Source organism: Camellia sinensis, chromosome 6 (assembly GCF_055761805.1).
Source record: "Camellia sinensis isolate YWXY chromosome 6, ASM5576180v1, whole genome shotgun sequence".
NCBI lineage: Eukaryota > Viridiplantae > Streptophyta > Magnoliopsida > Ericales > Theaceae > Camellia > Camellia sinensis.
The window spans coordinates 169,112,350-169,184,438 of NC_138966.1; the positions used below are offsets into that span (position 1 = coordinate 169,112,350).

Consider the following 72,089-nt stretch of genomic DNA (forward strand, 5'->3'; position numbering starts at 1 on the left):
ATTTTTGTTTGGTTCAAAATATAGAGAAAAGCAAGGGTTTCAAAGAAAAAATGGCGAGAGTTGTTGAGCAAATTCAAGAAAAGAGAAATCTAGAGAGAGCGGGATCCTACAGAGAGAGAGAGAGGGGAAGTTTGGATATGGAGGAAGTGAGAAATGAAAGGTTGATTTGTGTTTTTAAAAGAGAAAATCTGAGGCTCTTCCCAAAACTGCCCCGTCACCATCGAAGTCCGACCGGAGATCCGTGTGTCCGGCTGAGCTTCGCCGACATCCGGCCGGACTTTAATGAAAATAAAATAAAATAAAATAAAAAACAATAATAATAATAATAATAATAATAATAATAATAATAATAATAATAATAATATATTCTTAGTTTATATCTCTGAGTATATATATAAAAAATAATAATCAAATAATCAAATCAAATCATTTTGTTTGTGTTGTTTTATTAATTTTATAAAAAAAAAAAAAAGAAGAAGAAAAAGAAGAGGGGGGGAAATTCAAATGCTCTTGTTGTATAGTTTTATTTCATTTTGAGTAAACATATATACTGTAAAAAAAATAAAAAATAAAAAAGAAGGGGGTTGTTTTCTTTTATTCATATAAAATATGTTTGAGTATATAAATAAATAAATACTATAAAAAATATATTAAAAAAAATCAATTCGTTTTATTTTGAGTTGAATAATAATAGTAATAAATAATAATAATAAATAAATAAATAAATAAGTTAATAAATAAAGGAGAGAATTTTGTTTATTTTATTTTGTTCCAATAATCCGTAAAGTTGGTACTCTGTCCCGTACATGTTGCTTTGTTTGGGTCCATTTTGTGTCTAGTTTTGGGTTTATTTATCAAGTCTTGTCTGTTTTGTGTCCATTTTATGTTCATTATTCGGATTTCTTATTTGAAAATCGGAGTTGCATAAAAAGGTGTCTATTTTATGCCCATTATTCGGATTTGTTATTTGGAGTTGCATATAAAAAAACAAACAAACAAACAAACTTGTTTTATTGATCACATTTGTACAAAATATATACAAAAAAGAAAAATAAAAATAACAGGGAAAAATAAAAAAATAAAAGAAAAACAAAAAAAAAACAAAAACAAAAAAAAAAGAGAAAATAAAACAAAAACAAAAAAAAGAAAAACAAAAAGAGGGATCTTGTTCTTTTTTCTTTTTCGGCAATGGTCGCACGCCAACCTCACTTGCTCGACTCTCCCGCCGATTTCTTTATCTCAATTTCATTCTAGGAGACCTTGGAAGGCCTTGCCTCAATATTTCCATGACCACCAGGAGAGTTGCTCCTCAGTCGACCATCAAAAGCAAAGTACGACGGTGCTCCGAATCGGGCTATGGAAGTGGCCTACCGTTTTAACTCTTTGTTCTCTGCCTTCAGCGCACAAATCTCTGCTCGCACATCCTTGTACATACGCTGAAGCAGAACGAGTTGGGTGTTAACCCGATGTACCTCACACGTCCTGTTTTGCAGACGGTGAGACAAGTTAGTGACCGCGGCCACTGTCTCCATACACGACTTCAATGCGTAGTGGTTGGCCTCAATGTCAGTTTGAACAGCCATCATTTGCTCAACTGTCAGTGTAGGAAGACTAAGATGAGTAAGAGCAGGGTCAGTTGGCCTAGGGGAGCTCGAGGGATCATTAAGATACGGAAAGAGAGAAAGGGAGCGGGACGAAGCCATTTGTGAAATGAGAGAGGTATAAAAGAAGGGAGCCACAGAGAAATGACAGAGAGCAAACTGAGTTCTATCTCTCTTAGTCCCTCTGTTCTGCCTTTCTCAGAGAAAGAAAAGAAGAATAAAATAGAGGAAGGAAGAAGGAAGAGAAGAAGGAGACGGAAAAAAGAAGAGAAGGAGAAGACGAGAGAGAAAGACAAAGAGGGAGAGAGGGCCGAGGCATTTGTCGGCCAGCTGACACCAGCTTATGCAAAAAAGCAAGGCCCTGTGTCAGACGTGGTTTTCTAGAAAGATAGAGAGGCAGGAGAATTGTATACATATATGCATACATATTGTATATTTATGTATTATAGACATATTTGTTTGAATTTTTGTTACAAGAGTGGCTTTGGCTCAGTGGTTGAAGGCTGAAAGGCAAAGTCCGTGGTTAGGGGTTCGAACCCCACAACAATTGTTTCTTTTGTTTTATTTTAGTTTTATATATATGTCTCATATCTATGTATATATAATATTCGCTTGCATATCTTGTCATAAGAGTGGCTTGGCTCAGTGGTTGAGGGACCAAGGAGCTAAGCCTGAGGTCAGGAGTTTGAATCCCCACATCCATGCATTTTGTTCTTTTCTTTTTGCGTGTTTTGCGTACACATACCGTATATATCCGTATATGTATAGGTGTATGGTAAATAAAAAAAATAAAAATATATATATATAATAATTTTCAAAAATCAATCAAATCAAACAAAAATAAAGAAATCATTCTACCATACCTTCTTCTACTCGTGTAAGACGCGTTTGGACTTCAAAATTAGAATTTCATGTTTATCCAGTCAAAAGATCCTCAATCTCAATTTCAAATATTCCTCCTCTCGCAAACGGAGCGATTGGATTTCAATTATTCCTCCTCTCGCGAACGGAGTGATTGGACTTCAAATATTCCTCCTCTCGCGAATGGAGCGATTGGATTTCAACTATTCCTCTTTTCGCGAACGAAGAGATTGGACTTCAAATATTCCTCCTCTTGCGAACGGAGCGATTAGACTTCAAATATTCCTCCTCTCGCGAACGGAGCGATTGGACTTCAACTATTCCTCCTCTCACGAACGGAGCGATTGGACTTCAACTATTCCTCCTCTCGCGAACGGAATGATTGGACTTCAACTATTCCTCTGCTCGTGAACGGAGCGATTGGACTTCAAATATTCCTCCCCTCATGAACAGAGCGATTGGACTTCAAATATTCCTCCTCTCGCGAACAAAACGATTGGATTTCACTATTCCGTGTAAAACACGGTTGGATTTATTTGGCTCTGATTTATGCTTTCATTCAGTGTCACATCATTGTCTTGATTGTATTTCATTGCATGATCATAAGTTATTTATTGCATTTCATTGCATGATCATAAGTTATGTTTTACATATTATTTTGCATCTTGCCCCTGAACTACGTAGGTTTGATTCCTTACAACGAGATACGTAGGCAACCCTCGGGTTCAATCAATTGTGTGTGCGTTTGTTTGTTTTTGCCAAAGGCTTACGATCTTGTCAAATGAGTCGTCTTCGGGCTTTGACATTCACTCACGTCGTGAAATGACTTCGAGCTCTGTCAAAGAGGGGCAACTGTAGACACCCCATTTTTGACCACTCATAAGACATAGGCGCTTTATTCCGAGCACTCGATGATGATGATTACATTGAGTTAGTGGTTTGAATTCTCAATAAAGGAATCCGAGTTCGAGCTCTAAACAATTTCAATCTGCCATACCCACTGTATTTCTACCCCAAAATTTCAATATTGCACCTTGTACCAACCTGTATTGAACCTGAAAGTGAGAAATAGTGGAAATACACTGAAGTCCGGCCAGACCTCAGTGACATCCGGTCGGCGACACCAAGGTCCGACCGGACCTCTTGACTTTTCAGGCAATTTCAGCAGTGTTCTGCCAGCTGCCCAATTCTGCAGATATTTTGATCAAACCTGCTCAGGGCCTATAAATGGCGGGGTTCAGACTGCTGTAAGAAAGTTGAAAAACATATATAGAATTTGGTTAGAGATATCAAATCAATATCAAGTGAGTTAGAAATATCAAGAGTTAGAAAAGATCAAAGCTATCATCCTTCTTGTTCTTCCATAAGCCTTGAAGCTCTCATATCATCCATACATACCATACAAGAGCTTGAACTTGGAACTTGATTTGAGGATTGAAAATCATAACTCAAACTAGAGGGTGCTTTGGAATCAAGTTTGGTTTATCACAAGAACACCTTCCATACAAAAGGTAAAGCTTCCTTGCTTTTATTTCAATCTTTGTTCATCTTTTTCTTGTGTTTTCATATTATTTTTGGATTGTTTTGAGGGCTGAAACTTGTGATTATAAGCTACCTAAAGGTGGAAGGGTTAATCCCCCCTTGTTTGAACCTTACTCCTAGCTTAAATCCTTGTGTTTCCCACTTGTTTTCGCCAATTTTTGCCACTGTTTTGCAGCTAATTTGGCACTGTTTCAGGGCTATTTTTCAACATCTAAAATATGTGATTTGAAGTTATAAAAGTGTGTGGGTGGGGTTAGCCACCCTTCCTCATACTTGTTTACTAGGTTTAATCTCCTTATGATTGTGCACCTTCTATAACTTAATTTCAGCACTATTTTATGTTATTTAGGGACTTGTTTAATTTATTTCAATAATTTTGTTTTAAATATTATGTTTGTGTCATATTAACCAATTAATCAACTTTGCATAATCATATCTGCAACCTCCCTTCATTCTTTGATTATTTTGATTAAAGAGTTGTGAGAAATTAAGATTGTGGTTCAAGTATAAGAAAGAAACTTTTCTCATGCTTAATGGTTTAATCTCTTACGAGGTTCACTACCAAAGGCATAAAAATTTATCATGCTTAATGGTTTAATCTCTTAGGAGGTTCACTACCAAAGGTATAAAAACTTTCTTATACTAAAGCACAATCATTTATTTTCAGTTCTCTTTATCACCGGTGTGTTTACTTTTAAGGGACTAATTGACCCTTGGAAATCACCAAGGAAAGTGTCATTATCACTTATTATCAAGTTTGGATTTCAAGTCATTATCACTCACTGTGAGTTTTTCTAACTCATTATCACTCTTTTGAGTTTGACTAGTCCTAGTTGCGCATCTTGAGTTTGACTTGAAATCCCTTATCGCTTGTAAATGAGTTTGACTCTTCCTTTGTAATTTCCCCCGAAGAATTTATCATCAGTATGTTTACTTTTAAGGGATTAATTAGCCCCTGGAAATCACCAAGGAAAGTGTCATTATCACTTATTATCAAGTTTGGATTTCAAGTCATTATCACTTACTGTAGGATTTTCTAAGTCATTATCACTCTTTTGAGTTTGGCTAGTCGTTGTTGCACATCTTGAGTTTGACTTGAAATCCCTTATCGCTTGTAAATGAGTTTGACTCTTCCTTTGTAATTTCCCCTGAATAAAATAAGGTTTATTTCCTCGGGTTAAGTCGGCACTTGTTTCCCTTTAATGTGTTTCGGACTTAGTGGATGTAAATATCTCTGTGGACTTAATGGATTAAAGAAAAGGAAAGGTAATATAAAAGAGACCAATAAAATTGAGTTTAAAATGAATTAATCGACATAAAGAACCAATATGATTGATTGAATTCGATCGGATGTTATACCGAGTTTATTGTGTCAAGGCTTGTCTTACATCAATTCGTGATGTTTTTGATAAATCTTGAAGCGTCTCTACTTCCCTTCTTGAATTCACTTCATGATAGGAGGGAAGGGTGGTTGTTATGCATTGCATTTATTGATCTTCGTCCTATCATGTCCAAAATCAACTTGCAAATCAACTCGCAACCATAGATGGTTTAGGAACCGAGTTCGCTCCTCTCTTGAGTATTTTTTGTGATAGAGAAGGGTAGGAGAGACAAACATGACTAGGAATACCCTGTCTGCACTGTTTCACCTCAGGCACAAAAAAATAGATTTCTACAAGAAAACAAGGTATTGGATTTATTTGGGGCTCGATTGAGTCTCATTTTGGGTTGGCCGGCAAGGTTCCAATAAATTGCAAACAATACACTTTTAGTGGAAAGCAATGATAGGGTGAAACAGAACAAATTCCAGCAAGGCAGACAGAGTAATTCCTGAGGAGCATCACGCAATCATTGTATATTTGTTGTGATAAATTAAACAGCCCATTTTAGTTATCATTCATTCGGATTTGTAATATTTATTTATTCGGGCACTTGGACATTCGAACCCTCCTTCATGAGGACAAATATGTAATAAGTTGTATGTCTTCCAACCCTATGCCTTTCTCCTTTTTATTTATCTGCTTATGATGGTTAGATTAGGGACATCATATTTTCAAATTAGCATTTCCGTGATTTTCATCCTTTCGTCTTACATACATAAAGTTTGGCTCATCATATCATTCAAATGTCAAATTCAAACTCTTTGCTTGAATACGTGCGCTATCACATGCCTTGAATTGACTCGCATACCATGCTAGTAGCCGAGCTTATGAATTGCACGTTGTATGTGTTGCATTAGTCTTGTTGCATTAATTAGGATCATACATTTTTTTCTAATTAGTTGCTTTCTTTTTGACTCGCCTTCAGACATAAGGTAAGTATTTTTTGCTTTAGCATATTGCATGAGTGTGATTGCTGCGATATCAAACATACTACCATGAGGCTAAATGCTTACTTGATATACCTGTTTGAATGCATGTGGATGAAGGCTATTCACTGACATTGGGATACTTTGATTAATGTATATATATGAGCTCACTTGTTCAAGTAATACATATGCAAAATACTTGTTTTCAAAACAAACATGAAATCAAACATTCCAACTGTTCGTGAAATTAGTCTATACTTGTATGTTAAAGATAGAATAAGAACATATACTATACATAAAAATCACATCATAATTAGTAGAGGCCGATCTTTGATCGGGTGAGTGGGGTGCTCATTATTGACCTTCCCCTCTCATACCTAAGTTCCCGAACTAAGACACTTTTGTAGCGACGGACTAACGGCCTTTGGCACGTGTTAATCATATTGTTTAATTTTGATGATGTTTAAAATATTATTTGAAAACTCTATTTGACACAAAATATTATCTGTTTAATATATAGGTTGTATGATATATTTTTTTTTAACTATTATTTAAATGGAAATATTTTGAAAAATTTACTATTCACTTTTTGAAAAATAGGGTTGATTACTATTCATCTTTTGACAAATTGATTAGTTGTATTATTTTGACAAATTTGATATTGATGGGTTGTGTTGTTTTGACAAAATTGATATGGAGTGATAGGTTATATTTAATTTAAAATCTCTACAACATATACAGAAATTTAAAAAGGGTATATATGTTCAGATCTATTATAAATATTACTTAAAGAGATTTTTTTTTGTGTATGAAAATATGTGATTAAAATATTATATAGTCAAAGTCTTGAAAGTAATATAATATAATGTAATGATTAAAGGAGAAGACTTATGTAATTTTTCATTGTAAACCAATCTTTGCTTTGAATTTTCTTGCAAAAGAGAATAGACACAAAATCATGTGGCTTTTGTCTTCAAGGAGTCCATAATGATGGAGCAAAATCGATTCCCTATTTGAATTCAAAGATGTGATAATATTTTTCAAATTACCTACAAATTGGTGGCTCATATTTGAATTTTGTATTATGTCACACACACACCACACACACACACACACACATATATATTAATGAAACAAGAAGAAAAGATGAAGCAAATTATTTGTTTGGTTGAAAGTTGTGTTTTTTATCAAAATTTTCTACAAAAGCGGTGGCTGCTCTTTTTGACTAAACAAAAAAAGAAAAGAAAAAGTTAGTCTTACTAATTATTATCATCTTTTTCATTATTCACATTTGCTAACTAATTAAAATCAAGGAGCGTGCTTATGTAAGCCATGACGTCAGCAAGGAGCGTCTTCTCTTCCAACAGGTATATTTTTTGGTATAAATAGAAGTGTTGTGTGTGGAGAAAAATTAAGAACTTGAAGAAAAAAATTTCTGTATGCTCCAAAATTCTGAGTATAGTGTATTTTGCTCTTTCACTTTCAGATCTAAGTGTAGCCTTTTTTCTTTCATTTTCATATCTACTCTTTGTGAGAGAATTATTATAAAAGAGGGTTTAAGTACCACTTATTTTTATTCATTATTTTTGTGAGAGATTTTGTAAGGGTAAGGCATTTATTGTTGAGTGAGGCTCAATAGATAAGAGTAAGTCATGTGCCAAATCCACAAGCTTAGTGGTGTATTTATTCAATTGATAGTAAAGAAATTCTCAAGAAGGTTCCTTGGGGAGTGGACGTAGGCTTGGCGTGCCAAACCACTATAAATCTCAGTGTTTGATTTTCTCTCCCTATCTCTCTTACTTTTATATTGATAATTATTATTATTTTTTATTGGTTAAAATTCAGAATATTGTGTTAATTTTAATATCATAAAATTTTTAATAACCCAATCCACCCCTCTCTTGGGTTGCCTACCTGGGATAACAATTTGTATTAGAGCCTAGGCTCTAGTTTTTGTGCCTTAACCATCTTAGAGTAGATCATGGCAACCCCTAATTATTCCTTACCTGAGGGACAAGCATCCAATAGGCCACCACTATTTAGCGGTACAAATTTTAGCAATTTGCAAACTAGGATGACCATACATGTTCAATCTAATGATTATGAATGCTGAAAAATTATTTACAATGGTCCAAAAATTCCTACCAAAACTGTAAATGGACTTAGGATACCAAAACCTGAAGATTAGTGGGATGAATCAGATACTAGAATGGCCCAAATTAATGTCAAAGCCACAAACATGTTGTACTGCGCCTTAGATGTCAACGAGTTCAACAGAATTTCCACATGTAAAACCGCAAAAGAAATTTGGGACAAACTTATAGGGTGTGTTTGGTAACATTTACGTTTTCAGTTTATATTTACAAAAAGTTTATAAACTGATTTTTGTTTATTTTTTGTTTATTTTTAGAACAACATAAACTACAAACGCGTTTGGTAATTGACAAAATGTTTTAAAAAATTTAAAAATATAAAAAAGAGTGAGAAATGGCAACTGGCGGCGGAAGATGGTGGTGGAAAGTGGTGACGATGGGTGGTGGGTAGCTGGTGGTAGTGGATGGTGGCGGGTGGGTGGTGGTGGTGGTGGTGGGTGGGTGGGTGGGTGGGTGGGTAACGGTGGTGGGTGGTAGCGAGTGGGTGGTGGTGGTGGTGGTGATGGGTGGTGGTGGTGGTGATGGGTGGTGGGTAGTGGCAGCGGGTGGTGGTGGTGGCAGGTGGGTGGCGGATGGTGGTGGGCGGTGGCGGGTGGGTGGTGATGGGTGGGTGGGTGGTAGCGAGTGGGTGGTGGTGGTGGTGGTGGCGGCGGTGGTGGATGGTGGCGGCAGGTGGGTGGCTGATGGCGGGTGGTGGTGGGTGGGTGGCGGGTGGTGATGGTGGGTGGGTGGGTGACGGTGGTGGGTGGTAGTGAGTGGGTGGTGGTACTGTTGGTGGCGGGTGGTGGGTGGTGGCGACAGGTGGATGGCGGATGGTGGGTGGTGGGTGATGGCGACAGGTGGATGGCGGATGGCGGATGATGGTGGGTGGGTGGGTGGTAGCGAGTTGGTGGCGGTAGTGTTGGTGGCGGGTGGTGGTTGGTGGTGGCAGGTGGGTGGCGGATGGCGGGTGGTGGTGGGTGGTGGCAAGTAGGTGGCGGGTGGTGGTGGTGGTGGTGGTGGTAGTGGGTGGGTGGGTGACGGTGGCGGGTGGTAGGTGGTTGCGAGTGGGCGGTGCTGGTGGCAGGTGGGTGGCAAGTGGCTGGTGATAGTGGGTGGCTGGTGGTGGCAGGTGGCTGGTGGCAAGTAGGTGGTGGGTGGTAATGGCAGGCGGTGAATGGAAGTGGCCGGTGGTGGGTTGTGGTTGGTAGATGGCAGGTGGTTGGTGGGTGGCAGTGGTGGTGGCGGTGGCGGTGGCGAGTGGGTGGCTAGTGGGTGGTGGGTGGTTGGTGGCTGGTGGGTGGGGGGGTGGTGGTGGCGGAAGACGATGGTGGAAAATGGTGGCGGGTGGTGGCTAATGTTGGGTGGTAAAAAAAAAAAACTCAAAACTCAAAACAAAAACACATTTTTTGTGTTTTCATTTTTTGGCCAAATTTATAAACTGAGACCACTGATTTATAAATCAAAAATTTTATCAAACATGTTTTTATTTGAGTTTTTTAAATTTTTGTAAATATAAACAAAAAACTGAAAACGTAAGTGTTACCAAACGGCACCATAGTGACTCATGAGGGAACCGAACAAGTTATACAAACTAAATTCAGTCTGTTAGTCCATAATTATGAACTCTTTAAAATGAAGCCTGATGAGACTATTCCTCAAATGTTTACTCGCTTTACTGATATTGTTAATGGTTTAACTTCTCTTGGAAAAATATATACTAATGCCGAAATATTAAGAAAAGTGCCTAGGTCATTGCCAAAAAGTTTGGAGACAAAAGTCATTGCCATTACCGAAGCTAATGATTTATCAAAGCTAAGTCTAGATGAGTTAATAGGATCTCTCTTTACTCATGAGCTCATAATGCAAGAAGGAAAGGAAGATGAGGACAACAACAAGAAGAAAGGAATAGCCTTCAAATCCACCTCGAAACATCAAGAAGATGAGGAAGATGATTCAGATGAGGATGAGGAAATAGCATTCATCACTAGAAAGTTCCAAAGGTTTGTGAGAAAGAAACAAGGCGTATGAAAAATTTTCAGAAAAGACTTCAACAACAGGGATTTTCAAAGAGGAGAAAATCACAAAAAAATCTAAAGTTACTTGCTACAAATGCAACAAACCTGGACACTACAAATCAGAATGTCTGGAACTTAAGAAAAAATTCAAGAAGGACAAGAAGAAAGTTATGATTGCAACATAGGGAGAAGATAGCGATGAAAGCGACACAGAAACTGAAGTTTGCAAAAATGAGGTTGCTTACCTATGTTTAATGGCACTTGGAAATGAAAATGAGGTAAATGGAGAATCCTTTACATTTGATGAATTACATGCTGAATTTAAGAAACTTAGTTTGAAAAGTAATTGTCAAAAGAAAGTGATTTCAAGTTTATCAAAAGAAAATGAATCATTAACTTCCAAGATAAATGTTTTAGAAAATAAAGCCATGAAAATGAAAAAGGAAACCGAGATTTTAACTCGAAAAGAGTCTTGAATTTTTGAAAAATATTTAGTTGTATTGCAAAAAGAAAATGAGTCTTTAAAAAAGGAGCAAATTATTTTAAAAGAAAATATTGAAGATTTGAAAAAAAACTCTTTCAAAATTCATTCAAAGTAGAGAAACTTTAGATAAAATTCTTAAAAACCAAAATCGTACTTTTGGTAGAGCTGGAATTGGATATAAACCTTTTTCAAAAGTAAAAACTGTCAAAAATGGCTTTGTGTATGCATCTTCTAATCACTCTTATCTCACATGTCATTTTTGTAGTACAAAAGGTCATATTTCACCTTCATGTCCTGTTAAAAGAAATCTTTTTGCTAAAATAAAAAAGATGTGGGTCCCTAAGGACATTTCAAGAGTGTTAAATTCTAACTTTTATGTACCCAAGAAAAAATGGGTACCAATAGAAAAATCAAATTTTTGTAGGTATGTTTCAAAACAAAATCCAATAACGATAGATAGTATCTCGACAGTACATGTTCAAGGCACATGACTGGAAATAAAGCTATGTTCGCCACACTCCAACCAAAGAATGGCGGATGTGTGACTTTTGGCGACAATAGCAAGGGTAAAATCATTGGTGTAAGAAGTATTGGTAAATATCCCTCTCCTATTATTAAAAATGTTTTATTTGTTAAAGGTTTAAAACATAACTTGCTTAGTATTAGTCAATTATGTGATAAAGGTTATAGAGTTATTTTTGAGAAAACTCATTGCACTATTGAAAACACCCTAGAAAACAAAACTTTATTTGTAGGTTATAGACATGAGAATGTATATGTGTTTGATTTGCATGATTTGTCTTCTCATTTTAATATTAAATGTTTATCTGTTATAAATGATAATGGTTGGCTTTGGCATAGAAGATTAGGACATGCTCATTTTGATTTAATTTCCAAGCTTTCAAAAAATGAGTTAGTCATTGGTTTACCAAAAATTGTTTTTGAAAAAGACAAATTTTGTGATGCATGTCAATTTGGAAAACAAACTAGAATTTCTTTTAAATCTAAAAATATCGTTTTAACTGCTAAACCGCTTCAACTATTGCATATAGATTTATTCAGACCATCTAGAACATTAAGTTTAGGAAGAAAATCGTATGCTCTTGTCTGTGTTGATGATTATACTAGATATACATGGGTATTATTTTTAGCACATAAAACTGAAGTTTTTTTATAATTTCTCAAGACTTTATAAAAGAATTCAAAATGAAAAAAATCTTAATATTTGTAGTATTAGAAGTGATCATGGTAAAGAATTTGAAAATAATGATTTAATTATGTTTTGTGATGTGTTTGGAGTTAATCATAACTTTTCTGTCCCTAGAACTCCTCAACAAATGGTGTAGTTGAAAGAAAAAAATAGAACTCTTGAAGAAATGGCTCGTACTATGCTTTGTGAAAATAATTTGCCGAAATATTTTTGGACGGAAGCCGTTAACACTGCATGCTATGTTATAAACCGTGCCATGATTAGACATATTCTTAAGAAAACCCCTTATGAACTTTGGAAAGGTAGAAAACTTAATATTAGTCACTTGCGTGCTTTTAGTTGTAAATGCTTTGTATTAAATAACAATAAAGATAACTTAGAAAAATTTGATGCTAAATCAGATGAAGCTATATTTCTTGGTTATTCTATGTCCAGTAAAGCTTATAGAGTATTCAATAAAAGAACTCTACTTGTTGAAGAATCTGTGCATATTGTTTTTGATGAATCTAACAACATTATTTCCAAGAATCTTGTAAGTAATGATATTGTAGAAAATCAACCAAGCGTGGAGAGCATTTACATAAAAGAAAATGAAGAAAATCCATTACACGAACATGAAGAAGAAATGACAATGGAGAATCTTCAAGAAATACATGCTCTTCCAGAAAACGACTCAAATCTACCAAAAGAATGGAAATATGCTCATGGCCACCCTAAAGACCTCATCATAGGTGATACGGAGGAAGGTATAAAAACTCGTTCATCTGTTAGAATATTTGTGGTAACTTAGTGTTTGTTTCACAAATTGAACCAAAATCGTTTTTAGAAGCTGAAAATGATGAAAACTGGATTTTAACAATGCAAGAAGAATTAAATCAATTTGAAAGAAATGAAGTTTGGTTTTTGACCCCTCGACCTAAGAATCATCCCGTTATTGGTACAAAATGGGTTTTTCGAAATAAAATGGATGAATTCGGAGTTGTTACTAGAAATAAAGCTAGATTGGTAGCCCAAGGTTATAATCAAGAAGAAGGCATTGATTTTGATGAAACTTTTGCACCGGTTGCTAGACTTGAATCTGTTAGAATGTTATTTGCTTTTGCATATTTTAAAGATTTTAAATTGTATCAAATGGATTTAAAAGTGCTTTTCTAAATGGGTACATTTCAGAGGAGGTTTATGTTGAACAACCTCCCGGTTTTGAAAGTTATAAATATTCGGATCATGTTTTCAAACTCTCAAAAGCTTTATATGGTCTGAAACAAGCTCTTAGAGCATGGTATGAAAGATTGAGTAGTTTTTTACTTAACAAAGGTTTTTCTAGAGGAAAAATTGATACAACACTCTTTATAAAAATCAAAAAGGAAGATATGCTAATTGTTCAAATTTATGTTGATGATATTATTTTTGGTGCTACTAATGAAAATTTATGCAAAGAGTTTGCTAAAGATATGCAGGGTGAATTTGAAATGAGTATGATGGGGGAATTAAATTACTTATTTGGTCTACAAATTAAACAAATTAATGATGGAATCCATTTAAATCAAACAAAATATTTCAAAGATCTACTTAAAAGATTTGAAATAGAATCATCAAAGCCTGCAGCAACTCCAATGAGCACATTAATAAAAATCGACAAAGATGAGCAAGGTAAACCCATAGATGAAAAGAAATATTGAGGAATGGTTGGTTCCCTACTCTATCTTACTGCAAGTAAACCCGATATAATGTTTAGTGTTTGTATGTGTGCACGTTTTCAATCTGCACCGAAAGAGTCACACATCACCGCAGTCAAATGAATTTTCAGATATCTTGTTGGCACTTCAAATTTGGGATTATGGTATCCTAAGGGAACCACCTTTGAACTTTTTGGTTACTCAGATGCCGACTTTGTGGGATGTAGACTTGATTGAAAAAGCAATAGTGGCATTTGTCATTTTCTTGGACACACACTCACTTCTTGGTTTTGCAAAAAAAAAATTCAGTGGCTCTGTCAACTGCTGAAGCAGAATACATTGCCGCCGCTGGGTGTTGTGCACAATTGCTTTGGATGAAATAACAACTTCAAGATTTTGGACTTCACTATGATCATATTCCTATAAAATGTGACAACACAAGTGCCATTAACCTTTCAAAAAATCCTATTCAGCACTCACGCACTAAACACATTGAAATAAGGCATCATTTTCTAAGAGATCATGTACTCAAAGGTGACATTGAACTCGAATTTGTGCCTATAAATCGTCAATTAGCTAACATATTTACCAAGTCTCTAAATGAAGAACAATTTTGTTTTATTATAACAGAACTTGGTATGATGAATACTCCAATATAATGTTTATATCAAAAATAATTTTTTTATAAATAAATAATTAAATAAAATATTTCTAATAATAATTATAAATAATAATAAAAATAAAAATAACTTATATACATATATATTCTCTCTCTCTCTCACACCCACTTCGTTTCTCTCGCACCCACTCTCTCTCTCACTCTCTATTTTCTCTTTCTCTCGCTTTGTCGCTCTCCCTATCTTCCTCTCATCTTCAGCCGACTTCATCTTCATCCTCACCATCTTCAACAACCAGCCCCATCATCCACAACATCATCTATCATCCACCCAAATCCCTCACAAATTTACAGAGCTTCATCACTTATTAACCCAAAATCTGCATCACAGTCTTTACTGTTTCATCAAGTTCCATCACTGATCCATCAAGTTCCGTGGCTGATCCATCAAGATCCGTGACTGATCCATCAAGATCCATTGTCGATCTACAAAAATTCATCACCAATTAACCCAATCTTCTCCTTTTCTTCCGATTATCAAGGTCATCACCGATCAACATGTTAAAATTCTTTTTGCACTGTGTTATATTTTTTTATTTGTTGTATGTGCTCCAAATTCTCTTGGATTTAATAATGATTGCTTCTACCTTGTCTGAAGCAATTAGTTTTATTTTTATTTTCTCTTTTTATGCTAGTACACTTGGTGTAGTTGTTTATGGCTGGATCTTAATGGCTCTTGGTATTATAAATTGGTAATTTGTTACTTCAAATTTGTGTAATTTTTAGTGCATTAATTTAGGGGGAGACTCATATATTTTGAGATTAACAATTATTATAAAAATATTAAAAAAAATTAAAAAAAATTAAAAAAAAAAGGCGTGTGTATATTCTGTGCATAATTTTAGGGGGAGTATATATACATATTTTTTTTCTGCAATACTCCTTATCTGCACCAACAAACAAATTTTTTTTGCAAAGACAGAATTTAAACACAAAAAAAAATAATAATAATAATAAATAAATAAATCAATAAATAAATAAATAAATAAATAAATGCTCGCAATTTTATTTCAGAAAAAGAATAAATTTTCAAAAGGCTTCACAGATTTTTTCCATTTCACTTTTCTCAACAATTTTTCATGAGCCTCTTTTACATGCCTCTCTCTATTTCCGACTTCTGTGAGTCTTGGCATTATAACCGTTGCGTAATATTCTACCGCATTTTCCAACTGTGCAATTTTCCTTTTTAGCTCTTTCTTTTCCTTACACATATTAACCAGTTATTGTTTTACCAAGCACACCTCCTCTCTCCATTGCTGAGTTTCTTGTACTCTTGCTTATAATCGTTGTGCCATATTGGAAACTGCAGTCATTGCCTGTATACTAAGAGCCATAGTGTTATTAATAGCATCGATATCATTTCGATTACCAATAACACTAGGACCTTCATTTACAGGAACAGCTTGTGCCTGTACCACTGGTAACCTCTCATTTGCTTACATTACAGGCACCTCATGCAGGTCTAAACCATTGATGGCTAAGGTAAGGAATGACATGATTACACAAGAAGATAAAACAAATTTTTCTCTCCCACACTTGATATTTTAATCTCTTTGCCTATCATCCTTGTCACTTTTTATAGACTCCATCGATCCAATTCTCGATGCATATCTGCTCAAATCTTTTGTTTACATTTTGTGCACTCGAGATGCTCTAAAATCCCCATAATGATCTCGACAAGACCTCCGGACCATTATTATATTTTTAGCATCTTAGATTATTTTACCAAATGTGTTTGTTTCCTATCTCCATATTTTATTTTGATGATGTCAAAGGGGGAGAAAAAATATGATTTTGAATTGTTGTGCGCATGCATATGCATGATTTTGAATTGCTGTGTGCATGCATATGCATATGCTTTAAATATTTGATGTTGCAAAATTATCAAATAACTTGTTGATTTCTATTTTGCGTCAAATCCATACAAATATTGACATCATCAAAAAGGAGGAGATTGTTAATCATATTGTTTAATTTTGATTATGTCTAAAATATTATTTGAAAACTTTATTTGACACAAAATATTATCTGTTTAATATATAAGTTGTATGATATATTTTTTTTAAACCATTATTTAAAGGGAAATATTTTGAAAAATTTACTATTCACTTTTTGAAAAATAGGGTTGATTACTATTCATCTTTTGACAAATTGATTAGTTGTATTATTTTGACAAATTTGATATTGATGGGTTGTCTTGTTTTGACAAAATTGATATGGAGTGATATGTTATATTTAATTTAAAATATCTACAACATATACAGAAATTTAAAAATGGTATATATGTTTAGATCTATTATAAATATTACTTAAAGAGATTTTTTTTTTTTTTTGTGTATGCAAATATGTGATTAAAATATTATATAGCCAAAGTCTTGAACGTAATATCATATAATGTAATGATTAAAGGTGAAAACTTATGTAATTTTTCATTGTAAACCAATCTTTGCTTTGAATTTGCTTGCAAAAGAGAATAGACACAAAATCATGTGGCTCTTGTCTTCAAGGAGTCCATAATGATGGAGCAAAATCAATTCCCTATTTGAATTCAAAGATGTGATAATCTTTTTCAAATTGCCTACAAATCAGTGGCTCATATTTGAATTTTGTATTATGTCACACATACACATACACACACACACAAGAAGAAAAGATGAAGCAAATTATTTGCTTGGTTGAAAGTTGTGTTTTTTATCAAAATTTTCTACAAAAGCGGTGGCTGCTTTTTTTAACTAAACAAAAAAGGAAAAGAAAAAGTTAGTCTTACTAATTATTATCATCTTTTTCATTATTAACATTTGCTGACTAATTAAAATCAATGAGCGTGCTTATGTAAGCCATGACGTCAACAAGGAGTGTCTTCTCTTCCAACGGGTATATTTTTTTTATATAAATAGAAGTGTTGTGTGTAGAGAAAAATCAAGAACTTGAAGAAAAAAATTTCTTTATGCTCCAAAATTCTGACTATAGTGTATTCTGCTCTTTCACTTTCAGATCTAAGTGTAGCCTTTTTTCTTTCATTTTCATATCTACTCTTTGTGAGAGAATTATTGTAAAAGAGGGTTTAAGTACCACTTATTTTTATTCATTATTTTTGTGAGATATTTTGTAAGGGTAAGACATTTATTGTTGAGTGAGGCTCAATAGATAAGAGTAAGTCCTATGCCAAATCCACAAGCTTGGTGATGTATTTATTCAATTAATAGTAAAGAAATTCTCAAGGAGGTTCCTTAGGGAGTGGACGTAGGCTTGACGTGCCGAACCACTATAAATCTCAGTATTTGATTTTCTCTCCCTATCTCTCTTACTTTTATATTGATAATTATTATTTTTTTTTTTTGTTAAAATTCAGAATATTGTGTTAATTTTAATATCGTAAAATTTTTAATAACCCAATTCACCTCCCTCTTGGGTTGCCTACCTGGGTAACAGCACGAGTCACGGGTTTCCTAAATTTTCCAAAATAAATATTTAGGTAGCGACTCTGATATTTGGAAAAGCAGTCTATTTTTAGCATTTGATTCAAAACATCGATTTTTCAAAAGAAATTTCCGGATTTGGACTCTTTTTGTGTTTCCACTGTTTCACATTGCATTTGTGAAATTAGATTCAGAACCACACAAGTGGAGTCCGAACTGTTAAGGCTAGTCATTCTTCCGAAAAGGTGGCGCGAAAAGCCGAGCTACAACGTGTAAATTATTGGGACTAGATGGCGCCACTGATTCTGTTATGGGATTTTTGGATAATTTTCCCTATTTATTTCACTCTCTCAATTAATTACAATACATCTAACCACTACGTAGCCATACTTAAGACCACTAAATAACTTCCCCCTCTGGTTAATCTCAAGACTTGCGGGGAGCTCCGTACAATAATTATTGTCTGTGTCAATACGATGGCATGAAAATATCAAAAATTTAGTAACTCTAAAACAAAAGTTCTAAAAAAAAAACTCTAATTGCGTGGCACTAATTCATATGTAATTATTGTTATTTTTTATTGATATTTTTTTTATTTTCTTTTGACCAATCAACTCACTAAAATTCTATTTAAAATTCTTAAATTAGAGTCATGTAGGGGTGTAAATGTAGCCCGGGCCGACTCATGTCGGACCTCGCGAGCTCTAGCCAAAATTCAAGCCATGAAGGCTTGCCCGCTGGCCAAAAAATTAGGCCCAAGGATATTCGGGGCCTCGGGCCGTCCTGGTGGCCTTGGGCTTGGCCTTGGGCTTGGACGGGCCTGACCATTTTTATTTTTTATTTTTAAATTTTTTCTAGCAAAATTTTATTATTTTCCATTAAAAAAGATACTAGGCCTCGAGCAAGCTGGGTTTTGAGTGAGTCTTAAGCGAGCCGATGGGCTAGGCTATGGATCGGGCCGAACTTCAAAATAATGGACCAAACCCAAGCCTAAGGACTCGAGTTGGGCTTGGGTTCAAACGTGCCGAGCTCGCCCCGAACCGCGAGCAAATTTCAAACCCCTCACGAGGCGCGAGTTATTTTTACACTCTTAAAATTATACATCATTATTGTGAAAATATTTGGGACCTCTTGATCTCAATCACATCTTCAAAATATCACACTAGTTTTCTCATTTTGTTTAACATCTTCATACATCATCATACTGACTAATGGCTCTGAGCAAAAGGCTGACATCATTTTACCACCGTAGCAAACCAATCAATAGTAATGAGGAAAAAAATCATGTCCCATGTGCCATTGTCTAGGGCTGGGCATAGGGTTTATCCAACCCGCACAAACCGCCCTACCTGACTCGAACCGCACATGTTTGGGCGGTTTCGTGAAGTGAATAGGGTAGGGTGCAGTTTGGAATATATAAGATTTGCGGGTTGCGGCCGGATTGCGGGTTTGAACCGCACCCGCCATAACCCGCTCGCACTTAGCCAAATATAATTTTTTTTTTTAAAGAAATAACATGGACCGTTCATCATCATCCAGATCGATCTATCTATCTATCTTATCTATCTATTTTTTTGTTTTGCCCTAATCCCGCAGGCTACTCAGCTCAGCTCTCACTCATTCTTCTTCCATTTCTCTCTCTCTCTATCTCTCTCTCTCTCTCTCCCCGATCGACCAAAACCAGTGCCGATTGACCACAACCAGCGCCGATCTGTCTCAGTCTCTGGCTCCAGCAACTCTCAGGTAAGCCTCTCTCTGTTTCATCTTCTCTCTCGGTCTATTTATTCCATCTCTGTCATTTTTCCATCTCTCTCTCTCTCTCTTCCCGATTGACCAAAAACCAGCGTCGATCGACCAGAACCAATCTCAATTTGTCTCTGTCCCTGTCTCCGACAACTCTTAGGTAAGCCTTTCTCTGTCTCCATCTCTCTCTATCTTAGTTATTTTTGTTTTTCCCAAACAAACCAAACCCTAATCCTAATCTGTTTTGTGCGCAGCTCTCATTTCATCTTCTCGCTCGTTCTTGATCTTCCATCTCTCTTATTCTTCCGTCTCTCTCTCTCTCTCTCTCTTTCCCTAATCGACCAGAACTAGCGCCGATTGACCATAACCAGCACCGATCTATATCTCTCCAGCAACTCTAAGGTAAGCCTCTCTCAGTCTCTGTCTCTCTTTCTGTCTCTTTCTATGTATGAATCAATGTTGTTTGTTGTTCGGATGCTGAGAAGTTAGAGCTGTGTTGATATAAGAAACTATGATAATACTAATTTTGTTAATACTAATTTTATATAGATCATGAGACCAGAACCAGTACATGATTCATGAGTTTAGATATTGTGATTAAGCATCTAATGATCTATAATCTTTTACTTTGAGTTTGATTATTGCATAGAACAATGCACAGTGATTTCTTGAGTTTATATAAGAATTTTTCTTTGTTTGAATTTGATTATTGCATGAAACCAGAACCAGTACATGATTCATGAGTTTGTAATTTGATTGGATGGAGGATATGTATTCTGTCATGTTTGAATTTGATTATATAAGGACATGTTTGAAATTCAGTATACAGGGATTCATGTTTGAATTTCATTACATAAGGATATTCATGAGTTTATATAAGGATATGTAATTTGTCATGTTTGATTATTGACCAAAAATAAGGATATTTGGCCAAAAATAAATATTTACAAAATGGGAAAAAAAATTCAAAAATTAATTTTTAAAGAAAAAAAATCCAAACTGTAAACCATCCGCACATCCGCAAACCCTATCCGCACAAACCGCAAACCGCATTGCGGGCGGTTACGGATTAACTTTTTTCCATATTACATAGATGCGTGCGAGTCTAAACCGAACCGCAAACCGTTCCAAACCGAACCGCGGACACCCCACCATTGTCCCAATACAGGTTCCACACAAATGAAATGAATAATTGCTCTAAAATTAGGTAAACTTCCGTCCCATCTGTCTGGAGATGCTGTTTGACATGTGACGTGAGGTCTTTTATCAATTTTATTTTAACGATTTAGTTTATTTTATTTAATTATACAGATAACTTATTCATATAAAAAATTAAATAAATTAAATAATTATTTTATAAAATTTATCAATAAATAATTTATTTTTAAAATTATTAATTCAGCAAATAAATTTCATGAAAATATATTGTTATAATTATTAAATTAATTTATTTTTTATATAAATGATTTACTCACATAATTAAATAAACTAAAAGATTTACAACATCAGAGTGAGACTTGTGTTCTCACATGGCACAACACTTACTCCATCTAGGATGTAAGTGTCACGCCCCACTTTTTATTACTCGGAGTCATTACCAAATTCTTTAACTTAATCCAATTTCAGAGATAACATGCGGAAATAAACTCATACATTCAATCCGTAGAAATGATTAACAATACTCTCATTCGTATGCAAAGTAAACATTACATGAACTAACTTAATAAATTGCCCTTGGGCTTACATCATTAAAAGTACAAGAAGAAGGGTGTAACCCTTTACAATAATGGCATTCCACCAACATAACTAAGGCCCCGTGGCCAACATATAAGAAGATCCAAATCTTGTAGCACACCCTGCTAAACACCTGAAAAAGATTCAACAACGTGGGATGAACATATAATCCAGTAGGGAACTCAACATGCTCCTTAACAATAACAACATTACAGATAGCTATGATCATGAACACCCATTCTCATACTAGAATAATAATGTGACAGTTTATACAATATATATATATATATATATGAACTTTTCTTGAAAACAATCATTTAATTCACCGCTATAAGCGATTTATCCTCCCTTTTTCCTTTCATTAATCCTCGTTCCCAAGCTTTTATAACATTAACAACTACTTAGAAACATAGATTCACTAGGCCCATTACTCTTCCATTTGCCACACATACAACAGATGTGCCTTTTCAAAACATATTTGGCATTTCAATGCAATTCCAATTATATCATAATTATCCATGCACACCTCTATAAAAAAGATAACAACTCAACTACATACATAAAATCAATCAATGAGTCAACTCGTCCCTCCAACACTGTAACAAATACAATCCATAATGTTTCCAGATACACTGAAACAATAACAAAACAACACTGCACTACTAGCTATATGTGTAGTAAGCCAAAGATACACTTCTCACCACAATCTACCAGTTTACCAAGCGCTAGCTGGAAGGGTATGGTACCTTAGATTATCAGCGCGTCAGTTCTCCAGGCGCTAGCTGGAAGGTAACGGTACCTTTGATTATAAGCGCGGCATATAACGCCAACAACAACCATGCAACAAGGCATATCCAACATGTATAATGCATATACATAACCAACAAGAATCTAACAACGAGTTAAAGTAGATAAACACATAGGTGTAATGTATACACAACAATTCAACACTCATACTCATTTCAAAGTACCTTTCCCATTTCACAAACCAACTCTTTTTATTTTTCAAACCGGTTTTATTCCTTTTGTTTTCACAAAATCAAATCCAAGGACAATAAAGCCAAAGCTCATTTTAATCTACTACATTCATCTCCAAGCCATTCCAATTTAATTATACAAATTAAATCATAATCACTAAAATAGGATTTCCCTCCCCTTCTCCCAATATTGATAAAAAGGTTCAATCATCTACAACAAACAACAATGGCTTCATTCAAAACCCAAAATACCCAAGTATTTACCCAATGATCAAAACCCCCCCATTGAGTTATTAAACCAAATAAATATTAGGGTTTCCTCTCCTTACAACCACAACATGTTAATTAACACCCAATTAGCCCCAAAACACATCTAATGATAATAGATCTAAATCCAACAACTAACCCAAAGTTCAACCTCATGAATTTATACAAAAATCCAACATAAAATGGTTTTCATGCAATACAAAAATTACCACATGTCTATCTATAGGCGTAGTATTGAAAAAGAACAAGGAGAATCCCTACCTCAAATGTAGAACTCAAGGAGAAAATGAGTAAAACTCGGAAGTGCTCCAAATCCCAAATTTCTTGGATCACAACGAAGCCCTCGACGATCAACACACTTCTTACAAAGGCCCAAGGTGGGGAAAACACTCTAGCTAGATCAATCCTAAGAGAGAAGTTAGGTTTTAGAGTGAGGTGCTCTCCAATGGAGGTTTTGAAAAAGTAAGAGAGAGAAAGGAAATCAAAAAGTGATCAAAAAGTGATTTCACGGACTGATATAAAACAGGTCTGCTCGAGCGTACAACACCCCGCTCGAGCGTCAGACACAGGTTCACGCTCGAGCGTCCAAAGATCCGCTCGAGCGCCGGATGCATTCTCCCAGAATTTTCTGCAGACGACCAAAATGCTGAGAGGAGGAAATTCACGCTCAAGCGTCCCAACTGCCGCTCGAGCGGAAAGGCAACAACAAAAACCCGCTCGAGCGTCAAATCGCCGCTCGAGCGTAGAGACCAAAACCTGGGCAAAAATTCTAAGTTTTAAAACACAACCAACTTATTCCCAACTTGCCCAACACAACCCAAAACTCTAACACAAAGAGTAAGGGATAGAAATGAGAATAAAACAACAACGAATCCACGGAACCGAGTCCGGATTACGGTTAAACAATAGCAGGGAATACCGGGATCGCTATAGTAAGTGTTTAAAAAGTTGTTATTTTAGTAGATTATTTTAGTTTTTTGTTATTTTAGTAGGTTAAAATTTTTGTATTTAGGAAAAATAATTAAATTTTTTAATAATTAAATATGATATTTATGAGAAAAAAAGTGAAATAATTATGGGTTTAATGCGATATTTTTTCTTATTGACCATTTTATTTGATTCTATTTTTTTGTGAATTTTAGCCAAAAAAACTCAAAAAAAGTCATTGCCAAACACCCCCATAGATTGGAGAGAACTCCTAAAAATTATGTGGGTGTTTAGGAAGTGAGTTTTTTTGTAAATTTTTTTAGTTGTAGGATATTATTGGAGAAATTTTTTTTTGTGTTTGGAAAGGTAGTTAGATTTTTTTGTGGTTGAATGTGATGTTTGTAAAAAAAAAAAATGAAATGATTATAGGGTTTAATGTGATATTTTGTTTGGATTTTTTTTTTTTTTTTTTTTTGATTTTGTAACCAATTTGTCTTTTAGTGAAAAAAAGCCAAAAAAAAAAAAAACCAAAAAACAAACTTCCTAAACAGCGCCCATGTATTATATGGGTACTTTGAATCCACAATACACAAGAGTATTGTATAAGATATTTAATAATTTTTTTAGTATTTTAAACATTTTTGTAACAAAAAAAAATCGACTTTTAAATTTATTAACTTATCTGAATCACATCACTTCTATATTTTTTTTTTTTTTGCATGTTTTTCATAATAAGCCAACAAGCTAAAAAAATTACTTCCCCAAATAGGCCTTAGCTGAAATATGTGTCAAGTAATATATATGAGTCCATATTATATATCTATACTATTATATATACAAGCGTCTTGCTAACAAAACATCTATTAGAAGGCAATCCCCGGGGAATTCCTATTGATTTTCGATGGATAACAATCCATCTTTCTCGCTTTTGCTCTTTCTTCCAATCAATCGCGAGGGTTCCGGGCATGAAAACGCAAGTGCTGTAATCGAATAAAACGTCCAAACGTTCGAGAACGAAAGAAAAAATGCTCCACGGGCGGGGGAACTCGTTTCATGTTAGCATATTCGTGCCAGTTAAACGTCAGCCATGAAACCTATTACTATACCGAGAAGGTCATGGGCATTCACATCTCGGTCAAACAAATCTGTGCGCAATTTTCTCATGAATCGCCTTCAGCAAGGTATGGCATTTAGGGTCTGAATCTGGGGAGAAATCTTTCTTCATAGATACAAGATATTCGTTGCACACAAGATGAGGACAAAAGATATGTCAATTCTGAAATACTTATTACTATATTCAATACACTTTTTATAAATTTCAAAATATTTTATAATCTTTTTATATTTTTTCTATAGTTTTTCTCACCTTCCCAATATTAACAAGTGCTAGGGGCACTTGTTAACATTTCTCTATACATACAGGCTTGTGATGGTGTAGACGTCTCCACATCTTGGGTTTACTCAAAATACATTTATAATTGATGTTTATATAAAAATTATATTAAGAGAATGATAAGAGTTAAAACTAAAATAATAAGTTTGATAAAAAAAAAAAAAGTTACTTATCATTTTTGAACAACACATGATATATATATATATTTATTTCTTTATTTTTATACTGTTATTTTTTTAAATTATATATGTACTATATGGGCAAACCACTAGTATATATATATAAAAATGGTGTTTGGCAACCTGTGGGTGAGGCTATTTTAACGAGTCTGGATACTCTCCAGCCATTCTTTTCGGCTGTTCCTCCGGGTGACGGCTCAAATAGATCTACGTCACCCTACAAGAAATGCATGGTTCAGATTTGTTTCTTTAAACAAAAAAAATTCAAAACATACCCACACTGAATCATTTCCTTTTTCTCTAACCCTTCTCTCTCTCCCTCACTGCACGCACGGGGCACACATCCCACCACACTCGCGCGCGCGCACACACACTCTCTCTCTCTCTCTTTATCTCTCTTCTACTAAAAAAATTATTTTAATCTTTTTCATAATATATATAATTTTTAATACAAAATTTTAATTTTATAACATTAATATCATTGAAAATATACCTTTAAAATGAGATTAATATTAAATATATTTAATAAAATTTAAAATAAATAAAAACTAATTACGATGTTTAGTTATGTTTTCAAATTATTATTTTTTAAATATAAAAATTAATTTGATAAAATAAACACACAAAAATCATATATTTTTGAAATTCTCAAAAACAGTCTTCATTCCAAATATATATATATATATATATATATAAATAACAACTTTTAATTTAATTTTATTAACCAAACGGGTTAATAATTTTTTTTAAAGGAAATAAAAAAAATTCTATATTTGATTTACACCTATGCATAGATTGAATTTGTATTTTAAAGAAAATAAAAAATTTACATCTATACACAAAAGTCATTATTTTCATATATTTTTTTGGAATGAAGATTATTTTTGAGAATTTTAAAAATATATGATTTTTGTGTGTTTATTTTCATCAAAATAATTTTTATATTTCAAAAATAATACTTTGAAAGCATAACTAAATATAGTAATTATTTTTTATTTATTTTAAATTTTTATTAAATATATTTAATATTAGTCTTATTTTAAAAGTATATTTTCAATGATATTAATTTTATAAAAAAGAAAATTTTATATTAAAAATTATATATATTATGAAAATAAAATGAAAAAGTTAAAATATTTTTTTTTATATTAGAAGTGTAATAGAGAGAGAGTATGTGTGATTTTAATTTTTTTTTTTGTTAGAAATGTGAAAGAGAGGAGACAGAGAGAGTGAGTGAGAGTGTGTGTTAGTGAGAAAGGGACGGAGAGAGAGAGAGAATGTGTGCTCTGAGTGTATGTGTCACTGGGTGTGTATGTTTTTTTTATTATTTATTTAAAGAAACAAATCTGAACCGTTTATTTATTTGTAGGTGACGTGGCTCAATCTGAACCGTCACCCAAAAGAACCGATAGAGATTCAAGCTGGAATGGATCCAGACTCATTTTAACCTCTTTTACAAAAAAAAAAAAAACCATGTTGCATCACTGTAGCTGAGGCAGCAAGGTTTCTGTCCAGCTGAATGTCACTATGTTGATAAAAAGACAATTTTACCTTTTGTTTGGGTCATATAAAAAATCAGAGTGACAAGATGAAGGGGCTCTCATCTCTTTGATAGTACATTTTAAAAATAGTTTAACTTTTTTTTATAGTACAATTAGTATATTTTAAAAATATTAATTTTTTAAAATCACCTTTTGATAGTATATTTTTTTTAAATATTAATTGTCATAATTATACTTTTTGTGTTAGTAATAAATTTGAAAGAAGAGCAAAATAAAAAATTTATATTATTTTATTTCTTAATTTTTAAAAAGAAATTAATATTTTGAGAAAAAAATCGAATAAGAAACTAATATTTTGAGACAAAAAGAATAACAAGTTTTGAGTATGTATAATTTTTATAATAAATAAGATCAATAATAATGTCATAAAATTTATTAATATACTAATTAATATATAAATTACTTAGAAATATGTCCATTTATTTTTTCAAACTAGCATGAACCCAATTCATTTAGTGTAAACAAATTTAATTGTGTAATATATTTGTATCCCTGGTCAACAAAGGTTGGCGGTGGCAGTGTCGTCACTGCCACATCATAGACAACCTTTTGTATTTTATTATTTTTGATATGAATACTTTGGTCATTTTATATGATATTATCATTTTAAATATATTTTTTAATATAACAATTTTAATAAAAATTCATTCTATTTTTTTAAATATGAAAACTAAAATAATTTATGAAAATTAAAATAATTTATTAAAATAATTAAATACTCTAGTCAATTTTTTTAAAAAAATAATCACTTTCTTGACAAAAAAAATAAAAAAATAATAATAAATTTTTAGCTGTACGCTTGCACTTATTTCACCGACTTTTCACTCCCTCTCCTCGGCCGATTATCCTCTCACTCTCATCATACCTCTTTCACCGACCACCTTACCATTCCAAACTCGAGAAAATGATAAAATAATGAAAAATGATACAGACCTCTAAAAAAAGACCACTAATGAAGCTCTAATTTGTCATTTTCTTCCCCTTCTTTTATCCTTTATTTCATTGTTTTTTTTTATTACTTGACAGCTCACTAGAATTGTACGGCTGCACCTCTAATTAGAGGTCTGCAGCAGCATTGTAAAATAATTTCAGAGTTCTCTCTCTCTCATCATTCCTCTTTCACCTACCACCTTACCATACCAAACTCGAGGAACCGATAAAATAATTTCACAGTCCTCCCCCCCCCCCCCTCTCTCTCTCTCTCTCTCTCTCTCTCTCTCTCATCATTCATCTTTCACCTACCAACTTACAATGACACGGAGAAGAGTGTAATGATTTTTTTAAAGTGGGTTGATTTTTTTTTATTTTTTATTTTTTAGTTATTTTAGTTTTATTAAAAAATTTGATTTGAGAAGAATTTTTTGATTTTTTAATTTTTTTTGTGAGAGAAGAGTGTAATGATTATGGATTAAATGAGATATTTAATTTTTTGTGATCAAAATAACCTATTTTATCTTTTGTAGCTAAAATAACAAAAAAAAACCTACTTTAGCTCTTCCCAAACGGTGCCGCAATAATTTTAAAATATCATGGCTTTGTTTGGTTTGTTTTTTAGAAAAATTTTTGAAAAAAATTCTCTACAAACAAATTTTTAAGAATAATCAAACCAAACAAATTTTTCCAAAAAAAATCTCAAAATTTTGTTTGGTTACCTACTTTTCAAAATCACACTCTCTCATACACATTAAATCAATCACTTTTTTTAAAACTCTCTCCCCAAAATAATTTTTCAAAATCATTTCTGAAAAAAGGCAAACCAAACAAATTTTCGTACTTTTTATCTCAAAAACAACTTTACAAATACAAACCAAACACACTCCATGTCTTTATACTCTCTAATCAATTATAATTTATTATGGGTTGTTTTGAGAAGTTGGTAAAAAAATTGACTTTTAGCTTTTTACCAAGCTTTTTAGCTTTTTTGGAAGTGATTTGAGAAATTGATAAAAAGCTGACTTTTTGCTTTTTAGTTTAATATTTATTTATGGTGTCAAATCAAATTAAAATGACCAAAATACCCTTACCCAACATAAGAGATTTATTTATTTTTTTTTTTCATAGGCCCTAATTTGTAATTTTAGGGCTGCGTTTTTGGTACTTCCGAAAGGGATTTTGTTGCGTTTTTGGCAGCCACGTTTTTGGATATTTTCCCAAAATGGCACTGTATCTTTCATATTCTTTAATCATTCAACACAATATCTTTATCTATATATCTCCTCTACCAATCATAATATTATAGAATATCACGTGTCTATATTCCAAAATTACTAAATAATTACCCACAAACTCGCAACTGTTACCGAACATTATAAGAGAGTTTGATTATTATAATAAAATAATTTTTAATTTTTAATTTTATTAATTTTTAATTTATTTTTAACCTATATTATTCGTAAATTAAAAGCAACGAAAAAATTAAAATTAATATAAATATACATAAAATATCTAAAAATACTATTTTTCATTTAGTTTAATGATTAAAATACATATTTTTCGTCAATTTTACTTAACGAAAATAGTTAGATAATTTAAATTAAAAAAATCAGAATTTAAATTTATAAGATTAAAAATTCAGAATTTATTTTATTACAAGAGTCATGAAGTCTTTTTTTTTTTTTTTTTTTTTGGTAACATTTTAACTCATGCTGCAACTAACCACAATTTTAACAAGACACATTGGAGATTGTAGGAGAGGGTTCAAGAAAGGAGTTGGAAAATTCGAAGATCTTCGAAGATCCTTGAAGAACAACTTCGAATTCTCTAGAATATGATGAGAGGCTTAGATTCTTCAATAACCTCAACTTAGGAACACAACAACAAAGGAGATGATGGAGATAAGAGATTGGGTGAAGAAGAAGGCAAAATGGCTAGGGAGAGAATAATGGCAAGGCTCTCCCATGGATCTCCCACTTTCACTCTCAAGGTTGATAATGGAGAGGGGAAATTAGTTCTTTCCCAAGAGTTCAAAAATCTCCAAAATCCATCCCTTGTAAAGCTATGGGTGGGTGCTATTTATAGGCACCTCATGATATAGGATGGAGCCCATGTGCAAGGCACATGGGGGATATTCTCTCTAACCACCTTGTCCGAGGAGGTGACCTCTCCGAGGAGGTGACTTCTCCGAGGATGAGAAAACCCCGAAGAGGAGATCAATCCCTCGGCGAACCCTTCTTCTTAGCCACACCTAACCAATGATCCCCAATCATCCCAAAGGGTCAGGGGTAGTCCCAGAGGACGTCCTGCCGCAAAATATTGCCGAGTCTCATGGACCCCCCGGGATCGTGCCACCTCGACCCGGGTATAGGCTAGTTTAACCGAAGAGTGAATTTGTCTCCACTCACCGTCCTCGGGATCGGGTCCTTTGTTCGAACTCCATTACGCCCATGGTTCTGGTGCGTAGATCCCGGAAAGCTCCGAGCCCGCAAGTGTTCTGGGACTCATTAACGGAGCGACTTCTAGATTGCGTCTGAATCCGTTCGAAGCCAAGTATTTCGGACCTCTAGGTTCGTGGATCCGAACCCTTTCGAGTCCGAGTGCCTCGGATCTCTAGGCTTGCCTAATACCCTTTCGAGTTCCGGGCCTGAGTAAGTCTCTAGGTTCGTGGACCCGAACCCTTTCGAGGCTTACAGCGATTCAATCCGTTTGATGGCGATAAATCTGGGCCCACCGATTCTTGGACTTGCGATAAATTCGGGCCCACTAATCTTGGGCTATTGGGCCTAAATAATTTAGTGGGCTCAAATTAGCCCCTCTTACATTTGCCCCTTGCGTGTATGAGAAATTTTAAATTTCTCAGACATGCATACTGTCATTTCTTCGACCCTGTTTCGCATCACGTTCCCCAAAAAAAAAATGTTTTGTCACGACAGAGCCTATGGATAAAGTTGATGACGCACTTCAATTTACAGAAAAAATTGACAAGCAAAAATTTTATTTTATTTTATTTTATTTTTTTTTTAATCCAAGCAAATAATAACAAAGCATCCATTTTTTTTTTAAACAAATAGCACACAAGGCTCGCGTTTTGCTATTTGGCACACAGCAGACCAATTACATATACATACATGTTTAGAATATCCTGAGGGAATATTAAAAAAAAAATAATGCTCCCTCTTTTCTATTTAAAGAAAGGGGCCAAAACCCTAAGCCTCACCAAATTTCTGCACAGCCGCCGCACCTACTCTCTCTCTGGATCGAGAGGCCATCTTCCTTCTTCTTTATTTTTTTTTCTTTTTATTTTTTTTTCTAAACCGAGAGACCACACCAGGTAGCCTTGTTTCTTCAACAAACCAAAGGCTAAAAGTGTGCACACTGACTGCCATCACAGCCCCGACTAACACCACTGACCTGTCCCAGCTCCGGCTGCCGCAGACGTCGCGACCCAGTCACCGACCTATCCCAGCGTCGTGACCCAGCCACCGACCAGTCCCCGCGTCGCGATCGCCGCAGACGTGTGATCTAAGCTGCTACTCACCATTGCTGCTTCACTTCAGCTTAGCGTCCTCAGAGATTCGGGCATACTGGATCTCGGTTTTTGCTCCCACAGCCACCGAAGACCACCACTGCTTGCATGTCGCCCGTCGTCCTAGCCCAGGCACCGCCGTCGGCCTGCGAAAGAGTCACTCAAGGCACCGTCCCCCGCGCGACCACCCCAACTCGCGCGGCCTGCACGCTTCGCGTCTGACCCTTTCGGTATCGCCCACTGCTCACGCCGTGACTCCGGACACCACTGGTGCTGCGACCCAAAGCGCCACCAGCTGGCGCTATTACCAGCCCAGTTCGTCACTGTCCAGCCCGTTGTGAGTGCATGATGTTATCTGTGGTATCTCTTGGTAGCAATCCCATGTTATTAAGTAACGTTGATCATTAGTTTTTATATCATACTCTGCATAGATGGCTTATGATGTGTATATATATATATATATAATATTTTATTTTATTATACATATATGTTATTTTATTTTATTTTATTTTATTTTATTTTATTTTATTTTATTTTTTCGAATCTGCTGGTGCTTCGTTTTTTTTTTTTTTACTTTGCTGCTTGACAAACTTTGGGCAAATATATATATATGTATATATATTGATTATCATATATATTTTTTTTTGTTTAGAGCTCGGATTACCCACATTAGCCTTGGCTTGTGCACAATCAATTGCTGCTTCCGGCTTCAGCTTATCCGACGTCGACCACGCGCGTTCGCCCTCTCAACGCAACGTGTGTGGTCTTGCCCAACCTAGCTCCACATTGCTGCTTCCGGCTTCAGCTTATCCGACGTTGACCACGCACGTTCGCCCTCTCAACGCAACGTGTGTGGTCTTGCCCAAGCCTAGCCCAGTCTTGTTGATTACAGTCTGTAAAGCCTCTCTGATTTCAGCTTAAATTTCCAGTATCGGCTTCGGACTTCACCTCTCTAACTGCCCAAATTTGTAAGTATGACATTCAACCCCCTCTTCCGAATATAAGTATATTTAAATATATATAAATATATTTTTGTGGCAATGTAGAGGGCCCAAGCAATCTGATGAAAATAAAAATAAAATAAATAAATAAAAAAACTGAATCTGAATATGGACTCAATTTTTGTGGCAATCCCAATGATATTTTTTTTTTTTAGCTCAAACACTGTGATTTTGGCCATATGGAAACATGCACTAGCACTTGAAACCTTATTGAGGTGCTTGGCTTGAACATAATTTGTTGAACTTTATCACCGAGGAAAGGCCGAATATAACTTGTTGACTAGTATTTGAGCTCCATTTTTGACATGGAGAGAGAAAACCCTGGACTTATGAATATGGACTTTGGAAAGGACATTCTTGTAATTTGCATAATGATCCATTGAATCTTGCTACTGATAAGCAATGTAATATACTTCGGATCTCGGGCCTGAAATTTACTATTGAACTTCACTCTGTCCAAATTTTGAGCCCCGTATAAATTGGACCTTTAATATAGAACATAGTGACTTTAAGAAATTGACCCAATTGAACTTCATCATGAAGCGACCTATGACATTGCACCTCTTATTGATGATAGAAGACGAAAATCTATATGTTGATGATGCACCCATTGGTATTAAAATTTGTTGAGCTTGAGGAACACTCGAGAAAAAGAATTGTTGATGACTTCCGGGGTTGAACCTGGACTCTTGGTGTAAAAAAATTCCTCGTAGAATTTGTTGAATTCATGGACTCTCAGAGAAACGAATAGTTGATGCCGAAATTTCATTCGAATGTGTTGCGTTAATTCCAATATTCTGAATTTTAATACGGTCAACTCCTTACTATTTATACCTGTTATTTCAGCCATATGTCTTCTCAAAAGAAACCCGTAGTCTCGGGGTCATCGGAACCGGCTCTCATGAAAGAAAGGGATGTACCTCCGGCATCTGAGTGGAGGAAATCTCCTTATTTTGGTCGGAAGGATCCCTTCTGGCGGGCGGCTACCTCCACCACTTCTCTTCTATCTCCGAAGGCGGCTCCAGTATGTCTCACTGAGGACACTGACTCTGGACATGAGGCCCTCATTTCTCCTTCCTCGGTGCTACGCTTTCGGATTGAGCGGGGGGACTTTCCATACTGTTATCCTCAGTTCAAGGCCTTCTCAAACCCTCCTTTTGGTTGGCGGGAGTGGGTCGATGATGTCCTCTCGGACAAGAGCTTCTGTCAGCGGCTTCAAGAGGCCCGACTATTGATCCCAGTGAAAATATCTCGATCCCTATCCATCCGTCGCAACAATGCTAGCCTGGAAGCCATGGCTCTTCGGTGGAGCACCGAGACACACACCTTTATACTTGGCCAGCACGAGATGGGGCCCACCCTTGAGGATGTGTTCATGTTGCTGCGTCTGGAAGTAACCGGCCCTGATGCCTTCGACCCTGAGCAGACACCCCCCGAAGATGATTCTTTGATCCAATCTCTGAAGCTAAATCTTCAAACTTGTGGTCGGTGGAGTTCCGTTTTTGATGGTTCAGCGAGGAGGACTAGTCGAGTAAGGACGGATCGTGCCTCCTATACTGCATGGATCTGCCACTTCTTCAAAGATCTTCAGCCCTTGGCCAGAGATGCTGACCCTAACTCTCGGGAGTATGAGGTCGGTCCGATGTATGACTCCAGGCTCTATTTCTTGGGATTTCTGGCTTGCTTCCTTTCATTCTTCATTCTTCCGAGCACGCCTCCGGATTCCCTCAATCCTTTCGTCTTCCCCTTGGCAGTCAGGCTCTTCAGAGGAGATCGGATCCCTTTGGCTCCACTATTTCTTGGGAATCTCTACTATCGGCTGGATCTACTACATCGAGATATGGTTCGCTCCGTGGGTCGATATGAGCCTGTCTCCTTTATTCACAGCCAGTTCCTGCTATGTTTCTTCTTCGAGAGGTTCCCAAAATTTGCCCCTGCTCCGACTGTATTTGAGGCGGAAGTTCTTCGGGAGATAGTGGATAAAGATGGCATCCCCGTGCTCGATACTGATGGATCTCGGACATTTGAGAAAGCGAAGTCTTGCCAGCCGTTGATTACACGGTGGTCACGTACCATTTCCACCTTATCCTTGAATACTCTGGTGGATGATCCCCAACGCTTTGTGGCACAGCCGTATGTATGCCCACCTGTGGGTGTGGCCACACCGCTTATCTATCATGGTTCCTCCCGCTCGGTGTCCTTTCCTTTGCCGAAGAACATCCCTGCACCTTTTGTTGATATGCTGATTATGATTCGTCCGAGTTCATTACCGGTGTGGCATGAGGAAGGCGTTGATAGTGCCGTTTATAGGCCTGACCGCGTAGCATGTCAATTCGGGTTTGATCAATGTACCCCGGGGCCAGCACCTCCTTTATTATCATTTTCAGCGAGCTACGGGCGCTTCAGTCGCGGGCTTGTACACACCGTGCTTCCCATATCCGGCTCTTTGACGATGCCAGGCTTGAGCCGAGTAGGGGGTTTCACCCCCTCTTTCAGGCGGTATTGGCAGAAGAATATCGATGCGTTTATTGCATTTGTCCAGAGCAGACCGACCGTATGTTTGCCTCCGCCGATTTATAAGAAGGATTCTTCTCTTCGGCTACCCGAGAGCCGAAAATCTGACCACATGTACGAGAGTTTCTTCACCTCATCTGCTCCAACTGACCCTTCTGCTCGGGCATCTGCTTCTAGCTTGGCAATTACTTCTCCGGAGCCAGTCCCTTTGAATAAGGCCTCTGGTCCTCGGACGACCCGCCTTAAAAAGATGGCTCACAAGAGGACTTCTGATGCCAGTCCTTCCGCTCCTCGCCTTTCCAAAAGGCTTCATGAGGTACCCAAAATTTTTGATTTGAAGCTACTTTCCTTTTTGCGACTATACCTTCTAAAAATGAAAACTTTTATTTGCCCATGTTGTGTAGGATCCTGCGGTTGTTAACGTTCTCAGTACCGTGGCTCCTGGCCATGCTGCCTCCCCCAGGTCGGACTCAGACTTGGACGACACCCTCCCTTTGTCTGCAAGACTTGTGAAGATGCGCACCTCTCGTATAGCAGTTATAGATGATGACGATGATGAGGCTGAGTCCTCCGACCATTTTTGTGACCTTGTTCCACGTATGCGTCGTCACCGCCCTACCGTAGCTGAGGAGGAGCGCTATCTTGGTGACGAGGTTATTGGGGCTCACCGTTCTGATGTTGAGATTACTGGAGGGACTGATGCCTCAGAAATTGATGCCGTAGGCCATGCTTCTAGAAGCAATGTAGAGGCGAGGTGCGCCTCTGGGAATGGTGTGGAGGTGGATGTGCTAGAAATCTCTGAGACTCGCTCTGGCACTTATGGTGATTCTCATCCTCCGGCCCTCCTTCCTTCTTCAAGGATGACTGCTACTGTTCAGGCTTCATCAGACATTGAGATCGATCAAGTGGTCTCTACACGACCAAGTGACTTTGTTGATGCTAGGAGTCCTTCAGTTGCCCCTGCTTTGCATATTGATTCTCCCTCTGGTAATCTTTCTTTCTGAAGTTTGTCATTTACTTATATCTGTAAGAAATCTTTACTTAAATGACTTTCCTGTCCCCTACCTCTAATAAGGCCTTCTTATCTTTTCTTCAGTGTTAGCTGCTAACGGGGTTTTGCCTTCACCTACCTCAGACTCTGCTCCAGTGTTAGCTGCTACCGGGGTCCTGCCTTCACCTGCCTCGGACTCTGCTCCAGTGTTAGCTGCTACTGGGGTCCTGCCTTCACCTGCCTCGGGCTCTACTCCGACTCTCTTTGTAACTCCTCACGGTTCTCCTTCTCAAGGAGGGACACCTGCCTTTGAGACGACTGCCAGAGGTTCTTCATCGCCAGTGCCTTCGAATATTTTGGATCTGAATCTTAGTGATTTCCACATTGATAGTGATGCTTTTGGTCTTTCCCCTTATCGTTCGGCATTCTCAGGCTCGGGACCTCTGCCGGGAGTTACCCCTCCGGGTGGTTCATCTAACCCGATAGACATTGGGGAGATTCCTGAGACTAGCAGCTTTCCGGCCCCAATTCCTCCTTCAGCTTCTGGCAAAGTATCATTTCTCCATTATTGGGTAGCTCCTGAGTTTGCTTCAGTTCTACAGCTTGTGCATTCAAGTTACCCGGAGACCTTTGCTTCATTTGCTTGCCAGTGTCCACTCATTCAGACTGCTCTTCTCGAGTCTTTTGCCACTATCTTATATAGCTTGGACAGGCAACGGTTGTGTGACCTTAATGGGAAAGTAGTCGAGACGGCATATCGGGGGATCTCTGACATGGAGCGTCACCAAGTGGACTTATCATGGCTTCGGAAGCGCCTGGATATAGCTTCGAACGCCAGTCATCAGCTGGAACTTATGTCTGTGCTTGCCTCTTATCGCACCTCTATAGATGAGATAAAGGCAACTCTTCGTGAACTTGAGTCGGGTTATGCTCGGGCCTTGGAGACTTTAGAGGCACACTCTACTGTTTGTCCTCCAGATGTAGATATGACGGGCAGCTTCTTCGAGGGTGTCTTTAGGAAAGATTGAGTTTTTTTTTTATCATTACTTTCTTGCCCCTTTCGATAAAAATGTTTTATCTAGGACAATGCAATGAAATGACAAAATTTTTGTTGTTTGGATATTTTCGCATTGTTTTCTCATTCTACTTGATAAAATATTTATTTCGAATGATAGAACAATCATATGCACATGTTTATAAAAGCTGAAATATTCTCATTAGTTCTTCAACTTTCTTGACAAAAGCATAATAGATTCACTGTAAGTGATGGGATAAAACATACACCATAGAGAAAACCAGCTTCTTCATAACGTAAGGGAAATACAACCTTTAGACAAAGTAAGAAAGTGAAAATGAATTTCAACATAGATGAGTCCAACTATGGGTAGTAATGCTTGATAAACTTTGCATTGAGCGGGCCAGTTCGGAAGCCGTCTTCAACCCTTACAAGTTTGTAGTACCCGCTTGAGCTCGCCCGAACCACCTTGTAAGGCCCTTCCCATTTTGGAGAAAACTTGGGCAAAGGCTGTCCTCGCATGATTGGGTCTACAATCTTCCATACTAGATCACCTTCTTCAAACTTCCTTGGTATCACAGTCTGGTTATAGGCTCGGGCGATGGACTCATGATACCTTTCCATGACTTTTGCAGCTCTGTCATGCTTTTCCTCTAATGCTTCCAATCTGGCGGTTCGAGGCTCCAATACCATTCCCGAGGCGAGAGCCATTCGAGCAGATGGCGTTTCCAACTCTATAGGTAACACTGCCTCGGACCCATACACAAGGGAGTAAGGAGCTGCTTGAGTTGGCTTTCTCTTCGAAGTGCGATACGCCCACAGGGCTACTATCAACTGTTCGGACCAAGTCCCCCCAAACTCATCCATCATCTTGCTCAGAATCCTTATCAGTGTCTTGTTTGTGGCTTCCGCTTGCCCGTTCCCTTTTGGATAGTAGGGTGTGGATTTGTGATGCTTCACTTGGTAAGTCTCTAGGAGGCTCTTCACATATTTGTTTATGAAGGGAGTGCCGTTATCCGAGAGGATGGTGTTTGGTACTCCAAATCGGCAAATGATATTCTCCTTGATGAAGTTCGCAACTGCAGGCCCCGTAGCGTTCTTCAGAGGAATTGCTTCGACCCACTTTGTACTCAATTCTGTGGCTACGAGAATCCACTTGTACCCCTTAGAAGATGTGGAGATGGGCCCTATCAGATCAAAAGCCCAGGTATGGAACGGCCATGGCGTTCGGATACTATGCAGGTCTACAGCTGGAGCATGGATCAAATTTCCGTGTTTCTGACAAGTCTGGCACCTCTTCACGTGATGGGATGCATCTGACTCCATGGTCGGCCAGTAATACCCAAGGTGTATAAGTTGCTCGAACAGCCGAGCCCCTCCTTGATGTTCAATCTCGTGGGCTCTTCTGAGGACTAGATCTGACTCCTCCTTGGAGAGACATCTCAGGGGAGTGCCCTCAATACTTCTTCTATACAGCTTGTCCTGATCAAGAAAGTACCGCCTCGCTCTCCTCTTGAGGTGTGCAATGTCCCTCGGGCTCTCAGGTGGTGTTCCCTCTTTGAGATAGTCAATGTAGACTTGCCTCCAGTCAGGGGTATCAATTTCAAAGCAACTCTCATCCTCCCGGATGTATGACTGACACTTGGGGCATTCCCTCTGTAATTGATTTGAGTCCTTCTCCATCTCGGGCCAATAATAACCTTGTCTTTGGATTCTTCTATACAGACTGATATCCCCATCCCCGCAAGACTTTTCATGGATCTGTTGTAGTCGGAAGCTTGCTTCTTGTTGGCCAATACACCGGGCTAGGAATCCGGTACCTCCTCGGAAGTAAAGTTCACCTTGAATAATTGTGAATTGGGCAAGCTTGGCCATAGTCAGTTTTCCAACTTTGCTTCTGAATTGCTCGAGGACTTCTCCTCTCCAGTCCTCCGGAAGGCCTTTGTCTTCGGGTATTATTGAAGGTTCTGTTCTCTTCTTGATAACAATTGTTGCCTCTTCCTCTGGAATGTCAACTCTTGCCCCTAATGTTGCGAGGGCATCTGAAAACTTGTTGTCGGAGCGAGGCACATGCTCTATTTCGACCTTCTAAAATTTGTCAAGAAGCCTTTGGACTGTTGTTCGATATGTGGCCAAGGCAGGCTCCTTTAAGACGAACTGTCCTGAAACTTGCTTCACTATCAGCTTTGAGTCCCCCCGGATCCGAATCTTCTTGATACTGTGCTTCTCAGCTGCTATCAAGCCTAAAATAAGAGCCTCATACTCGGCTTCGTTATTCGAACAATGGAAATCCAGTTTATAAGACAAATATAACTTTTCCCCACTTTTGCTTGTAAGGACTATCCCGGTTCCTCCCTTCCCTCCGGCTGCTGCTCCGTCAAAGCTCAATGTCCAGAAGCTTTCCTCGGAAGCCATAGCTGCGTGCACATCTCCTCTTAATTCTTCATTCACTGGTTCATAGTCACCACTTGGAAATTGGGCAAGGAGATCAGCTAAGGCTTGGCTTTTGATCGCCTTGGGGGCTACACATGTGATCTCGAATTCACCCAGTGCTAACAACCATCTTGCCACCTTCCCGGTTAGAGCAGGCTTGCTGAGGAGGTATCGGATTGGATCACTTCTAGTAACAATCTGAATCTGATGTGCTAGGAAGTAATGTCTGAGCTTTTGGGCAGTGAATACCAAAGCTAAACAATGTCTCTCTACTGGAGTATATCGGACTTCTGCTCCTCGAATCTTCCGACTGATGTAATACACCGGGCGTTCTACTCCATCTACATCTTGGACCAATAATGCCCCTATGGACTTGGGGGTTGAAGTTAAGTACAACATTAGAGGCACCCCGGGCTGCGGGGCTATCATGGTCTGAGGCGAGGTCAAGGCCGCCTTGATTCTCTCAAAGGCCTTTTGGTGCTCTTGGTTCCACTCGAACTTGGCATCTCCTTTTAACAAAGAGCCGAAAGGCGCAGAGATCTCTGCCAGTGCTGGGATAAACCTCCGAATATAAGACACCTTCCCGAGGAACTTCTTTAACTCCTTCTGAGAATGCGGGGGAGGCATTGCTCTGATAGATTTGACCTTGTCTTCATCTGCCTCGATACCATGCCTATGTACAAGAAACCCGAGGAACTTCCCGGCCGTCACCCCGAAAGCACATTTGAGAGGATTCATCCTCATTTTGAATTTCTGGCACCTCTTGAATACCTTCTCAAGGTCTCGGAGATGGTCTTCTTCTTTCTTGGATTTCACCACTAGATCATCAACATAATCTTCCATCTCATGATGGATCATGTCATGAAAGATTGCAGTCATAGCCCTTTGGTAAGTTGCACCGGCATTCTTGAGTCCGAAAGGCATGACTGTATAGAAGAAGTTTCCGAGAGGTGTTCTAAAAGCGGTCTTTTCTGCGTCCTCTTCAGCCATCTTAATCTGATTGTATCCACTGAATCCATCCATGAATGAGAACATCTGGTGTCCCGAGGTAGTATCCACGAGGGTGTCGATGTGAGGAAGAGGGAATTCATCCTTCGGGCAAGATTTGTTCAAATCTCGAAAGTCTACACATACTCTGATTTGGCCATTCTTCTTCTTTACTGGCACGATGTTTGCTAACCACGTGGGGTACTGTATTGGCCGGATGAAACCAGCCTGTTGAAGTTTTTCAATCTCCTCCTTAATCTTCTCTTCGAGATCTGGATGATATTTTCGAGCAGCTTGCATAATTGGCTTGGAGTTTGGGAACACATCAAGATAGTGGGAGACTAGGTCAGGATCTAGTCCGGGCATTTCCTTATATGACCAAGCAAACACATCTGAGTATCGGCTTATCAACTTTAACAACTGTTCCCGCTTTTCTGGGCTAAGGCTCGAACTTACGAATACCGGCCTCGGTGCATCTTGTCCATCACTCAGATCTATTTCGATAAGTTGTTCGGGCTGAGGCTTCGGCCCATCTTGCATACATTCTGGAGCCACTTCAGGCTTTATTACTATATCATTGTCAGGAGGCTCTTCTTTTGACTCGGAGTCGGTGACTGAAGAAACCGACTCCCCGCACCTTCATAAATAATACACCATCTTGCCTCCTTCTCGAACTTTCATCACCTTCCGAGGAATAGGCGGACTTTCTGGTCTAGACATCGTCCGCTTACTTGATTCTGTCATCGGCTCCTTGTCATCTTTGATATCCTCCCAACGAGGAATTTTGACCCCTCGAGGCTTAGAGGTGGTGGGAACTTCTTCGACAGCCAGTTCGGTGAAGTAGATGGCATCAGAATAATGAGCTTCATGGATCTCGAACGGCCTTTCTGTAGCCTGAATTGTCACCGTCTTCTTTCCCCATTTAGCCTTAACACACTGATGATAACTTGATGGTACAGCCCCATATCTATGCATCCAGGTCCTCCCTAGAATGATGTGATAATTTGCCTCAGAATCGATAATATGGAACTTGGTGGCCGAGCGAATTTCTCCAACGGCTAAATCAACTGTTACGCATCCGATAGTAACTCTCCTTTCTCCACCGAAGCCAGTGATGACTATCGGCTGCTTCACAATGCGTTCTTCAGAGATTCCGGCTTTTTCTAGAGTAGCGCGAGTCATAATGTTGATAGAGGCTCCACTATCTAGAAAGGCTCTTTTGAACTCAACCCCGTTAATAAAAACAGTCACATAAAGCGGGCGATTGTGAGAAAAAGGATACTTTCGATCAGCCTCGGAGAAAGTAATGGCACTAGATTGCTCTTTTGCCTTCCTCGGGATAGACCCCTCAGTCGACATGCATTCCTCATGGTGTGCCTCGGCTATATTAATGATAGACTTGGTGATTTCCGTTCTTGCCTCCCTGGAAAGTCCAAGCTGGTCAAAGAACTGCTTGAACTTTACACAGTCTTGCAGGGTTTTGGCATAGTGATCCGGATCTTTTTCCACTCTTGGAGGCTCGTAGTTAACCATCTCCTCGGTCTCCTCAAAATAAGATGCCACATAAACATGGTGTCCTCCTTTTCCATAGTATTCTTCTCCTCCTTCTGGATCAAAGGGATCTTCGCCATGAGTCATAAATGTTCTGCCCTCTGGATCGAGAGCACTTCCATAGTAAACTTGCTCACCCTCTGGCTCGAGGATGTCGTCCAGATAACAGTCATCGTCATCGAGATTAGCGATAGCCTCGATCATTAGGCCTTCATAAGCTATCATAGCAACATTCTTGCCCTTGTCTCGGTGTTGAGGATATGGTTGTTCTCGGATGTCTTGAGTCCCTCGGTTTTTGAACCTCAATTCGTCTGCCTCAACTTTATCTCTGAAGATTTTCCTGAGAGTCCAACACTTCTCTGTCGGATGTTTCAATGTACGATGGTAGACACAAAATTCAGGGCTCTCACGGTCCTTTTTTGATGGCATTTCTTCAACATAAGGCAATTTTAGCTCTCCGTCAGCCACCCATTCCTTAACTAGAGCTTTCACTTCTTCGATTCCACATGGATAAGAAACATTCCCCTTTTCACCATTATATTGCTTTCTTTTCTGGCCCCTATGACCTCCTCCTTGTGAATTTCGGGTATCCGGGGCAGAGGCAGCAGCAACGATAGGTCCACGAGATGACTTGAAACTAGTTTTGTAACTGGCTTTAAATCCGGACTCCTGAGCCTGAGGGATGCTAATGTTTCGAGCTGCTTCTATTAATGCCGAAAAGGTGGGTAGCTTGTGGTTAACTAGAAACATTTTGTACCTGCTCAATGCCCCTTCTAGACAAATTTGAACCAGATAACTCTCCTCAACTGCTTCATGACAATCCACGGCCTTGTCCTGAAACCTTTTGACGTAGTCAAGGATGTCTTCACTTTCTTGTTGCTTCTCTTTACACAATGTAAGTGTGGTCACCTTCTCCGCCACTTGAAAGAACTTGGAGTGGAATTTGTTAACCATTTCCTCCCAACTTCGGACAGAGTTTGGGGCCAAATTAACATACCAACTATATGCTCGGTCGGTGAGGGACTTAGAGAATTCTCTCAGTCGGAGGACGTGGTTTGAACCATGAATACCTAGAGTCTCGATGAACCGCACAACATGTTCTCGGGCATTTCCTTGTTTGCCGTCGAACTTGATGAACTTCGACACTGTATACCCCTCAGGGTATGGATAGCTCAGCATCTCAATGGGGTAAGGCGGCTTGACGTCTGGATCAGGCAAAGAGGGTAAGGTCCTCTTGCCCCGTTCGAGATCGAACATGGCCTGCACATCGGCGAGAGTGAGAAACTGTTGAGGGAGAGAGTTTGATGGTGGTATTCCCGGGACTTGGCTTATGTACCCGAAGACTGAGCTAGGGGCGTCTTGGCCATTCTGGTGCTGCGAATTCATCATTGGTGAGGACATTTGACGATACTGGCCATCAGCGCCTATAGACAAACCAGTTGGTGATGGGATATTGAATTGAGGCCCGTAAAGTCCACCGTACGGCGCCGCTATACCGGGTTGTGCTTGCAGATTTGTTGTCGGCACCAAAGGAGGCCCGCTTGGTGCCTGGGTAACATTTACTGGTGGCGTGACAAGATTAGGTACGGGCAGAGCTCCCTTTTGCGCCATCACGCTCCTTATGTTTTCCTGGACACCAACAGTCGCCGGAGCACCATTCATTACACTAGAAACTCCCCTAGTCACCATTGGATCTTGGCTTGGCACGCCATGGAGCCCGGGTATGGGCAAACTGCCGCCGCCTACTGTGGTTTGAGCATGTGTTACTGTGGCCGTGTTGCCATGAGCCATAGGCTGATTGGGGCTTACTTCTCCTTGGATTTGATTTTGCGCTCCGGCGAGAATAACTCCACCACCAGTTTGATTCCCGTTTGGCGCCGGTGCAAAGTTAGAACTCATTACCAACATGGTGTGAGTGAGATTCTGAAGAGTGGTAAGAATCTCTTGCTGAGTATTCTGAAGTCCTTGAATGGCTTCAAGCAAAAGTGGTTGATCTGGAGTCATGGTTCTGTCATCACCACCATTAGAGGATCCTTGTTGGTGAACTTCATCTTCTCCCGCCATCCTTGTTGGAGTTGTGTGGATTCCAGATCTCGTTGAGACCATTAACCAATCCGCCTCCCCAGCAGAGTCGCCAAAATGTAGGAGAGGGTTCAAGAAAGGAGTTGGAAAATTCGAAGATCTTCGAAGATCCTTGAAGAACAACTTCGAATTCTCTAGAATATGATGAGAGGCTTAGATTCTTCAATAACCTCAACTTAGGAACACAACAACAAAGGAGATGATGGAGATAAGAGATTGGGTGAAGAAGAAGGCAAAATGGCTAGAGAGAGAATAATGGCAAGGCTCTCCCATGGATCTCCCACTTTCACTCTCAAGGTTGATAATGGAGAGGGGAAATTAGTTCTTTCCCAAGAGTTCAAAAATCTCCAAAATCCATCCCTTGTAAAGCTATGGGTGGGTGCTATTTATAGGCACCTCATGATATAGGATGGAGCCCATGTGCAAGGCACATGGGGGATATTCTCTCTAACCACCTTGTCCGAGGAGGTGACCTCTCCGAGGAGGTGACTTCTCCGAGGATGAGAAAACCCCGAAGAGGAGATCAATCTCTCGGCGAACCCTTCTTCTTAGCCACACCTAACCAATGATCCCCAATCATCCCAAAGGGTCAGGGGTAGTCCCAGAGGACGTCCTGCCGCAAAATATTGCCGAGTCTCATGGACCCCCCGGGATCGTGCCACCTCGACCCGGGTATAGGCTAGTTTAACCGAAGAGTGAATTTGTCTCCACTCACCGTCCTCGGGATCGGGTCCTTTGTTCGAACTCCATTACGCCCATGGTTCTGGTGCGTAGATCCCGGAAAGCTCCAAGCCCGCAAGTGTTCTGGGACTCATTAACGGAGCGACTTCTAGATTGCGTCTGAATCCGTTCGAAGCCAAGTATTTCGGACCTCTAGGTTCGTGGATCCGAACCCTTTCGAGTCCGAGTGCCTCGGATCTCTAGGCTTGCCTAATACCCTTTCGAGTTCCGGGCCTGAGTAAGTCTCTAGGTTTGTGGACCCGAACCCTTTCGAGGCTTACAGCGATTCAATCCGTTTGATGGCGATAAATCTGGGCCCACCGATTCTTGGACTTGCGATAAATTCGGGCCCACTAATCTTGGGCTATTGGGCCTAAATAATTTAGTGGGCTCAAATTAGCCCCTCTTACAGAGATTAAAGAAAATAAAAAATAAAAAATAAAATAAAAAAATGTTCGTTTGCTAACTTTGTTAATAGGTTCACGAAGCGCTCATTGGAGATATTCTAATCCACCGCCACTCACAAGGTTTTGGATGGCTAAGCCATGTTAATTAGTTTATTTGTTTAAAAACATTAACTAATGACGTTTAATTATAATTTTAAGGTGGTGTTTGGCAAGTGATTTTGGGCTAAAATAGTCTCAAAAAATAAAATAAGTTATTTTAGTCATAATAAATAAAACATTACATCTAATCCATAATCATTACACACTTTTCTCACAAAAAAAGTCAAAAAAGTCAAAAAGTCAAAAAGTCCTTCCCAAGCTAAACTTTTTAGCCCAAGCTAAAATAGTCAAAAAAGTCAAAAAGTCAAAAAGCCAACACACTTCCCAAACGGAGGCTAAGAATAAATATTGAGATCTTAAAAAAGTCTCTCTTAATCTATCTATAATGACATGACAAATTACATGCCAATTTTTTATTTTTCGCAAATTTAATTATGCAATCCTTTTGTCATATTATTGTTGGTGAATTGTGAATTGTAAATTATAAATCTCTAGTATTCCTTAATTTAATTATTTTGCAAAAAATGTATTAGACGGTTTGGGGCTGCCCAAAAATAATTTAATTTTCAATTAAAAAATCAATCACTAAAGTTTGTTAAAGGCTTATTGGGTGGGTGGTGGGTGTGTTTGTTTGGACGGACTGGATAAGAGGGATTGTAATTCATCGGACTGTTAGTCCCGGGATACTATCAATCATCTCAAACTTTTAAATTTCAAAACTATTTTCAAAATATACAACTAAACAAAAAAAAAAATTAAATTCTCTCCACAATTTTTTTTAAAAAAAATTATCTCAAAACACAAACCAAATACACCTAAGATGCCCAATAAATTTTTTCCACGCAATCACACTGTGCATAGGTTTTTAGGCTACTATGCATAGGTTTGTAGGATAAAAATTGTAGGCTTCTTTATTTTTTTATTAGCTTTTTGACTTTTAGACAAAAAAAAAATAGTGGCCAAACGAGACCTTAATATTTTACTCACAAAAAAAAAACAACTTTCAAACGCAACAGTCTGTTTGGTTGGAGTTTTCTGGATTAAGTTTTTTGAAAATTGAGTTTTTTGATTTTCGTATTATTTTGTTTTTAGTGAATATTTTTTAAATTTAATTTTTTTTTTCTATTTTAGATGCACCTTAGTTAAATGTATCTAAAAAGTAAAAAATTTGTGAAAAAATATTTTAAAAAATTAATAAATATATAAAAATATAAAAAATGTACTGAATTCTTGTATTTTTTTGTATTTTTGATATTTAGTAAATTTTTAAAATATTTTTTTTACAATTTTTTTACTTTTTAGGTGTATTTATGTTAAATGTGTCTAAAATGTAAAAAAATTGCTTAAAATATTAAAAAAATTCAGTAAAAACAAAAAAATATGAAAAATAAGAATGTAAAATTTTTTGAAAAATGTTTTTTGAAAAATGAAAACAATCAAGTTTATTTTTTAAATTTTTTTTTTTTTTTTTTTTAGAAAAACCCCCAAATTTCAACGCACATAAATTGAGGAGTGGCTCTTGGCTTCTTGTTAAAGTGTAAGAAGTTCCTCACATGCCGAGAAGCACATAGATAGATCGTAGAAGGTAAACAAGCTTCGTTTCCATCAAGTAAGTTTTATTTTATGTTCTTTTAAACATTTTTATTCTTTCTGTCTACATTACAAATTGTTGCATCACAGATTTTTTTTTTCATGAATTAGTGCCCTGCGTAAGAATGATAAGAATCATATAAAGAAATTAATTTTATTTTATTTTAATTAAATGAAAGAAACAGAATGCTTTTTTTTTTTTAATGAAAAAGCACATCTATTACATATCCGACAATAAGGCCTCGTTTGGGAACAGGTTAATTTAGTAACTTTTTGGCTATTTGGCTAAAATATAAGCTAAAAAAAACTAGTATGTTTGGGATGATTTTTTGATTTTTTACGAAAAAATGTGCAAAAAGTAGAGAGAAAAGAGAATCGTTGACTTTTTAGTATGGGTTGTTGGCTTTTTGACTAATTTAGTAACTTTTTGACTTTTTGACTAAAAAGAAAGGTTGCCAAACGAGGCCTTAGTCATTCAATAAAATTCATCAGATGTGTATTCAACTTCAGCAACCTAGAAAAAGCACCCCAATCCTCATGAGATTCGGCTTGAACAAATGGAAATTCAAAATTTGTTGCGATTGGAATATTGTCAGTTTAGTAGTCTATAGAGAAGAGGTAATAAGAATGAGATTCATCCACAAGAATGAATCATCGAGTGAAGTGGGTTTGGGCGAGATCGGAGATCAGAGTGCTATGAACGAGATATGGACTTGAATCGGTAAAAAGATTTGATGGATAAAAGAGAAATAATTGAGGATAAAAGATAAACAAAGAGAGAAGTCAAAAAAGAGAGGAGATCAGAAGGAAGGAAGGAAGGAAGGAAGGAATTGAGGGAGAGAGAGTGAAGAAGGATCTGGAATGGAAATGAATTTTTTTTTTTTTTTTTTTTTTTTTTTTAATTATTTTGAAATGATCAATGGGTGAGGGGCATTTGGAATGATCTGGAATGGAAATTATTTTTTTACTTTTATTTTGTAGGGGAATGTGAATGGTGGGATGAATTATATATATATATATTAATTTTTTTTTTTATATTTGTCTAATTGGATAGAATAGAAATATATAATTTCTTTTGAAGAAAGTTTTAAAAATGTCATAAAAGATAAAAAAATATATAAAATATAAAAAAATCTCTGAAAAACCTATAGTCAAACAACACTTAAAATTGGAGGAAAAATTGGTTGAAATTTGCCATAATAACATGTGACCATTGGAATAATATTCAGCTTGTTTGGTTTGAATTTTCATAATTTACTTTTTAGAAAATTGAAATTTTTTATTTTTCATATTTTTTTATTTCCAATGAATTTTTTAAAATATTTTAAGTAATTTTTTATTTAATTTTTAGATAAACCTAACATAAATACACTTAAAAAATATAATATCTATAAAACAATCTTTATAAAATTCACTAAATACCACAAATATAAAAAATATAAGAATTCAGTACATTTTTCATATTTTGTGTATTTATTAATTTTTAAAAATATTTTAATTTTTAGATACATCTAAGTAAGGTGCATTTAAAAAGTAAAAAAATTGCTTAAAATTTTAAAAATATTTAAACAAAAAAAATACGAAAAATAAAAAACTCAATTTTAAAAAAATTGAATCTAGAAAATTAAAATCAAACACACTGATTGCTATAATTTGACAATTTCTTATTATTCATTATCAAATTATGGCAATGACAATATTATTATAACATTTATCTTTAGAGATGCACTTAGAGGTAAAAGATCAATTGAAATGGCAATGCTAGAGGTAACTAATTTTGGGAGTAATTATTTAATGTTCTCCTAGCAATGCTCCTATTTTATTAACAGTTTAATAGTTAACATTTTATCTTTTAAAATTCTAATATAAAAATAATGAATTATATGATTTACACTAATAACTACTTATTTGAAACACCACTTAGACGTACACTAGGGGTTATTCAGCATGATTGATATAAGTGCATTTATTTAGGTTATATTTTTTTTTCTATTTTTTACACATCTTTTTATAAAAAAAATAAAAAATATATATATATATTTATTTAAATTATCCTAAATAATCTCGTTTGTTTTGGGGTATGAGAGGGGGATTGGGATTAAAATAGCTGTGGGACCCATTTAATGTGCTGTTTGTTTACAGAGTTGAGGAAGGGATTGCTAAGCCGAAGGGCTTAGGATAGGCCTTGCAGATGGGATTCAGATGGGCCTCCAGGACTTGGTATTAAAAAAATAGTCCGGCGGACTAGAAATTTTTTATTTTATTTTTTACATGTTGGGCATTTTTTATTTGAACATTAATGTTTAATTTTTTGTATTTTTTGTTAAGTAAAAATCATTATTATATTTATTTTTATTTTTTTGAAATTTTTTATTTTATTTTTATTTTTTTAAAATTTTTTACATGTTAGACATTTTTTAAAAAACATTAATGTTTAATATTTTTGTATTTTTTTTATTTATTTTATTATTTTATATAAAAATAATTTAACAATCCCTACACTAACAACTATCATCAAACAAATACAATTTTACTTAATCCCCTCACTATCAATCTCCTCCATTCTACCTCTGAAAACAAACGGGACTTAAAAATATTGAATAATTTTCCTTTTGGGGTGCGTTTTTGCTATAGTCGACCAGCATCCCGGTTGTGCCAGTCGCCGACGTGGTTTAAATAAAAGCTTGCAACATGGCACCAAAGCCAAAGTCGTGATGCAGATCCCATCTCCCTCCATCCCTCCCTCCCTACCTAGATAACAGACTTTGCTAAAGTCAAACGATTGAACAAGGGAGGGGAGACTGCCAACCGCAGAACAAGAACTTAAATTGAACAAGGGAGGGGAGACTGCCAACCGCAGAACAAGAACTTAAATCAAATTAAAGGGCACCCCATTCATGGGGGACAGAGTGGTACAGTGTGAGACTAGATCGGGGGATTCCACTGTGTTGATTGTTCTCAACAAAAAAAAAAAAAAAAATTTCCAAAGTGAGTCGAAGGTTATGAAGAGCTGTCAAGCTCTAGTTTTTTAGTAAAAAATGGACAAAAAACAAGAATGATAACTGTGGGAATGTTAGTGTAGAGCCACATAGTAAGAAAATTTGTGAATTCAATTTTTTGAACCCATTCTCTGTCTTCTTACTCTGTGTGTAAATACGATGTTGTGGATATATATATATATATTGAGAGGGGAACTTACACTGACCATTGGCTGAACTGGGCCCGCACGGGATTTGGTGCTGGGCTGGACTAAGGTTGCCCGAGATGTGGTGTCGCACCGAGCTGGCCCACGTGGAATGTTGTGTCGAGCAAAGCTTGGCCAAATCGGCGCACGCGATGGGCCGAGCTATCTGAGATTCGACCTATAGATGATGAACTGCATGCCTACTTGGCTGGTCCCAGACAATGCCGCTACGGCTTTGACTGAGCAGACTTCCATTAGGAGACCCGTTCGGTCCAGCGCGGCACCCAGGTGATCAAAGTAATGTTTATGGTTCATAAGTAATACCTCGATCAAGTATTTCACATGGACCAATGACCAGAAGAGAGGAATCCATTCTTGATATGCGTCAATGCTGTTTGGTGGTCTTGGTCTCTACACGTGTAAGTAATGTAGAGGGGAGCACAATTGTCTGTCTAGAGAAGGACGACAGAGGTAGTACGCCCATAATCTCTAAGACTGCATGGCTAGCCTTGAAAAGGTGGAGCATGCAGACATTGGTGGTAAGCAATTTGATACAGCTCCTCTCTCTACAATGCTCTGCTTTCTCTCTTGTCTAAGAAAGTTAACTTGACCATCGAAAGGGTTTTCTAGCGAAATCACCCGCGGGGTAGCTCACTTTTGTTTTGTTCACAGTGTGACAAGACTCTAACGGAGTGCGACAAGCTTGGTAGCAAGGACGTACGGAGCGAGGTGAATATTTATCTCCCGTACATACATACATATATATAGAAAATTGTCGCCGCCTCTTTGTTTATTTTCTATCTAATTGGACTATTTATGGGTTTTGGTTTGATTTGTTTGATTTTATTCTGTTGAATGCCTCTCTCAAACTATATTTAAAAATTACAAAAACAATTATGAATAAGCCGGTTAATCGGACTGGTGAGGGAGATGGGAGAGAGTTCGTCGGGATCTCAACGCACGGTAGAAATAAGGCTGACGATGGAGAGAGGGGTCAGTCGGACGGTGGGTTAAGAGAGTGATAGAAGTTTTTGGTAATTAAGGAGGATTTTGAGAAGTTTGTTAAAATTAGCTTTTAACATTTAATTCATTTTGAGTTACATTATTTTTTATATTTTTTACACAAAAATATAAGAAAATCAAAAAATAAAATAAAAAATCAGCCTTTAATCAACTTTTCAAATCACTCCTAAAGCCAATTTATTGATTTTTTGACCTTTTTTTTTTTTTTTAAATCACAACACCTCTCAATTTTTTCACATTTTTTCAACCAAAAAAAAAAAAAATTAAATATAAATAAAAAAATCAGCTTTTAACCTGTAGAGACACAAAGACGGTGGACGGGATACGCTGTAATGGCCCTGTTTGGTAGTGCTTATTTTCAGCTTATTTTAGCTTTTAGTTTAATTTAAGCTATTTTGATGTGTTTGGTTCAGCTTAACAATACAGCTTATAGCTTTTTGTAAGTCAAAAATCAACTTATTCTTGGAGTGGAGGAAGAGAAGCTTAATTTATAAGTTGAAAATTAGCTTATGTTCACAGTTATGAGCTATAAGCTGTTAAACTATAAACTACAATCACTTTCCCACAGCTCTACTAAACGGGGCCAGTGCAAGGCTAGAGTCGGTGCCACCCGTCAAGTTATTTTACAGTCACATCGGCAACCGGCACAACTGGATGCTTTTACCAAAACCACACCCCCCAAATTTTCTGCCTAATATTAAGAAGTCAAAAAAACACAGTCTATTTGGGAATAAATTATTTTAGTTAGTTTTTTTAATTATTTTACTTTGATTAAAAAAATTATGTTTCAAATGATAGTTGATTTATTTTTTATTTATTATTTATTTATTTTTTTTGTAGTTGATTTTTGTGAGAGAAAAAAATAAAATAATTATGAATTAAATGTAAAAAAATTTCTTATTAATTATTTTAATCTATTTGGTTTTTATGGACTATTTTAACCAAATAGACTCTAACCAAATAGGGCCCATTACAACATTCTCTTTACTTATTTATATATATATATATATATATATATTTTAAAAATTCACTAAAAAATCAATGAAAATAATCACGTCCCAAACACTTTTTAAGAATTCGTTTGAAAATTGATTATTTTAATTATTTTTTAATTAACAGACGTGTAAAAAGTAAAAAGTAATTTGATTGATTTTTTTTTTTTTGATTTTTTTTTTTACTATTTAACATGCCAAACAACCATTAAATGTAGCATTCAATCCTCTAGAGTGATCCTCCACCACTAGGTGATCCAAGGGCTAATTAAGAGGAGTAATGGTAGAGAGCTCAAATATTCTACCAAAAATTTTACCAAATGTCTCACATGGGTGTGAGACCCACACAATGTGGGTCCCATGTAGGTCCCACACCCATGTGAGATATTTGGTAAAACTTTTGGTAGAATTTTTGGGTGTGGGTCCCATGTGGGTCCCACACCCATGTGAGACATTTGGTAAAACTTTTGGTAGAATTTTTGAGACCTCTAACATTTTTGAATTAAGAGTGATCCTCGCCAAAATGACCTCATTGGTGACGGAGACCAAAAAAAGGGGAAAAAAAGAGTTAATTGTATAAAAGTCTTATTTATAAATGTTATGATAATTTAGATTGTAAGATTTTTTGAACCAATAAATTTTATTTAGTAAAATTGATAATATTATCTGTTTTTTTTTCAATTTTTAAAACTAAGAATATTATTAATTTTGCATAAGAATATTCTGGATAATTGTTTCACTAACTGATAAAAAAAATAGAGTGTGAGATTAAACGTTTTTGTCTTTCTATTTATTAGTTTAATTCAACTATCTAATAAAACGAGAGCATTATCAGTTTTTTCATTTTTATATATATATATATATATATTTTTATAGTTTTGCACATCAATGTTTCATCATCATACTCCCTTATAGATACAAAATTTCCAGTTTTGCACAAAAAAAAAAAAGAAAATTCCATTTTTTCAAATTTTTTTAAAAAATATTATTATTATATATTTTTTTTGCACATAAATTTTTTTTAGTTCTTTCTATTTGAAAATTGATCTTTTAAAGTTTTGAAAATCAAAATAAATTTCAATTCATCATGTTCCTTTATAGATAATCATAAATAATGAATAATCATTATTTGAATGACAATTCTGATTATTAAAAATTTAATGGCATTTGAAAGTTTAAAAAATCTTTGGATAAATTATGCAAATAGTCTATGTAGTTTACACAATGTGTCAATTTGGTCGCTGTAGTTTCAATTTGCTCGATTTTACCCTTTAATTTAACAGATTGTGTCCTTTTAGTCCAATAAATAACGGTTGTTAAGTTAATTTAACGGAAGGTCAAACAATATGTCAATTTGGTCCCTGTACTTTACACGATGTGTCAATTTGGTCCCTGTAGTTTCAATTTTCTCGATTTTGACAGGGACTAAATTGACACATTGTGGAAAATACAGGAATCAAATTGATACATTATTTGACATTTCGTTAAATTAACTTAACAACCGTTATTTATTGGACTAAAATGACACAATTCGTTAAATTAAGGGGCAAAATCAAACAAATTGAAACTACATGGACTAAATTGACACACCGTGTAAACTATAAGGACTATTTACATAATTTTTTCAAAATCTTAATTAAGACATAATAGAGTATAAATTCATGAATTAAGATTTGTGTTTAAATGTCAAAAAAAAAAAAAAATCCCTCGGTTCAACCAAATTACAGAACGAGAGAGAGGGAGAGGGAGAGGGAGAGGAGGAGATCGCGATTGAGCTTGAGTGTGCCGCTGTCCCATGGCCGGCGCCAATGAGCACACCGCCCACGAAGTTACTCTTCAAGAAAATTCAACAGATTTCAACAGATCTGTGTTTATTTCAAATCTGTTGAAATAAACAAAGAGGGAACATGTTTTGGTGGAATAAGCAACAACATAGAAAAAGATAAGCTTTCTCCTAGGATGAAGAAATAAACCAACACCAAATTTAACAATTAATATAAGAATTGCAAGTATAAAACCATGGTTAAAGAAGGACAACAAAATCTATATAGAACATTGGTCCTTTGACCCTGCCAAGAGGGGCTGTGGGGGTATTCAAAGTTCTGAGGGTTAGTCACTGAACAAGCTAATAAACCAAATCTAATCCAATAATATTATGCTCAAATACCAATTTTCAGATTTATCAAATAACCACAAATACTTGCTGCTATCTGAATAGATCTTCAATCTTCAAAAGTTTCAAAAGGAAATGGTCTCATCAATGAGATGAGATGACAGGTAAATCAAGTAATATCAATACAACCATATTCAAGATAATGTAAAGCGTGCGTTGGACCATAGAAACAGAACTCAAAGAAACTTCAAGTCCTGTGTTTATTTCAAATCTGTTGAAGTTTCTTGAAGAAGAGCTTCGTGGGCGGCACACTCGTTGGTGCTGGTGACGGGGCGGCGGCACGCTTAAGCTCAGTTGCGATCTCCTCCTCTCTCTCTCTCACGTTCTGTGTTGTGCTTCAACCCAGGGAATTTTTTATTTTTTATTTGAGTAACGATTGAAATCCCACCCCATAAAATCCTCGCAAATCTAAACTACTCATGATATGGACCCACACATATATAAGTGGGTCTCATACATATATAAAGGGTCAGGATCATTTTGAGAGTGTAGGGGTCATCCCAAAAGGGGTCCCAAACATTGTCATCCTCACCATAACGAAGTCTCGTTTTGATGAGGATCACTCTCAGCTCTTAGATCACTCTAGTGGGACAGGTGTCACACTGATCGCTCTAGAGGATCACTTCACAGGATCACTCTAAAGGATCGGACGCCTAAATATAAGGTAGAAAATTAGGTACACATCATTTCTCCAATTGAAAACTTGTTATTTGTCAATATCCAAGCGGACTATTAGTTTGAGTTTGAACTGCTATAATTTTAAGCTGCCAAATTATTTGCATGAAATAGAATATTTTAAAAGGGAATAAAACAACAATAAACAACTAATATTTGAGTTTAAACTGCTATAATTTTAAGCAGAAATGATACATTTCTCTAATTTTGGAGTTCTAAACAGAACTCTAATGACTTGGCAATGGCAAAAAAAATAAGGAAAAAAAATAAAAAAATAAAAGGCACAAACATCACATCATTGTAGGACCCACACACCATTAGAGCTTTAGAGCTCCACAATTAAACCTCCCAATTTTTTTCCAATTTTTAGCTGCCAAATTATTTGCATGTCTTGAGGCATATGATCATCACTGTAACCTCTTTTATAAGATTTTTTTGTTCTTTTGTTTTTTGGGTCTGTAGGGAAATTTGAGTTGTTGCAGGGCAATATTGTACTAGGCCGAGAGGATAAAAAGATGAATGTTCAAGGAAAGTCTAAAACCATAGCTCATATTCAACAAAAGCTTGAGTACATAGAATCCTATCAGCAGCATATCAGCAGCAGATTGACTGCAAACAATGATATGCTAATTTGTAGAGACAATGATGGGCCTTGTTACGAACCAGAAATAGTCAGAATTGGTCTTAATCACGGTATGCTTTGGTACGAAACCATGTACGAGGATAAATATAAGTATCTGCAGTCGCTTCTCAGACAAAGTAAGACAAGTTTAGATACATACGTAATGGCCATGGAAAATTTGGTAGAAAGAGCGCTAGAATGTTATAAAAGCCCCATGAGTGGTGAACTTGGAGTGTATTTGGAAATGATGCTTCTGGACAGCGGTTTCATCATTGAGTTATTTCGCAGGTATGACTTGCATGATGATCGCATTATATTCAATGAAAATCAGAAGGAACGAAATATTATACATTCCTTGCGGCGTGATTTAATCAGAATTGGAAATCAACTTCCATTCTTTGTCCTCCGTGAAATTTTCGACATGACTTTGATTGGAAGCAACCGCTCCCTCATTGATTTGGCACTAAAGTTTTTTGATAATCTGGTCGGTCCATACGAGGTAGGTCCAAATCTTAACAGCCAGCATCTACTCGACCTTGTATACCTTACTTTCCTCGACCCTTACACATTAAGTCTTCCATTTGTGACAAAGCCAATAGAATTGCAGTTCATAGATCATGCAACAGAACTCCGTAAAGCCGGAATAAAGTTCAAAAAGATTGAGGGAAGGAACTTCTTTGATATAAAGTTCAAAAATGGTGTATTGGAAATCCCACCTCTACAAGTAGCTGACAACAAACTGTATCTCCTTCGAATTCTAATGGAATACGAGAAGCAATTTTCCCCTCAGAGATACTTCAATGACTATGCAAAATTCATGCAATGCCTTCTAAATTCCGCCAAGGATGTGAATCTACTTCGTCGTAGTGGAATTATTGATAATCAGTTGGGCAATGATGAACTGATCTTCGACAGGCTTAACAAGCTTGGTAGCGAAGCTGAAATATCATACCTGTTTACTTACTCTTCACTTCTCAAAAATGTGAATGACCATTGTAGGCTTCTTCGGAACAAATGGTTGGCCAACTTATGGAGGAAATATTTCAACAGTTCATCGTCATTTATTTCATTTCTTGCTGCTGTTGTATTGCTTCTACTCACCATCACACAGACTGTTTTTTCCATTATCTCTTATCATCGCCCTCCTTAGGGCCAAACACATGGGCCTCAAGTCCTGTTTGTTGTGTTCTCTGAATAAGATGTGGTATTAGGTTTAATAAGACGTAATGTTAATTACTCTGTTGACTTTTGTTTCTTATTCTTACTCTGCTAGGCTATGCATCCGGCCAACATTACTAAAATAGTAAGAATTTTAGTTCTCTTCTTCTTGTATGTACAGATAAAATTCCCGATACTCCATAACTACAATTTAATTCTTTCGAGCTCAACTATAAATTGATTATTGAAACCCAACACAATAACAATAACAACAAAAGAGAGATCTTAAGAGAAAATAGACAGAATAAAGCGTGTTTGGCAAAAGTTAATAAACATTTGATATCAGCTGGGATTGTTGTGGTCAAAAATAGAAATGTAAATGACAACCAAAGTAGATCTCGTTCCAAACAAGTCTTCAAAGCAAGAGGAAGCAATGAGATCAAGGAAAGCTACCATTTGGGTGTTACAATGCATAGCATTGTTATTGAAGATAAAAAAAAAATTAGATACAATTTCTAAGTTCAATAATGTGACAATCAATTAAGATATTAAAGGTAATACTCTCTCATATCTTCTCTATTATTAACTAATTATATCACTTATACACCATTAAATTTGAAAACAAATCTAAATTGTGAACTCATATACCATTTTCCTTTGATGCACCACCTTGTGATTTGATAGGCACACTTTTACCGGATGGATGCCTGAATTCAAGTCATTTCCCATTACCCAGTTACTTCTAATTTTTTTGTCTATGTATATTGTATATGGCTGAGGAAAAGCTCAAACAACATTTGTGGATTAATCATATCTACGATACGATCCCTTCACATTTCCAAAAACCCCACTCTTTGTTTGGTGTTTTAAAAATAGTTTTTAAAATTTTTAATACTTATATTTTTATTTTTAGGAAATTTTTTAATTAATTTTTAAATTCACTTAATTTACATACATTTAAAAAATACATAATTTATGTAAAAAAAAATTCAAAAATTCATTAAATACAAAAAAAATATAATACATTTTTGCATTTTGTTATATTCAATAAACTCTAAATCAAACAGAGTGCTTTCAAATTTTGTTTTTTGAGAAACCTTTTGAAAAACGATCATTTTTTAAAAGGGAAAATTACATATCAATGGAACCTTCTCAAAATAATTACAGTTTTATGAAAAAGCTTACTATTCTAATTATTTAAAAGGCAAATTACATTAGTAGTTCCTATACTTTGGTCCTTGTATCATTTTAGTTCCCATAATTTCAATTGGATCGATTTTGACTATGAATTTATAATTTTATTTCAATTTGGTCCAATTGATTATAATTTTTGGCATTTTTTATAAAAAAAAATATGCATATAAATGGCATGTGTCATATTTTTTAAAATAAAATTATAAATTTACTAAATTCAGTGAGTTAACCTTAGCCAATTCAGTAATTATTTCTCCTAAAAAACACTAACGATATTATCAATTAAACCAAATTGTCACAAAATTTAAAATTAAGAGTCAAAATTAAGTCAATTGAAAGTGGAGAAACCAAAATGACACAATAAATAAAATATAGAGATCACCGGTGTAATTTGCCTTATTAAAATTTGTAAACTTCATCAATGCTTTGAATTTTTTTTTTTTTTTTTCAAATTTCCTCTAAATTGTTATTTTTCTTTTTTTAAAAACACAAAAAGGTTAGACAAATTATGCCGATAGTCCTATACTTTGGCATCTGATTTTGGTGGTTAGAAAGGATCAAACCCAAAAGACACTTGTTGGGTTCGGTTCTTTACCTCTTCTATTGAGTAAAGCATAATGTACCCCTACACACCCACACTATAAATTGGGTGTTACCATGCGACACAGTGATATGCTTTATCATTTCATTATCTACAACTAACAAGAGAGGTAATGAGTCAAAAACAAATTCAAATCAATTGACTTCTTCATACATTTTCTAATCTCTCTCTCTCTCTCTCTCTCTCTTGCAATTGCAGGAATGTATGATGTTGATTTAAAGCTTCAATAGTTGTCTTCAACGCCAAATAATTCAGAGGTAATTTTGATATAAAGTTATGTTTAGAAAACAGTTGTGTTTAATCTTTTACAAGTGATGACTGGATGGATAACATCATCTGCCCATCTTTTTCTTAAAAAATAGAAACAAAATACGTGTCATTGGATGAGTACACGATGATGTTGAAATTTTCTATTCACTTAATATTTATGTGATGAATGAAAAGGAGAATGTTGAATTCTCGACTAGGGATGGCAATGGGGTGAGGTTGGTGTTTGGATGGGGATGGAGGTGGGTTTGTAGTCTCTCGTCCCTATCTCCTACTTTGTGGTGGCAAAAATTGAAAAGGTGACGAGGGCATAGCATAAGCGAGAAAGTGTTGAGGTAATATGTCATCTTTTAAAGGGGATGATATTAATGAGAAATAGATGATATAGAATATGAGAGAATATTAATAAGTTATAAGAGTTACAAAATCTAAAATGAGACATAGAGAACTAAAAAATGATATATAGATAAATGTTTTGGCATTCTATTCTTATTATATTTAACAAATTAAATTATATATAGATAGTCAAATGTATTTTGTTTAATATAGATGTAGTGATTAGGGATGGCAATGGGGATAATGGGGTGGATATTAATTCTCCATCCCCATTCTCCTATTATAATTTTTTCCCATTCTCCATTCCTCATCTCCCATGGAAACTATCCTCCCCATCCCCTAATGGGTGTGGTTTTCCCCAACCTAACTTGACACTTTTTTTTTTTTTTTTTTCTGGAGGTTCAGAGTCAAAGCCAAATACACATTCACTTTTATTTTTTATTTTTAGTTCAACAACAAAATCAAATACATATTAATTAATTAATTAAAAAGCTTATTTTAAAGTAATCAAATTATAATCTTAAGACAACCAAACAAGGTTTTACTAACCCAAAAAAAAAAAGCAAAAAAACAAAAATGTTAGTATTGTCTACCAACAAATTCTTGAATACCCAGAAGCCCTTCAAGGATGGAATAACTGGACCAGCTTCTGTACCTGCCTCAATCCCCATATCTAGTGATTTTCTGCTCGGAAAATCACAAAACAGAATTTTCTCTCATGGTAAACAGAACCTCCACTTCCCAATCCCACATTCCAGCAAAACCCACCGCAGGAAACTTGTTTGTTTCTCAGGAAACTCTCTTTGATAAATTCTCCATCGGTTCATTCTTCAGAGTCCTAACCAAGCTCTCCAATTCGAAAGTACTCTCACTAGTGTCCTTAGGCTTATGGGGTCAATTACCCGCAACGATCAACCGACTAAAATCACTCGAAAAACTGAATATCAGTTCGAATTTCATCTCCGGAGAAATTCCTGGATCGATTTCAATTTTGACAAATCTCACGAGCCTTGTTTTTCCTGACAATCTCTTCAATGGGAGTGTTCCAAACATGAAAGGCTTACAATCTCTTCAAGAGATCGATTTTAGTATCAATCGCCTCGGGCCTGAATTTCCATCTTTGAGTACCAATCTTGCAACAATCAAATTGAAAAACAATTCGATTATGATGGCTATGGAACGATCAGTTTTGAGGAGTTTAAGGTTATGATGATAAAAGGATCTCGTTTCAATGCCATGGAAGGACAGAGAACAAATAGTGTTAAGATCGATTGATCAGAGAAACAGAGATCATCATCAACAGTACATGTTTCATTGATTTTCTTATTATTATTATTGTTTCTCAATTATTTGACTTATATATAAATTTTATTTCTTTTCCTTTTGGTTTCCTTGAGATAGAAAAGTATTGGAATGCAAGGATTTGGAGAAAGTGTGAATACATGATTTGGTCTCTGTATTTTGATTCATTTATAAAATTTATTATTACTTTTAATTTAATTTCAATGTTTTGTTTGGTTTGGTTTGTTCTATTTTCTTTCAATGTGGTTTGGTTTGTTAATTACTACGCTTTATTATCTATTCTGTATTTTATTTTGATTTTGAATAATTGATTGCATGGAAAGTTTGTTTGGTTTGTAGGAAAATTTATTACAAAGTCATGAATCCCAGTAAGCTTGAAGAATCTAAGGAATTTAGAGTGAGAGAATGAGAGAGAAAATGAAAATGAAAAACCTAGCTATAGACAAGCATATGGGAAAATGGGCGGGTATCCATCCTTGACCCATTCCCAATGGGGATTTAAACAATATCACCTACCAAACCCAACCCAACGGGTAGAAAAAATGGAGAAACCCCATGCATTTGGGTCAGGATGGATAGGTTATCCATTGCTAGTGATTTAATAAACATGTTTAATTCACTAAATTTACATATCAAATTTTCCCATACCCTTCTAATATGTCACTAGTCAAGGACTAATTAGAGGGAGGAATAAAAAAGGAGGATGATCATCCCTTACCATTTTAAAATAGAACAATGGTATATGTAACTAATTTCCCCCCCCAAACTCCCCTCAATGATGTGGCACATAATTTAAAAAAAAAAGAGTAGAGTTTGAAAAAGAGTTGATTGGTTGATATTATTTGGCACATCATTAAGGAAGCGTGGTGGGAAAAATTAAAGAGATGGAACGTTTCTCTTTAGGGCTGGGCTTCTCTCAAGTTCGTGATCAGATTTGAGGTATTGTTGGGCCCGTGGGCCCGTGAAGTACCACCACGGGTCTCGTTTCAATAATCTGAACCGTTCAATGTGTAGAACTCGTCGTGTACTACATATCTAGAAAAAATCATGTTGATCAGATATCGATAGCTATTTCATCGGATCAGATTTCTATCAACCGTTTATTTTTTCATCATTTATTTTTTTTATATACAAAACTGATTTGATCACGTAGCTATCGATATTTGATCAACGTGATTTTTTACAGCCATATAAAACTCGACGAGTTCTACACATTCACTACAAGAAATGTCACTTTTGGCTACCAAAATATTGGTCGCCAAAAGTCCAATATTTGGTCGCTGAAACGATTTAGCGACTAAAATATTTTGTCGCCAATCTCGTCGCCTTTACCTTGTTGGCGATAGTATTGGCGAGTAAACTTTGTTTGGTCGCCGAAAGTGACTACATTTAGCTACTAAATTTAGTTTAGTCGGCAAATGTTATGTTTCCGCCACTAAAACCTTTAGTCGCCGAATGAGGCTTTTTGGCTACTAAGTTGGTTTGGTCGGGGATAGTGTCACTTTTAGCTACTAAATAATTGGTCGCCGAAAGTACTCATTTGGCTACGAAACATTATTTAGTCGGCAAAAGGTGATTTTGCGACTAAAGTGTTAGTCACTAAAAGTGCTACCATAAAATGAGAATAACTATTATAGACCAAACATTTTGGTCACCAATAGAATACAAATTTTTAGCGACTAAGTAATTTTGGTCGTTGTTTCTTTTGCCCACTAAAAGTTTCGTAGCCAAATGCCTCTTAACATCACTTCTTCACTTTTTGCCACCAAATGTTTTAGTCGCCAAATGATACCATTTTTTTTCCGTGACTAAAAAATTTAGTGGCCAATAGTTTCTTTCGAATCATTTCGCTACTAATTATTTGGTTGCTAAAACTTTTTGGGTTATGTTTTTGCTACTAAATTCTTAGTTACCAAAACATTTGATTATGTATTTAGCTACCAAAATATTTGGTGGCCAAATACTTTAATGTGTTTTTTTTTTTTTCTAATTTTTTTTTTTTTCTAAACAACCTTTATACATTATTAATACAACTTGTACCATGTACAAACAATATAATCCATCAACACTAAATATGTTATCAAACATTCAACCACGTGCACACATTTGTCGTTCCTACCATCCAAATAATTAATATTGAACGTCCAATTATATATATATATATATATATATATATATATTACAAATTCCATAAGAACCAAGTCTCATCCAATGTCAATAATTTAATTCCATACATAATACAGGAATAACCAAGTTAATTGTACACCTACAACTTCTATACCACAACAAAAATTATATTCTGTACTGCCCCAAAACTATTTTGTACCACGTGCTATGTTAATTTCTACCATGCCAACTTAGCTAATATTTACCACACCAAAAAAGTAATTTGTACAAACCACTATCTATACAGAAAGAGATATATAAAAATAATGCCCTCCCATACTTGTCAAAAAAAACATATCCACATTTGTATATCCAAAAACATCTGCAAAAAAACAAAAACATCATTAGTTTGGTGCGTATAAAGGCACTTCTGGACGACATATATATATATATATATATATTGTAATAATTTCAAACATTAAAAGACAAGGAGAGTAATAGCTATTAACTAATGAAAGACATCCAAACATGGACCCATCATGAGTTCTTATTTTAGCTTTTTAATCTCTAAATCTAAGTAAATTTTAGTAGTTAAATGTGAAAGTAAACTTACTAGGTATTACCAAATTACAGAAATTATGACAAATCCATTATTCAAATTTCTAACCGATTAGGTCAACAGGATATATCCTTCGTCACATTTAGTTCTTGCAAAATGGTGCCCCCCAAACCCCTTTTTTCGACTAAATATATGAGATTTTCAACCCTAACTCCCAACGTACGTGTCCTACTTACATACCATCTGTCCCTACATGTCACATTTATCGTCGGGAAGCTTCCCGTTACGAAAAAATAGTTGCAAGGGGGCTGTTTTGCATTTTTGCCCCCCGAACCCCTTTTTTCGACTAAGTTTATGACATTCTCAATCCTAACTCCCAACGTATGTGTCCCTAAAAACGTACCGTCTCTCCCTACATGTCACATTCATCACCGGGAAGCTTCCCGTTACGAAAAAATAGTGGTTCGGGGGCTGTTTTGCATTTTCGGCCCCCGAACCCCTTTTTTCGACTAAGTTTATGACATTTTCAACCCTAGCTCCCAACGTTCGTGTTTTACTTACGTACCGTCTGTTCCTATATGATAGATTTGTCACCGGGAAGCTTCTCGTTACGAAAAAATATTGGCTCGGGGGCTGTTTTGCATTTTCGCCCCCGAACCCCTTTTTCGGACTAAGTTTATGACATTTTCTACCCTAACTCCCAACGTACGTGTCCTATTTACGTACCGTCTGTCCCTACATGTCACACTTATCACCGAGAAGCTTCCCGTTACTTAAAAACAGTGGTTCGGGGGCAGTTTTGCATTTTCGCCCTCCGAACCCCTTTTTTCGACTAAGTTTATGATATTTTCAACCCTAACTCCCAACGTACGTGTCCTACTTACGTACCGTCTGTCCCTACATGTCACATTTATCACCGGAAAGCTTCCCGTTATGAAAAAAGCCTAGCTCGGGGGCTGTTTTGCATTTTCGGCCCCCGAACCCCTTTTTTCAACTAAGTTTGTGACATTTTCAACCCTAACTCTCAACGTACGTGTCCTATTTACGTACCGTCTGTCCCTACATGACACATCTGTCCTACGATTTTTGTGATGAAAGTTATGAATTTTGAAGTTATAATGAGCACCTAAAAGTTATGTATAACTAAAGTATACTTTGTGTGAGAGAAGTTATATATTTTCTGAGAAGCAAAAAAGTTATATTTATAGTGAAGAAAAAAAGTTATATTCATAGCATTCTCCTAAAGGGATTTCAAGAATTCTCCATCCTATTCTGAAGTATGTGGCTAGGGAAACAAAATAAACACTTCACATATTTTGAAGTACACAGTATATAATTTTCATCTGTGACTCAATCCAAGGAATCCAAGCAGTATATTATGAAGTACATAGTATATAATCTTAGAATGTAAAAAAAAAAGAAAAGAATTGATTGAATAATGGTTCCACCATACATGTACATTTATTTTTCCATTCAAAAGCTGTAACAAGAATCCAACAAACAGCTAAGGTTTGTTCATTCTCCTTAGCTAAATCTCAAAGACATCATATGTGCCTGCTATCCATACATCAAGTCATAATAGTTGCCCCAACTTTCAATTGCATGCTCGGTCTTTATAATCTCAGGTTTTCATGAATCCTGGTAACAGACAGATTATAGAGTACAACTGCCCATCTAATAAAACAGCTGAATATGAACACACAGGTAGCATGAAACTTAAAACCCAACCCCAGAACCCAAGAGCAAGTTTATCACATGTACAGAAATAATGTTTTATTCATGAACTGTTAGTCTGTTAGCTATCATTGATCCTGAGTCTTGAGGAAATATATTCCCTATTTCTGGAGTTTGTGATGTCACTGAGGAAGTATATTCCCTCTAATTGATAATTATAAGAATTAGTCCAAATTTCTAACACTAATCAACCCCACAAAGACGAAAGATCCAAACCTTACTTCCACCTGTAAAGCATTTCAATATTAAAAAAGACTATTAGTCTAGCAAAAACCCTAACATCACAGAGAAGCAAGCAGAACTCTCTACATATGCCTAACAGTAAAACAAACCTACAGAAATTTACGAGAATGTAAAAGCCAATAATTTGCTTATAGGTTAATATTTATAATCCTCTCGTATGTAATGTATATTGTACAATAATAGGAGCAACTAGAAAAAGAAAATTCATAACAATGCAATTAGCTAAAAATGTTGGCTTGCATACTAATTTATTTGCTCTTTCCAGCTGCTGCTAACACATGTACCTATATGCAATGAAGAAATTAAAATATCAGACCCAAATAGGTACATGTACTTAGAGTTAGTACCTGAACTACCAATGATGTTAGAGGCAAAGGAGAATTAGCAGAAGGTCCCACAGCAAATGCTTGAGCCATCCTCTCAAATTCACTGTTTACTAACTCATCATCAAGGTGCAATGTGCAATGTGCAATGTGGAAACATTTGGGCAATTCGTAGGTTCTTCAACAGCTGTCACACCCTCCCTGAAATAAATAATTCTTCTTTATGATAAACAAGAGAAAAATGTAAAGAAGTGAATCCCAAAAGGTAAATTCAATAACTACCTGAAGTTCCCAAGCATAAACCCTGCAGTTGGTTTTCCCTCTACAGAATATCCCTTGGATTATGAAATAAACAAGAGGCCTACATACCCCTTGGATTCTCTTTCCAGTAACAGGACATTTTGGGTCCACTGGCCCTCTTCTTGGTGCTCTGATACACCAACCTCCCTCCTAAATTCACACAAATTTAGCTCAAATGAGAAAATTTAACTATCATTTCCACAATTCCCATAGCAAACTCGTAACTTATTTTACACATTGTAGCTAAATCTTGTATCAAATTTGGCACAAAACTTAGTAATTCTAAAATACAACACAATGTTTATCTAGTCTTTTGAGAGTTCCAATTTGGCCTTGATCTTAATTTTTGACAATAACATTCATTGGAGAAGCAATAATTTTTCCAATGGACATGGACTCAAGACTATTTAACTTTATCAAACAACTTTTAAAATAACAATAATAAAATATAAATAAATAAGCACAAGCAGTTGTTTATCTTTCCAGCATAAATAAATAAATAAGACTATTTTCCCTTTCTCTTTCTAAATTCCTCCCCAAATCATCCAACCAAACACAACATTAGAGATGTGCATGTTTATCCTTGTTAGAATTATTACAAATTGCAACGGTCAATAAAACCCTCGAGGGGACAAACAATCCCACAGGAAATGGAATATTAAAATCTAATCCCACGAGATTGGAGATAAAAAGACTATTTTGCCTATCAATTTACACAAACAACAAAATTACCTTGTGTATAAGACATAATTTAATAGATTTAATAACAATCAACTAATATTACTATATAAGTATACAAACAAACACAATTTATCTTACAGCACCAATATAATACCACCACACTAGTACCCACTCAATCCCAACGTACTAATAATTTCCTTGCTAAAAGAAACAGGGCCTAAGGACACATTAACAAAAATATTTATATATAATAATTGCCATATATATAGGGTCCATTATATTTAAAAAAAAGTTAAATTCACCACCACATAAAAAGCCACATAAGAAACAGAGGTGGGGGGGAAAGGAATTGGTAAAATATTTGAATTTTATGTAGCTGCCGGACGCAGGAATTCAACATAAAGAGAGGGAACATATATACTAATAAAAATTTAAAAAATAGAATATGAACTACAATATCAATTTCTACAAGCATAAAGAGTAAAAAAAATAATAAGAAAACATATATAATTCAAGGATATTTTCTATTATCTACGTTGAGTTACCAAAAATAGCAACTATAAGATGATTTCCACATTCTGCATTGCAAGACTAGTGCATTAGCAGCTATAATAACAATCAGGTTAAATTTAAAATTTTTAAAATAAAAATAAAATAAACAAATTTATGAGCAAGCTGCAATTTCAGCAAAGTAGAATAATAAGAAATTGAATCAAAGTTTTGAAACTTATTTTGATCTTCACTCCATTTAGTTATACCAGTTGAGAAAGAGGATTGAAAAAGTAAGTACAAACAGAAAAAGCAAAATGAAAGTTCTACTACTGCTCTTTCTTTGAATGGCTTGGGATAATTCTTTGTTGCCAAGTTCTACATTCGTTGTAGCTGCAACTGCCTGTTAAATTTAAAGGTGTAAGAAGATTATACAAACCAAAGCATCAAGAATTAACTCTAATAGACTGACAAACAACTGCTGGAAAGACACATGCATTTAACTTTATCAAACAACTTATGAAAGTCACATGCATTTACTAACACCAAATAACATTAATAAGTGGTTTCATTAAGAAGGAAGACTGATTAGACGCACCACTTTCTTGAACAAACTATTGAAGTTATCGACATGTCTCCACAAGAGCAGAGAAATCAGCAACATTTTGTGGATTAAAGAAGAAAAGCAACTGGCGGAGAAAAACCGAATTAGGCCCAAAGCAGTGCCTGGATGTACAGAGCTCATAAATGAAAATGAAAAAAATGAATTAGGCCCAAACATTAAAGAAAAAATGAAATTCAATCTCAAACTGAAATTGCACCTAATAAGAGCTCATGAACAGGTAATTGAAAAAAACAATTAAATTCAATCTGGGCACTACCAAACCTCATAAACAGATGTCAAACAAATGAGCATTGTCCAATTTCATTTGAACATTTTGTCAAACACATGGTGAGCAAAAGGGTCAAAAGACAACAACAAATACAAGCATGGACGAAACAGGCCAAGTAAGAGCAGTAGGTAGAGAAAAACAAACAAGCAAGAGCAGTAGTCAGAAAAAAAACAAACATACTTAATGAGCCTTCCAAATTGACCAAACCATGGCCTCCACATCTTCTTTTCCAGCTTCCCAAATTTAAACCCAAACCCCCAGTGTGACAAATTTGAAAAAGATTATGGTGTAACCCAGTGAACATTCCACCATTCTAGTAATTCAACCCATATCCTCCATATCCAAGGACAATGAATGAACAGATGCCTCAACCTTAACATGGGTCGATTTGGGGTTGGGTTTGGGTGAAGGTATGCAAACGGAAGAAGAAAACCCTAGAGGCTGAAATTAGGGGAATAGAGACTATAGAGAGGACATACTTGGGATAATGCTCCAATGGTGGATTGATCAATGAAGGTGGTGCTCGTGTGCAATGGCGGTGATGCTCCGTTAACGATGGAGACAAAAGCGAGAGAGAGAGAGAAAGACACAGAGAGCCGGAGGAGAGCAGAGGCAGACAGAGATGTATGAGAGAGTTAGAGCGTGTGGGAGTGTATTTCCTAAACCTAATTTATTTTCTTTCCCGACTAACTTTTTTAGTCGCCAATAATAAATAAAGGCTTTTCTCCGACGAAATATTTAGTAGCTAATTGATTTTGCCCCCCAAAATCTGAAGTCCAATTTTTAAAATTTTTAATTATAATTGCTGACTAAAATTTAGTCGCTAAAAGTAAATTAAATACTGACTAAATAATTTTCGTAGACAAAACTAACTATACAGTGACTAAACTTTTTTTTAGTCGCCAATTGTGACATTTTTAGCTACTAAAATATTTTTCAGTAGCCAATTGTTGCATTTTTACCAACTAAATTGTGATTAGTAGCCAATTGTTGCATCTTTGGCGACTAAAATATTTTTTAGTAGCCAATTGTTGCATTGTTACCGACTAAATTGTGATTAGTAGCCAATTGTTGCATCTTTGGCCACTAAAATATTTTTTAGTAGCCAATTGTTGCACTTTTACCGACTAAATTTTTTTTAGTCGCCAATAATCAACATTCCCCCATTAAAAAAAATTAGTAGCTAAAAATTTGACTTTTGCCGACTAATATTATTTTTGGTAGCCAATTCCGTAACTTTTGGCGACTAAAAGCCATTTGGTAGCCAAAAGTGGTCGCGAAAAATGTATTTTCTTGTAGTGATTGAACGATTCAGATTATCGAAATGGGACCCGTAATGGGCCCTCCACGGGCCCAACAGTACCATTGGCCCATTCTCTTTAAAATATCCCTATTACTATATGATACTATTAGTTATTAGTTATTTTTATATTATACAACTTTTGTCCAATAGGTTTTTTTTACTCTTTAAGTTTTAGATAAATTACAAATACATCTCTTAAGATTTGCTTAAAATACGGATTGCCCCTTATAGTTTAGAAAATTACAAATACTCCATTGTCAATTTTTTTAACAGAATTAACTAAAAGAATGAAATTTCTAACTGCTTTCTTATACAATAATAAAATTAACTAAATTATTAATTTAAATAAATTTTTGATATCATTATTAAAAACTATTATTGACTTAATGATTTTAATAAATAAAAAAAGCCAATTGTTATGAAATTGGAAACTTTAAGAGGCGAGATATAATTTTCAGAACCACAGGAAACAATTTATATTTTAAGTAAATATCAGGGATATATTTGTAATTTACCCTTAAATTTTTAAAAAGAAGAAGAAAAAAAAAGTAACCACCTCTCTACATATATGAATTATAGGGATTAAAGTATAAAATTAATAAAGTTGGACAAAATATAAGAAAAGAAAATCGATTTATCACAATTAGTATTATTTTTAACCTGTGTGCAAAAAATGTTGAAAAAAAAATGCTCATTTTTATATGTTTATCTTGTTTTTCATTTTTTATGCTGATAAAAATTAATATTATTGTCCATATTTTATTTTTAAATTTTTTATCATTATATATTGTTGGCTTCACTGTCTTTAATCTGTGTGCAAAAAATGTTGAAAAATACACAGACATACATAACGGAAGCTTTGATTACAAATTGTAGTAAAATAATGAAAAAACTCTAATACCACTATTGGTGAGAGGAAACTCTTAGAAATACTTGTGGTAGTTCAATAGAGTTTTGAGTTGTATGTTTAGTTATGAGTTATAACTTTTTGAAAACTCTTTTCAAAATTTATAACCAAACAAATTTTCTTATTTTATATGTCACATCAAACATTCAAAATTCAATTCAATACTCAACTCAAAACTCTTTTCAAAAATCATAACCAAATAAATTTTCTACACTCAAATCATAATTCCAAAACTCACAAACTCAAAATACAACTTTATTCTCAAATTATAATTTTAAAACTCTACCAAACGCAACCATAAGATTGCTTCACTCACAGCGCAACACACAACACATTGTATTTTTTTTTTTAGCATTGTTATTCAAGATTAAAAATTAGATTTAATTTTTAAATTTAATGATATGCCAATCAATTAGGATATTAAAGGTAACACTATCTCTCATATCTTTTCTAATCATCGACCAATCATATCATTTATACATCATTAGATCTATAAAGTGAACTTCTACTATATCAAATTTTATTTTTTTATTTTTTATTTATTTTTTTTACAGAAAACAAGACAAAGAAAAAAAACACAACTCCATATTCAAAGCTCAATTCAAACACTAAATCAAACTGAGCCTCACTCTCTCTCTCTCTCTCTCTCTCTCTCTCTCTCTGTCAAATTTTACTCTTTGATATCTCTCTTATTTGTTCCTTCAACTCCCACAATGAAGAGAAACTGCCACTCTCCCTCCTTGGAGAGAAACTCTCGCTTTCCCTTATCTTGAACCCTCTAATTCAATAGCATATCTATGGATAAACCTAACAATCTGAAGACACAATGGAAATGCTAGAAACTAAAGTACCACAACACAATTTTCATTTGAGTTCTCTAGCCTCCAAACCCACAACAAAACATGAAGCTGTTCTTCACAGCCTCTAGCTAAGCTTCTTGACTTCTTTTTCTAGAAACAACCTTAAGGGAAATTCTAATACACTCCTTTAAAAATAGTGTACCATATAAACCCTAGTTATGATACTTTCTTTTTTAGTTATGACCACTTTTTTTTTTTTCCCTTTAGTTGTGACATTATTTTAGTTATAACTCATGAATTCTTTACTTATATCTCATGTTGTTTAGTTATGACATTTTTTTTTTTTAGTTATGACTCAGAATATTAAACACTACAAGAAAAGTGAGCTTAAAAGAGGGAATTTTTTGCGACGGCACAACTTGCCATCGCAAAAAATGTGACTTTTTGAGACGGCACAACTTGCCATCGCAAAAAATGTGACTTTTTGAGACGGCACAACTTGTCGTCGCGAAAAATGTGATTTTTTGCGACGGCACAACTTGCTGTCGCAAAAAATAGAGTATTTGCGACGGCAAAAAATGCTGTCGTGAAAAAGGAGAGTATTTGTGACGGCAGAAATTGCTGTTGCCAAAAAAATAGAGTATTTGCGACAGCAGAGATTGTTGTCGCAAAAAAATAGAGAGTATTTGTGACGGCAGAGATTGCTGTCGCAAAAAAAAAAAGAGTTTTTGCGACGGTACCAGCTGCAGTCGCAAAAAAAAAGAGTTTTTTTGTGACTGTAAAAGGTACCGTTGCAAAAAAATAAAGAAAGTAAAAACAATATTTATATATATTGTGGCTTTGAGACGGCTTCATAGATATATAGTCACAAAATGGTTCAAATAAATGCAACAGTATTTTTCTGTCACCAAAAAAATAAAATAAAATTAAAAGAACGATGTCGTCTTACTCTTTTGATATAACATTTATCTTTTCACCTATTTTTTCGTCTTCTTGTCTCTTTGTCTCTGTCTCTCTTTTCTTTCTCTCACTCACTCATCACTCTTCTCTATCTGTCTGTCTCTCTCTTTCTCTGTGTGTCTCTGTCTCTGTTTTTCTTCTCTTTCTCTCTCTCACTCATCACCCTTCTCTGTCTGTCTGTCTCTCTCTTTTTCTCTGTGTCTCTGTCTTTATCTCTGTCTCTCTTCTCTTTCTTTCTCTCACTCATCACTCTTCTCTATCTATCTGTCTGTCTGTCTCTTTCTCTCTGTGTCTCTCCTCCATCTCTCTTCTCTCTATCTCTTTCATCTCTCTTCTCTCTCTATCTCTCTTCTCTTTCTGTGTGTCTCACTCATCTCTCTTTTCTTTATCTCTCTCGCTCTCTTGCTTATCTCTTTCTGTCTCTCTCTCGTTTATCTATTTTCGCTCTTTTTTTTTTCTCTCTCTCTCTCTATCTCTCGCTCATCTTTTGTTTCTCTCTCTCTCTCTCACACACACACATTTATCACTCTTTTATCTCTCTTTTTCTCTCTGTCTACCTGTCCGTTTGTCTGTTTGTCTGTCTCTCTCCTCCACTGTATTCGCTTTGCTCACTTTTTTCCTTCCTTCTTCTCTATTTACCGAGCTCCCTCTCGATTTATCGATCCACTACAAGAAAATGCACTTTTAGCAACCACTTTATCTC

At 35.8% G+C, this 72,089-nt stretch overlaps 2 protein-coding genes across 8 annotated transcripts; one reads left to right on the forward strand and one right to left on the reverse strand.

Annotated features, from left to right (window-relative positions):
* The first annotated feature begins 35,285 nt into the window (after positions 1-35,285).
* On the forward strand, positions 35,286-56,380 carry LOC145793797 (UPF0481 protein At3g47200-like). Its single transcript, XM_082876666.1, has 2 exons — positions 35,286-35,457; positions 55,071-56,380. Exons 1-2 carry the CDS (start codon positions 35,286-35,288, stop codon positions 56,378-56,380), a joined length of 1,482 nt encoding a protein of 493 aa, XP_082732792.1.
* A 5,829-nt stretch (positions 56,381-62,209) lies between these two features.
* LOC114305427 (uncharacterized) lies at positions 62,210-68,216 on the reverse strand. Of its 7 annotated transcripts, none has more exons than XR_014333471.1 (6): positions 67,896-68,105; positions 67,122-67,249; positions 66,857-66,926; positions 65,336-65,503; positions 65,078-65,254; positions 62,210-62,576 (listed from the first exon to the last, which is right to left on the reverse strand). XR_014333471.1 is itself a non-coding variant. In XM_082875296.1 (4 exons), the coding sequence occupies exons 1-4, from the start codon at positions 67,718-67,720 to the stop codon at positions 65,234-65,236; spliced, it is 441 nt and encodes a 146-aa protein (XP_082731422.1). In that variant the 5' UTR covers positions 67,721-68,098; the 3' UTR covers positions 64,727-65,233. The 7 variants fall into 7 exon arrangements, 1 of the variants encoding a protein (XP_082731422.1); XR_014333468.1 differs by having other exon boundaries at positions 62,212-62,576; positions 66,854-66,926; positions 67,597-68,216; XR_014333469.1 differs by having other exon boundaries at positions 62,213-62,576; positions 67,597-68,212.
* Positions 68,217-72,089: the final 3,873 nt, after the last annotated feature.

What these genes read in the sequence shown, in the direction of transcription:
- LOC145793797 (XM_082876666.1), top strand. Translation starts at nt 35,286, where the DNA reads ATGCGTCGTCACCGCCCTACCGTAGCTGAGGAGGAGCGCTATCTTGGT. An exon ending in GAGGTGCGCCTCTGGGAATG is followed by an intron (nt 35,458 to 55,070) that starts GTGTGGAGGTGG and finishes TTGGGTCTGTAG; the next exon opens with GGAAATTTGAGTTGTTGCAG.
- LOC114305427 (XM_082875296.1), bottom strand. Translation starts at nt 67,720, where the DNA reads ATGTTCACTGGGTTACACCATAATCTTTTTCAAATTTGTCACACTGGG. An exon ending in CAATTTGGAAGGCTCATTAA is followed by an intron (nt 67,250 to 67,596) that starts GTATGTTTGTTT and finishes CTGTACATCCAG; the next exon opens with GCACTGCTTTGGGCCTAATT. An exon ending in TTTATGCTTGGGAACTTCAG is followed by an intron (nt 65,255 to 65,335) that starts GTAGTTATTGAA and finishes TATTTATTTCAG; the next exon opens with GGAGGGTGTGACAGCTGTTG.